At 39.0% G+C, this 72,089-nt stretch overlaps 2 non-coding genes across 2 annotated transcripts; both read left to right on the forward strand.

Moving 5' to 3' along the window:
• Positions 1-32,991: 32,991 nt before the first annotated feature.
• On the forward strand, positions 32,992-33,095 carry LOC112724936 (small nucleolar RNA R71). The gene has a single exon (XR_003164075.1). It is a non-coding gene; the product is annotated as a small nucleolar RNA R71 (small nucleolar RNA).
• Positions 33,096-50,079: 16,984 nt separating this feature from the next.
• On the forward strand, positions 50,080-50,187 carry LOC112724974 (small nucleolar RNA R71). Its single transcript, XR_003164110.1, has one exon. It is a non-coding gene; the product is annotated as a small nucleolar RNA R71 (small nucleolar RNA).
• The last annotated feature ends 21,902 nt before the right edge of the window (positions 50,188-72,089 follow it).

Below are 72,089 nucleotides of genomic sequence, written 5' to 3' on the forward strand. Positions count from 1 at the left end.
CTCTGCTACCAAATCTAGACCCAAAAGACTTGCTTCACCAGATTCATACCAACAAAGTGGAGATTGGCACTTCCGCCCATACAAGGCCTCATACAGAGCCATCCCAATGCTTGCATGAAAGCTGTTGTTGTACACAAACTCCACCAATGGCATGTAACGATCCCAACTTCCGGGTTGATCCAAAACACATGCTCTCAGCATATCCTCCAACGTTTGAATAGTCCTTTCCGAATGTCCATCAGTTTGCGAATGGTATGCGGTACTGAGACATAGCTTCATTCCGAAAGCTCTTTGGAAAGCTCCCCAAAACCTTGATGTGAATCGGGGATCACGGTCCGATACTATGCTCGATGGCACACCATGCAACCTTACTACTCCTTGATATACAACCTTGCTAACTCTTTCATATAACAGTTTACTCGGATAGGCAAAAATTGAGCAGAATTGGTTAAGCGATCCACGATCAACCAAATCGCATCAAATTCCGACCTAGTCCTTGGTAAACCAGTCACAAAATGCATCGCGATTCCTTCTCACTTCCACTGAGGAATCTCAAGTGGATGTAGCATTCCTGATGGTTTTTGGTGCTCTATCTTCACCTTCTGGCAAGTTAGACACTTGGATACCACTGTTGCTACATCACCCTTCATCCCAGGCCACCAGAACATCTTCTTTAGGTCATAATACATCTTCGTACTTCCGGGATGAATAGAAAACCCACTGTTGTGAGCTTCTGACAACAAATCTTGTCTCAAACTTCCTACATCCGGTATGCAAATCCTTCCCTTGTATCTCCATAATCCTTCATCATCTTTGGTGAATTCTCCAAGCCTCTTCTCACCAACTGGTTGAAACAATTGCTGAAGCTTCTGCTCATCTTGCTGAGCCCTTTGTATTTCTGATTTAAAAGTGCTTGAGATTTGTAGCTGGTTCAAACAAGCTCTTCCGGCAACTTCACCAATATCCAGCTTAAGATCCACAAACTTATCTACTAGCTCCTCTTCTTTGATTCTCATCCAAGCTATTGTTAAAGATTTCCGACTCAATGCGTCTACCACTACATTCGCCTTTCCAGAATGATAACTCAACTCGAAATCATAATCTTTAAGCAACTCCATCCACCTTCTCTGGCGCATATTAAGCTCTTTTTGATTAAAGATGTACTTGAGACTCTTATGATCAGAAAAGACGCTAAACTTTACTCCGTAAAAGTGGTGACTCCAAATCTTCAATGCAAACACAATCACTGCTAATTCCAAGTCATGAGTTGGGTAATTCACCTCATGCGGTCTCAGCTGACGTGATGCGTAAGCCACCACATTCTGATGTTGCATCAACACGCAACTCAAACCTTTCAATGACACATCACAATATACTTCAAATGGTTCATGCGGTTCCGGTAAAATCAAAACTGGCGCTGAAGTTAACTTCTGCTTCAAAGTCTAAAAACTTTCTTCACACTCCGACGTCCACACAAAAGGCGCTTCTTTCCTTGTTAACTTCGTCATCGGTAGTGTAATCTGGGAAAATCCTTCGATAAACCTCCGGTAATATCCGGCTAAACCCAAGAAGCTTCTCACTTCCGTCACGGTCGTCAGTCTTTCCCATTCCATCACCGCTTCCTCCTTCGAAGGGTCTACGGCTATTCCTCCTTTGCTCACCACATGACCTAAGAACTTCACTTTCTCTTTCCAAAACTCACACTTCAACAATTTAGCGTAGTACTTTCGCTCCTTTTGGATTTGCAACACAATCCTCAAGTGCTCCTCATGCTCTTTCACCGTCTTAGAATAAACTAAGATGTCATCTATGAAAACCACCACGAATTTGTCCAAAAAGGGATGAAAGACTCTGTTCATGTAATCCATGAAAACAGCAGGTGCATTCGTTAACCCGAAGGACATTACCGCAAACTCATAGTGTCCATAGCGTGTCCTAAACGCAGTCTTAGGGATATCATCCTCTTTCACTCTTATCTGATGATAACCGGATCTCAAATCGATCTTGGAAAACACTCCAGCTCCTTGCAATTGATCCATCTAGTCATCTATTCTTGGCAGCGGGTACTTGTTCTTCACAGTCACTTTGTTCAACTGTCGGTAATCTACGCATAAGCGCATTCCTCCATCCTTCTTCCTTACCAATAAAATTGGTGCTCCCCACGATGATACACTCGGTCGAATGTACCTCTTGTTTAGAAACTCTTCCAACTGAGTCTTTAACTCTGCCAGCTCTATCGGAGCCATTCTATATGACGGAATCAACACTGGTCTGGCTCTCGGCACCAATTCAATCGCAAATTTAATTTTCCTTTGAGGTGGAAACTCAGGGATATCTTCTGGGGATACCTCCGAAAAATCTCTAACCACAGGTATATGATCCAAGTTCTGGGCATCACCCAACGCATTAGCAGCCAACAGAATATATCCCTGACACTACTTCCAGTACAATGCACCATTATAGAGTTCAGGTAATATCTCGTAGCTACCACTGCTCCATTTTCTCCTTCCGGCATAAACCGAATTGTCCGTTCAAAGCAATCCAACAAAACCTGATTCTTCAACAACTAATCAAATTCCAAAATCATCTCTAGCCCCACCATTGGTAAATAGATCAAATTATGCACAAAATCTCCACCCTCAAGCTTGTAACCTACTTGTCTACAACCTGACCTAGTCATAACTTTCTGATGCGGAGTATGTACATGTAGATCAAAAGGTAACTCTAACACTTTCAAGCCTAATTCCTCAACTTTAGCAAATGAAATAAACGAATGCAAAGCTCTAGTATCATATAATGCAACTAAGGATTTATCACCAATTAGACATATACCTCTCATCAACGGATCTGCCTTGCAAGCATCCTTGGCATTCACAGCAAAAATTCGCCCCTGGTGCTGACTCTGACCCGCATTTTGGTTCTTCCCACGTGTGCAATCCTTCACAAAATGCCCAGGCAAGCCACAGTTGAAGCACCCACCTATACCAATCTTGCAAGAGTCATATGGATGAAAACGTCCACAATAACCATAAGCTAAATCTGAAGAACTCTTACTCTGATTTCCTCTCCCTTTGCCACGCTAAATCTGATCAGGGTGTTCTTTCTAAAGCCTCCTTAACCTTGAGGCGCATATCCTCCTCTCTTGAAGCTTTGCCCTCTAGGATGAAAATACTTGCCACGCCCCCGACTAGAGCTCCCCCCATGAGTGTCCTTGGACGCCGCCATGGTCTTGGCATACTCCTTCACCACCCTCGCTTTGTTCACTAAGTCGGAGAAGACACATATCTCCATAGAAGTCACAGTAGTCATAATGCTATCCTTTAAACCCCTATGGTACTTAAGGCATTTCCAGCTCTCGTAAGTCTCTGGGGCACCTTGACATACCCTAGAAAACCTACAAAGCTCCTCAAACTTGTTGGTGTAGTCCGCCACAGATAGAGAACCTTGCTTCAGCTGCATTAGTTCCATCTCCTTTGCTTCCCTTGCAGACTCAGGGAATTACTTCTTATAAAAGGTTGTTTGGAATACCTCCCACAGAATGTCGGTGTTCTAAAGCTATAGCAAGCGACAATCTACTTGCCACCGGGGCTGGACCTCTCCCGCTAGCTGATAAGCGGCAAACTCGATATATTGATTGAGGGGAACATGTTGCGCTTGTAAAGCATGCTCCATAGCTTGAAACCAGTGATCCACTTCAGTAGGATTAGTTGATCCTCAGAAAGTTGGCGGATGAACCTTGAGAAACATCGCCAAGGTCATCGGAACACCACCCGTGTTATCGCCGTTCCCCTCAGCATTATCATTGGCATTCCCTTCTCCATCCCCGTTTCTGTTTTTGGCTGGTTGGCCCAATCTCTGCACAGCTTGCAGAGTCGCAGCAGCATTAGCCTCCATGGTGTTCGCTAAGTTAGCCATGGTCGCCATGAATTCGGCATGGTTGTCAGTTGGTTGCTCATTCCTACTTTCTCGTGTACGCGTTCGACCTCGTCCGCGAGTGGCCATGTAGGGTTCCTGTCTACACCAAACAATCGATATCAATGTGATCAGTCTCAATATCAAAAGCCTTGTGCTTCAATTATCCCAAACAGGCACTCACAAACAAGCATGCTATGCAATATCAAACAGATAACCTAATAGCATCAAGGAAAAAGACACACAGAGTATGCAATGAAGCACAATCGGTCCATCCCTCAGGCTCATGAGGACGAACCACTCTGATACCACTAAATGTAACACCCTAATTAGCCTAAGCTTTACCTCGCATCGTAAAGCAAAGGTTAACCAGAGATTACGACAGTTCTCAAGCTCACACATATAATATATAGAAAGAATAATATAATCTAGAAGCCCGATGAAAGATATATCTCAAATTTTGGATTTGAAAAGCGCAAAACATACTAACGGAGCTACTAGCTTAAGACACAAGAAACAGATAAGATATAACAAGAGATAAGTATATAATATCATAGGAAACTAGTCATGGCTCGCGGAGTTTAAGCCGGCTAGCCATATACAAGTATACAGAACCATACAGTGAAAACATCTTATACAAGTTTTATTCTCTCAAATGTAAGCCTCTAGGCAAAACAAAATACAACAGGAGAGATGTATAAACAAATTAAACCAAAAAGACTCCAAAAGAATCCAAGATCCTCCGCTTCTGTCACCATCCAAAGCAACTCACCGAGGTGGGTTGCGACCTGCATCTGAAAAACACAACAGAAATATGGTATGAGAACCGAAGGTTCTCAGTATAGTAACAGTGCCCAGTGATGTAGGATATAAGACCCCGGAATGCCAAAGGCAATCCTAAGCTATATATCCATCACAAGATTCAAACTTAAGGCATTCTAAAACAAATAAGCATAATTATATCAAACTTAACTTAAATAAACCAGGTAATCTATCTTAGGGATTTCTACTCTAACCAAACACCGCTGTCCCATAGCCTTCACCAACCCATCCTTCATGCGATCCCATCGCCACCACCTTCCGAACCTCCTCAATTCCAGTAGAAAGCACAGATAATATACAATGCAAGTAAAACACCAGTAGAAGCATATAAGGCAATAATTCAAATAACAAATAGACATGTTATACAAATAGGCAAACCATTTCAAATAGTCAAAGCATGCAAACAGATAGAAAATGCATATGAAGAATGCCTGCCCTACTGGCTGTGATATCACATTGTTGGTTCAACTGCCAACCAGACACATCTCCATGGAGATGTCGCCCTTCGGAATTCTCATATGGGAACCCCCGAGATATAGTGCTCGGATTACTGTCCAGGTATCGGCGCCTGCACACTCTATAGATCCGAAGGGATGCGAGCGGGATACTCTTGCCACAGATCCCACATCTCAATGCAAGCGGGATGAACCACTGCCCTTATGCCGCCGCCGCTACCTCGACAGGTGGGATCCAACCGCCGTCCCTGCCGGACGCATAACGTCTCATAATCTCAATATAAAACAATGGTAAAGTTATTTTCAGAAAACATTTTCAGTATAAAATGGATCCGTCAATCTCGTTCAGAGTCCTCAACGCATCTCAACCACCGTCAATCCGCAATTCAGTTTCCGAACATCAACGATTCATAATTTCTCATCTCATATATTAATCACCCTTCTCATGACATCAAACCATCCTCAACCATTAGGGTACATCCCACTATACACGACCTTTGGGAAAGGAATTTGGTCTAGGACGTTAAGCATAGACTACATTGTAGTCGACTTGAGCTCAACTTACAACGCTCTAATAGGTCGGACCGCACTGAACTAGCTCGCCACTGTGGTCTCCACTCCACACCTGTGCATGAAATTTCCAACTCCAGAAGGGATCGTTACCATTAAGGGAGACCAAAAACTCACGCGACGCTGTTATAACAAAAGTCTGAATCTTAAAGGTGACCCCAGAGGTAAGGAAACTACAAATATAGGGGCGAATCTGAGAGAAGACATAAAGGAACTACTAATAAAACTCCTAAAAGATAACTCCGACCTCTTTGCATGGAAGGCCGCCGACATGCCTGATATTGATCCCGGACTAATGTGCCACAAGTTAGCCGTATATCCAGGGTCTCGACCAGTACAGCAAAAACGTAGGAAGCTCGGCCCAGAAAGGTCGCAAGCTGTAGAGGAGCAGGTACATGCCTTGTTGGAGGCAGGGTACATAAGGGAGGTAAAATACCCATTATGGCTAGCCAATGTGGTGTTGGTCAAAAAGTCAAATGGGAAGTGGCGGATGTGCACTGATTACACCAACCTCAACAAAGCCTGCCCAAAAGATCCCTACCCACTCCCGAACATCGACACACTAGTTGACGCCTCATCAGGCTATCAATACCTCTCTTTCATGGACGCTTACTCCGGATACAACCAGATCCCAATGTATCAACCCAATCAAGAGAAGACATCATTCTTGACCCCAAAAGCAAACTATTGATATATAGTTATGCCCTTCGGACTCAAGAACTCAGGGGCTACCTACCAAAGACTGATGAACAAAGTCTTCGCCGACCACATCGGAAAACTAATGGAGGTTTATGTAGACGACATGCTGGTAAAAATACAAAGTGACGAGCGTTGTTATCAGACCTCACTAAAGTGTTCGACACCATAAGAAAGCATGGTATGCGACTTAACCCCGCAAAGTGCACCTTTGTGGTAGAAGCTGGCAAATTCCTGGGCTTCATGCTCACCCAAAGAGGAATCGAAGTAAACCCAGATAAGTGCCAGGCCATACTTCACATGAAAAGTTTGACCTGTGTCAAGGAGGTCCAGCAGCTTAATGGAAGACTAGCAGCTCTGTTTAGGTTCCTAGCTGGATCAGCCTTAAGAACTCTCCCCTTCTATGCAACATTAAGGAAGGGAAAGAGGTTCGAGTGGATCCCAGAATGCGAACAAGCCTTCCAAGTATTCAAGAAATTTCTGGGGCAACCACCTGTCCTTACTCGACCTCAGGAAGGCGAAGAACTTATACTATACCTCGCCGTAGGAAGTCAGGCAATAGCATCAGCACTAGTCAGAGAAGACGAAAGTGGGCAACAACCCATCTACTTCATCAGTAAGGCTTTAAAAGGGGCTGAATTAAACTATCAAAAGATAGAAAAGTTTGCCTACGCCCTCATACTCACCTCCCGACGACATCAACCAACCCATAAAGGGAATCTTACAGAAAATAGACTTAGCTGGAAGAATTCTATAATAGGCAGTCGAGTTATCCGAATTCGACATCAAGTATGAAGCTCGGACAGCTATTAAATCCTAGTACCTGGCCGATTTCGTCGCAGAGTATCCTGACACCCCGGGCACCCCCACAAAGTGGAGCTTTTATGTAGATGGCTCCTCAAACAAAACCGGGAGTGGCATAGGTGTCATTTTAGAAAGCGATCAGGGAACCCAAATCGAGCTCTCCTTAAAGGTCGAGTTTCCTGCCTCAAATAATCAAGCTGAATATGAAGCACTACTGGCTGGTTTGAGGCTGGCTAGGGACGGGAGTTCAAAGACTTACCATCTTTGGCGACTCCCAAATAGTCACTTCACAAATAGAAGGGAGCTATCAAGCTAAGGATCCCATTATGAAAATATACCTTGTCAAAACCAAAGAACAGATCGAACAATTTAAGGGATATGAGGTCCGACATATACCCCGATAACAGAATGCCCAAGCTGATGCACTCTCAAAACTAGCCAGCACCAAACCAGGGGGCAACAATAGAAGTCTCATCCAAGAAACACGCCGAAGTCCATCAACCTTGGAGGAAGAAAAGATCCTAGCCATATCAGGACAGGATCAATGATGGATGACTCCCATAATCAACTACCTCAAGTCAGAAACACTTTCCGCAGACAAAAAGGAGGTAAAAAGGCTAGAACGAGAAGCACATTACTACACCATAATACAAGACGTCCTATATATGAGAGGAATCTCTACACCTCTCCTAAAATGCGTCCCGACCTCCGCTACAAGGGAAGTCCTTGAAGAGTCCACAGTGGCATGTACGACAATCACCTTAGGGCACGAGCCCTTGCCAAAAAGGTACTCCGAGCTGGGTTCTACTGGCCGACCTTGCAAAGGAAAGCAACAGAGTTTGTCAAAACATGCCCACCATGCCAAAAGCACGCCAACTTCCACATAGCTCCACCTGAGGAGCTCATATGCGTTACGTCACCCTGGCCATTTGCAAAGTGGAGGCTCGACCTCCTCGGACCCTTCCCCCAGGGATCAGGGCAAGTCAAGTTTCTCATTGTAGGCATAGACTACTTCACAAAGTGGATTGAAGTAGAGCCATTAGCTAATGCCACTACCCAAAGAAGTCGGAAATTTCTATACAGAAACATTGTCACAAGGTTTGGGGTCCCATGCTCCATCACCACAGATAATGGTACTCAATTCACCGACACAGGCTTCAGAAATCTGGTAGCTGATTTGAAAATCAAACACCAGTTCACCTCTGTAGAGCACCCACAAGCCAATGGACAGGCGGAAGCCGCCAACAAAGTCATACTGGCCGGGTTAAAACGGAGACTACAGGATGCCAAGGGAGCTTGGGTCGAAGAGCTCCCACAACTCCTATGGGCATACCGAATAACACCACACTCAACCACTGAAGAATCACCATTCTGACTTGCTTACGAAATAGAGGCAATGATTTCTGTGGAGATAGAAGAAGGATCTCCCAGAAGGATCCTTTATAACGAAGAGGCCAACTCCCAAATTCAAAGGGAGGAGCTCGACCTACCTCTAAAAGTCCAAGAAAGAACTCGGATTAGAGAGGAAGCGCTGAAGTGTCGAATGGCTTTAAGGTATAATCAGAACGTAGTCCAGCGAAGTTTCACCACCAACGATCTCATCTTAATCCGAAATGACATTAGAGCAGGTCAATCAGGAGAAGGGAAGTTAGCAGCTAACTAGAAAGGACCTTACCGAGTTGTAGAAGTACTGAGAAAAGGTTACTACAAGGCGTCCGACTTCGAAGGGCGAGAGCTACCAAGGTCATGGCACGCCTGTAACCTAAGAAGGTACTATAGTTAGAAAAAGATCGTAGGTCAAGCCGCACTCTTTTTCCTGAAAAGGTTTTTTAATGAGGTGCCAGGCCGAGATCTAAGAAGCTGCCCGACCTATAAGGGTAAGCACTCATATATACGTACTTATATTTATGTTTTTATCTCATTATTATTCGAATAAAGGTCACCAATTCCCTAAAAAGTTTCCTACCAAGACGCATTAATCTATACTCATAAAACGCAAAAATTCATTGCCCGATTACAAAGAGGTCGGCAAGGTGAAAATCAAATTCATCGCCCGATTACAAGGAGGTCGGTAAGGTGAAAGCAATAGAAGCAAGTTAATGCAAGAAGTTATAAAAAGTAGACCATAAAAAGCGACCTGATGAGGTCTGACTAAAAATGGACTACTAAAAATAACTTAAGAAAGCCCAACAGAGAAGTCGGACCAATGAAAGGATCATTGAAAAGGGACGAAGACACCTTCCAAAGGCCAAGGAAAGGTTAAAAAACGAAAGGCCAAAAAGTGCTTCGCTGAAAGGTACAAGTCTTGCGAAAAAGACATTACTTAAAAAGCGAAAGCACAAGTCGAAACAACGCTAAAAAGTCTTCCAAACAAACTATAAAGAAAAGGTTCCTCATCAGGAACACTACCTAAAAAGTTGTTGGAATATGACTAAAAAGCCCGAATAACAAGGTCGTATAGGTCGACGTCGGAGGGGCACAGGTACAATCCCAAGAAAAGAAAAATCCAAAAAGGTTGAAATACAACTTAAGGCTCAAAAGTGCTTAAAAGGGATGCAACTCCACTCAAAAGAAAGCACGATCTCATAACAGGGCTACAGAAAAGACATCCAAAACTAAAAAGGTTCTATCTAAGGAACACTAAAAAGTTATCGGACAAGTCACTAAAAGCCCGGATATCAAGCCGCAAGGATAACTTTGCCAAAGCAAAGGGTTTTCAACACAAACTCAAAGTAAGGCGTGATCCAAAAGGCAAGGGTAGAAAACCCACACTACAACTCAAAAGAAGTCGGACTGGGAAGTACCAAACCTCTAGAAAATCTGCAAAGATTGCAAAGCAATGAAGGAACAAGCCAGACAGATGCTTAAGCACGACCTTACAAGGAAGATCGAGGCTCAAGCAGGGGCACTGTTCATACCCTGGGTCGAGCTATACGATCCGGGTTGGACAAAGATCAGAACGACCGACCTCTTGAAAGGTTGGTCCATTACCGACCTCTTTGCAAAGAGCTCGGCCAAATTGCTACAAGGGGACCCACCCAAAGGCGGCTAGCCTAAAGATAAGGGGACCCATCCACAAAAGATAAGAAAAGATAACAAACTTATCTCAAGGAGGTCACTCCACACTACTATAAATACACTGGAGCATCCATGTATAACTCATACTCTGATTCGACACAAAAAACCTGCTTAAAGCCCGTGCTAACTTAAGCATCGGAGTCTCTTGCAAGTACCACCACCCTCCGGTGATCAAGGATCCGCAACATCTCAAGACTCAGCAAGTCGGACACGACAGCTCCGGCCACAACAACAGATCTCCTCCGAGATCGACCTTTAGTTTCATGTAACCCTCAGAACACTAAGTGTCCATGAATATTATATACTACATAGAGGAAACTGAAACCATACCTTGGCCGATTCCCTATATGCACCAAAACTCCAATTTAGCACAAACAAGCTCCCAACCACAATCCAAGCTTTCAATTCCACTCCAATAAGCACAAATAAGTTTCCAATAGCTCCCATAGCCACAATAATCAAATTATATGCATATAAATCACCTCAAATCAACCTAGAGTTCCAATTAAACATAAATTCACAAGGGTTTAATGGCTCTTACCTTTTCCAACAGATTTAATAGCAAAAATCCAAGGCTAAGCAAGGATTAGAGCAAACCTAAACATCCAAAATCACAAAAACTCACTTAATCACAAACCCTAAGAACTGAAATTTTGGAGAGAAGAAAAGAAAAGATTTCGTGGTTACGTCTCCAGTTTCTTGTATGGGTTTTGTAGAGCTCTTCACGAGGAACACGTTGCCGCAAAAGGCATGCAAATCGAAGCACCGTAGCTCGAGATGTCACGAAGAGAAGAGAGGTGTGAATAGTGTTCTCTTCTTCCTCTTCTCCCTTTTCTATTTCAGCATGAAGTTGTGTTTATGTGTGTGTGTGTGTGTGTGTGCTGGAAATGGGTTCATTAATGAACCTTATATATGTTGGGCTTGGACCCGGTCCAACCTGTTAGCGTTTTTAGCCCGACTTTTAAAATTAACGTCCGGTTTTCCATTTCTAATGTTTTTCTAAAGCTTTTGACGGTTTTTACTTTTTCTCGTGCAGTATCGGGCAGACTTGAACCGGTTCAACTGCCGGTTCACTGTTTTTTACGGTTTTTCGCAGAAAACACATTTTCTGACTCAGAAAAATCTATTGAGTCTAAAAATCACATTTAAATCCTCAAATTCTCTCTCTAACTTTTTGGAATCTAGTTTGGACAATTAATCACTTAATTAACCGATTGATTAGTTGCGGTTCTTACACCATACGCATACATGCCATTCTGTTTGGCACCTATGCGTACGCATACATTTGTATGCGCACGCGAAATGGGCCAAATTTTATGTATGTGTACGCATACATAATGCATGCGTACGCATACAGCCTGTTTTGCTGAAAAATGGTTTTTCTTCACTTTTCAAGGGTTCTCTAACTTTCTAAACTTCTTTAACTCCTTTTTAAGAGTTGTGGCTAGTAATTAGACCCTAAGATTATAGAGATGAGTTAGTGAAATAAATTGGTAAATTTTTGTATGAGTTAGAAGACGAAAAATCAGGTTTTTAAAGTGTGAGTGAATGGGTGAAGTACTATTTTTGGTGATGACTCAGAGAACTTAAGAGGTGGCGACAGTTGATGATAATTTGATAAATTGGAGATTGATGATGAGTTAAAAATTCAGAAGGGAATGATGAACTTGTTGAATGTTGAAGGTGTGTCAGGCACTATATCCTTGGGTTAAATATGATAGTGTGCAGGGAACTATATCCCTGGGATGAATTTAAACTGATAACCTTTTCTGCTGCAAGAGTGTGCCAAGCATTATATCCTTGAGTTAAGCATGCAAGTGTGTCAGGCACTATATCCTTGGGTTAAGTATGAGAGTGTGCAGGGCACTATATCCCTGGTGTGGCAGGAAAGCTACACCCGAAAGGATGTGTCGGGTTGGCATTTATGGACCGACAAGTGATATCACGAGCCAGATGGGAGAGACATTCATCGTATGCATATTTTACGTGCTTGCTTGCTTTGACTACTTGAGTTATGCCTATTTGAATAATATGTCTAAATGCTAACTGATTTACCTGTTATACATGAATACTATTTGTGTTTTACTTGTTTGCCTTAAATGTGTTTTACTGGATATTGAAGAGGATCGGAAGGCGGTGGCGAAGGGATCGCACGGAGTTTAGGTTGGTGAAGGTTGTGGGATACGGCGGTGTGATTATTATTAGTTAGAAATCCCTTAAGTTTAGATAACCCTATTTATGGTGTTTGGTTTAAGTTATTTATTTTTGTTAAGCTTGAATATTGGCATCAATGTGAAGTTCGAGGATTGCCTTTGGCATCCAGGAACCTTACATCTTATATATTGGACATTGTTACCATACTGAGAACCTCCGGTTCTCATACCATATGTTGTTGTTGTTTTTCAAATGCAAGTCGCAACCCACCACAGTGAGTTTGCGGATATGGTGACAGAGTAGAGTATGATCTTCCTTATGTTTTATTTCACTTTACTTTTATTGTAGTTATTCTCTCACCTTTTGTATATTTAACTTTGTTACCTTAGAGGCTTTATTTCTGACAAGTTTTGAGAGATAGGTTGTTGCTGTTTTAAGACTTCAAAATTCTGTTGTATTCAGTTTGACTAGCCGGCCTAACCTCTGCAGGCCATGACTAGTCCTCTCTTTGGTATATCATACTTATATATATACATCTTGTTTATTTTAATTATTACCGTGTGTATCCTGGAGCTATCTACAAGGTTTTATATATATTATGTCTTGTTCTGTTCGTACCTATGTGTTTAGTTATCGTGTGTGAATGCTTCGCGTTTCGTAATTCCGCTTTATGCAATTTGAGCTTTTATTCCTTCATCGGGCTTCTAGTATTACTATTTCTTTATATATATATATATATATATATATATATATATATATATATATGAGCCTAAGAACTGTCGTGACACTTTGTTATCCTTCGCTTTACAATGCGAGGTATGGCTTAGGGTAACGGGGTGTTACACTTCCCAAGGCGGCTCTGGGCAGAACAACGCATCTCCCCTCTGTTCGCGAACCTCCATGGACGACGATGATGAAGACCTCGACGGTGACGACGGCGCAGGCTGGGTAGCAGTGGCGGCCTTCCTCCTCCCTTGGACGGCGATGCAGCACGGTGGCGAGGAGTTAGTGCGGTGGCAGGGCGCGGCTGTCCGACGAGTTCCTCCTTTCCCTCTTTCCTTCTTCCCGCGGCTCCCTCTCCTCTCTTTCCTTTCTTTTCTTTCTTCCTTTTTGCTCTCTGTGTGTGTGTGTATTGTGTGTGTTGTGCTGAGGAGAAAGATGGCTAGGGTTTCATTTGGGGCAAAGGAAAAATTGTGTGTTAATTAGGGTTAGGGTTGGTGTATGAAATTGGGACTTTTGGTATTTAAGTTGAAATCTAATTTAGTTCTCAATATTATTTTAAAATATTATTTGTTGTATCAAAATACTAATTGGTTTGAAATCAATTACTCAAATTGAAATTATAAGATAATAAGATTAATTTTCTTTATTCTTAAAACTTAAAGTATTAAATCATAAAAATATCAATTAGTTGAATTAAATCATATAAAAACTCATACTATTTCATAACTACTAACTTTATAATTTACATACAGAAAATAACTCAATAATTATAAAATTAGATAAAATTCTAATTTAAATAGCCAAATATCATTATTTTTTAATTTCTAAAACTTTAAATTGTAAATAGAAAAATAATTCATAATTATAGAGTTTGGATAAAAACCTTAATTTATTTCAATTCCAATTAATCAAAATTTTCTTTAATTATTTCTAATAAAATAATTTCTGAAATTAAAACTGTAAATAATTATATAATTTGAGATCAGTTTAAAATAGGACTTTTCAAGAGTTCTGGATTATACAACTGCTTCTTTATTTTTCTTCTATATCTTCTCCTTATCAAGAGGAGAAGAAAAAAAAAATACAGCAACAACAATAGAAGAATGACATGAAAGAGGAAATACACAAAGAGGAAGGAACGCGAAGAAGAAATGCATAATTTATACGCACATTGTGTGAGTGATTTTTGTTAGATTTAGAATAATTTAGTTAGACTTATTTGACAAAAATGCTTGGATGTATGACAGAACTGTAATAAAAATAGTAGATTTTGCATTTGTCACATACGGGTATAAGTGTGAAACTAGAACTTTAATGAAATGTTCCATTTTTTTACCTTAGTATGTGATTTCTACCCTTATTGCATGTAAAGTTAGCCCACATCGTATAGTTATCTGTATTAAATTATTATGAAAAATATTTGTGACTAAAACTAAAATCTTTAAAAGTATTTTATTAAAAACACTTGTATTTAAACATGTGAAAAAAAAGAAATAAAATTAACATATTTAAAGATATTAAGAATTATAAATTTATAAAAAAAATGAGAAAAAACTAGTGAATGAACTAATTTGGTGCGTGACATTCAAATTGAGGGAGTAAAATAAGTCACTTAGTGCAAGTTTAGGAACCAAATTGGTGCATTTGTAACACCCTCACTACCAGAATGTTACGCTTCTGGTTGCGCCGCTCTGATAGCGAGGCTATTACAGCCACTTATCGATATATATCTATATAAAGTAAGAGCCTTTACCTGTAAAACCTTATGATTAATCGTTGAAAAGCATTATATTTTTTTTGTAAACAAATCATACAAATATACATACATTTATAAATAAATGAAATTTCATCATTATAATATTTTTTATTTACAAAAATAGTTTATAATAATAATTTAAAAACAAATACTACATAATTAGTACTGCTATCTCTTTATACAAATATGTAATAGCAAAGGCGAGGGAAGCATCTAAGAAAACGAATCCGAATTTGCAAGGCGTCAGCTTATCCAAATTCAAAGAATCTTCTTCCTGTTCATCTTCTGAAAATATTAGATATAGGGGATGAGAACCAAACCACACGGCCCTCAGTAAAAAGAGAGAATGCCACAAGAGTAATAGAAACAAGTACACGTAGTCAACACCCGTCTCAAGAAAGTTTACCTTTATAAAAGCTCATGTTCCTTAGTTTCTTTATTTTTAAATTAGTTTCACTTATATATAATTTTATATTAAAAAATTTCTTAATCATATGTGATTAAAAAAAGTGAAATAAATCTTTAAATCTTTTCTTTAGGGGTCAAAGACACATCTAAGTGTTTTGTACCCAATAGACTACTATCTTTCTTTTCTATGCATAAATTAGAGTCTAAGAACAATCCTAAATTCAATCTGCCTCAATCTCTATCACCTCTGTACACCAACAAACACAATCAAATCAAACGATTCAATCATCCAAAAGCAAGCACATATAAAGCACATAACACATAATCAGATAAAACTCATAAGCACAATACAACAATAAAATGCACAGCCAAATAATTTAAACAAATGCATATGATGCATATCTGTCCTACTGGCTATGAGCTCATGTGTCAATTATATTGCCAGACCTGACACATCTGGTAGCTAACCCGGATATAGTTTTTTTGTCATGCATCCCCAAGATGAATATCTCATATTTATCACAAATTAGTCTCCAAGGGAGAGTGTCCTGACACTTTCTCTTGGAGGCTAGCAAATCTGAAAATTGCGTGCCCAACTACGTTTACGATAAGAAAGAATGTGAGTGGTCCCCACATCTCCATCGCAGCACTAAGTAATCGGGACAAAACCCACATCATTGCTAAGTAATAGTCATATCTCAATCATAAACGAGACAAAATCCACGTCCTTGCCAATACCATCATCCATTATAATTATCATCAACCAAAATCATAATCGTATCATCAATAACATAATAATCATCGTCAATGATAATCTCTTGCATATATCTCAACTTAATTACAGTTTTCATCATAAGTCTCATATCAATCTCATTTTTTATTGTAAGTCATTAATCAAATCTCATTATTTTTATTATTAATCTCATAACCAACATCACAACTCCACTTTCTACTCCGCACACTTTAATATCCGCCGCGTTAGGCCTAGGCCGTTATATACAGCTTGCGGGTATGAGGTGTCTAATACAATATCCTAGACTCAAGGTCAAGGTTACAAACTAACTTAGATACAACATATTTTCCTCATCCAATCTCATCAAATCATTGCTCAATTATTCATTTTATAGGCTAACAAACCAAACTTCCATGGTCAAGTTCAATTTAAAATATAGCTAAAGGTCCTTATACTTATTTCATAGTTCTTCAAAATCATAATTTTGTTATCATATTAATTAAATATCTCTTTTTTCCTAAATTCTTATGTTTAGTTCTATTAAAACCTCAAACTCACTTTTTATTCTCGAACTCTTAAGTTGATTATTAATTAACTTTTAAACTTTTAGTTAGTAAAACCTTTTTCAAATTAACTTTAATTGTTACTTGTTCTTTTTATTGTTAATCAAATCAAATAAGTTAATTTATCAATCAACTTCATAATTAACACAACCATACAACTCATTTTGTTTAACCAAGTTCTCAAACTAACTTCAACTATACTCCATTTTAAGTTTAAAATTCTCCCAAGACATAATTCTTTAATTAGAAAATCAAATTAAATTCTAAGACAAAGTCTCTAGTACTTATGAAAATAGCACCAGTTTTCATTATTCTTATTATTCAATTTTATTCAAACTCTTATAAAAATTTTGAAGAACCTCCTCTAAAATTTAGATTTTCTCTACCCTTCAAGGGTTTTATCTAAACCAAATATCACTTAACCTTCTTAACTTTTAAAATACCAAACAATTTACTCAACATAAATATTCTTAGTTTGTTATCTTTAATTATTTTTAAGTTATTAATTTTCATACATTAGGACAACAAATAATTTATCCAAATCCTAATCCACCCACCAATAGGCTTCAAGTATTGTCACTAACTAATTTTATTATTAGAGCTATTAATCTCTTTTTAATCCATTATTGATTTCAATCAATTATGAAAAAATAATTAGTTATCAAAATTTAATTAATCAAACTTTAATAAAGATAATCAAGATTTAAGCCATAAAAAATTAATCAACTCGTGCACCTATTTGCTAAAGTTTCAAAGCATTCCAAATTTGTAAAACAAATATCCCGACCTCAATTAGTCAAAATTCACAAAAAATTGAGATACAACAACCATATATTTTCTAACCCGTAACAGTAGAACTCTTGAAACATTAGGTACATCATAACAATAACATGAGACAACCACGATAACAACACTGATAGTGAATCAAATAACCTACAATGGTTTAAGGCTAAGCAGAGGTATAAAGGGATATCAAGCAAGGTAGGACAGAGTTAAATAATGGAGCATTATGGGAAACTGAAACATAACCAAATAATCTCACCACCAGAAACAAAATAGGATGGTGCAATAGTAGCCGTGACAGCAACCTCCAGCGACAGTGACAGTGGCAGCGGAGCAACTCACAGTGACATATTCATCCAACGCAAATAACTCCAATGGCAACCACTATGGCAATAGTGGTTTCAGTGAGCAAAAAGGGAAACCAAAAATAGGCATAGCTGAGCGAGTGACAGTGACTCTGATGGTGGTCTTTTTTGACAATAACAATGCCATTTTCTGGTGATCAGAAGCACGGCAATGCGGTCTCCGACAGAGGCTATGAGAGACGACAGCAGCACATCAACGATAGGAAAGAGCTCAACCTCGAACCTCTTTTTCTCATCGCTCTCTCTGGATTCATGCAACGAAAAGCACCCTCCGATGGTGGCTCAGACAACAACGACAGTGATGGCTGATAAACCCCAATTTTGTGGTTTATCTTGTGCTTATTTTGGGGAATTTTATCATCTTTTCTCACATTTATTCAATGAAATAGCATAGTTTTATAATTTTTCCTTAATTTGTGCTTAAGTGTAAAAATATGCTTTTTAGGCCCTTAAATTGGTGATCTTAATTCACTTTAATTCCATTCGATACCTTGATGTATTTGTTGATTGATTTCAGGTTCATAAGGCAAGTATTGGATGGAAGAATTGAAGAGAAAAGCATGCAAAAGGGAGAATTCATGAAGAAATGAGCTTTTGAAGAATTGAGGGCCACGTGCACGCGTCATGCATGCGTACGTGTGCATTGGAGATTTTCAAGCCACGCGCACGCGTCACTCATGCGTACGCGTGAGTAGAGGTTTTTGCCAGTGACGCTCGGCACGTGACCCACTTAAAGTGAAATCGCTGGGGGCGATTTCTGAGCTGCCCAGGCCCAAATCCAACTTGTTTCTGAGGGTATTTCATGTAGAATTCAAGTTTGAGCAAAGGGGGAGCACTTAGTTGTAGAATAGCATCATGTAGTTTAGTTTCTAGAGAGAGAAGCTCCCTTTTCTCTCTAGAATTAGGGTTCTTAGGGTTGATGGCATCTTAGATCTAGGCATGATTTCTTGATTTCATCTTGTTTCCTTTACGATTTCTTGTTTCTACTACTTCATTCTTCTTAGTTCTCTTGTTAATTTTACTTTTATGCCTCTTTTATGTTCATACACTCATGTTGGATTTAGATCTCTTTTAATGAAATTTGATGTTGATGTTCTTTTATTGATGATTTGAGTTGTGATCTTACTTTACTTGTAGTTGGTAGTTGATAGATTTATATTTCTTTCTCATGATGGTTATGGATCTTGTTAATTCTTGCATTTTGTGATGGTTACTTTTATTGCACACTAGATGTTTGATAGAATATTTCCTCTAGTTTTTGAGTAGTTTTCTTGACTCTTGGCCTAGGTTAAGAAAATTGAGTGACCTTGAGTCATTGGGTCTCATTGCATTGGTGATTTGAGAACCCTTGGTGATCAATTTGATACCCATTGACACTAACCCTCCACTAATCTAATTAGTAGATAGGTTGGGACTTATGGGTTGATGTGATCAAGCCTATTTGACATAGACTTAATAGGTTGGCCCCTCATAATTATTAATGTATGGTTTGTGGACAAGGATGGTAATCTCAATTTCCCATGTCCTAGCCAAGAGTTCTTTCCTTTATTTTATTAGTTCTTGCTATTTTACTTTCTTGTCATTTATATTTCCTTGTCAATTTCCAAATCAAAACCCCTTGTTCCTTAATAGCCAATAATTGACCACTTCATTTCAATTTCTTGTGAGACGACCCGAGGTTTAAATACTTCGGTTAATTCTTATTAGGGTTTATACTCGTGACAACCAATATTTTTGATCGAGGAGGATTATTTGTTGGTTTAGAACTATACTTGCAACGAGATTTCATTCATTTGAGAAAATTCTAGACCGACGGCAATTCTCCTCTATCAATGGCGACAGACTCGACCCTCACCAGTGTTAGTGACGAGCCATGATGACAACGAGACATTGATGCCTAGGAATTTTTAGTTGTTTTTAGGTTTTTTTTTAATTAATTTTCTTAGATTTGAATCAAAGTTCTTATGTTTCTAGTAAAGTTTCACTATAACATTTTTGGCCTAAGGTAACCCTTATTCGAAGCAACATTTAACAAAAGTTTCCTTAGATAGGCAAAGACAATATTTTTGACGAGTTACCTTTGAATAAGGCTAAGATAACTAAATTTTTGGCCACCCACAAAAATTGTTGTCTTTGATATCTAAAACAATACTAAAAAAATGTTACAATATAAAACATTTAAGACAACATTTTTAAATAAAAATACAACATTTTATAAAAGTTATAAAAAAATTAAATAAATAACATTTATAAAAAGTTGCCTAAAATTATTCACAGTTACAAATTTTAGAGGGAAACTTTTCATATTCCCACCAATTATTTTCCAATCAAATAACTTAGAAAAAAAAGAAAGAAAAGACACAATTGCTTCATCAGTTCATCACTTCCTTCATCACTTAGCTTCATCACACCATAACCCTAACATTTGAAACGAACCACACAGACGGCCACACATCCTCCACCGATCACGGCTCTCCTCCACAATGACCGTAGCTCTCAATCGCAGTGCTGTCCACTCCAAACGGCGACGGCGCGGTGCTCTCCTCTACGCACGTTGCTCCACGACTCCTCCTCTTCCTGTCTCGGCTCCACGTACAGGGTCTTCTTCGAGAAACTCCTCTCCTTCTCCCGCTTCCACTTCTTCCCCTGTCTCGCCTTCTCCTCTTCACAAGGTCTCACAATATTACACGCAGTTGTAACCCCCCTCCTCCTCCTCTGCTTATTGGTAAGAAAGCTTCTAAATTTTACTATGGAATAAAATTTCTGAATGCATTGATTGTGAATGAAGATTATGAATGTTCTGAATTTTAGTATGAAAATGGAATTTCTGAATGCATTGAATCTTAATTTTTAGGGCTTCTCAATAATTCTGATTTTAGGGGTTTTATTTCAATTTTTCTGAAGTTTTCATGGTTCTGATTGTTGCTTCTTAGGGTTTTCTGAATTTTTCTACATTTTGATTATGAATTCTGAATGCATTGAATCTTAATTTTTGGGGCTTCTTAATAATTCTGATTTTAGGGGTTTTATTTCAATTTTTTTGAAGTTTTCATGGTTATGATTTTTGCTTCTTAGGATTTTCTGAATTTTTTTGCATTTTGATTATGAATTTCTGAATGCATTGAATCTTAATTTCAAGCTGAAATGTTTGTTGCAACTCAAAATGGACTAAAAGGGAAAACACTTGATGTAGAAACACAAGCTGTTATTGTAAGTTACTCTATAATTTTCTTGTTTTAGTTGCTGTTTTATGGCTGTCATGGATGCTATTTTTTTGCCGTTTTATAGCTATCGTGATTGTTGTTATGGTATCTATTTTGTGGCTATTTTATGGCTGTTTCATGGCTGATTTAGTTGCTGTTTTATGGCTATTTTATGGCTATCATGGATTGTTATTTTAATTGCTATTTTATGGCTGTTTAATGGCTATCGTGGTTGTTATTTTAGTATCTACTTTATGGCTATTTTGTGGTTGTCATGGTTGCTGACTTGCTATTTTTTTTATGGCCGGATAAATTGCTGTTCTATGGCTATTTTATGCCTGTTTTACGGTTATCGTAGTTGTTGTTTTAGTGTCTACTTATGGCTATTTTATGGCTGTTATGGCTGCTATTTTATGGCTGTTTCATGGCTGTTTTATGGCTGATTTATATGCTGTTCTATGGTTATTTCATGCCTATTTTATGGCTATCATGGACTGCTATTTTATGGTAATTTCATGGCTATTTTATGGCTGATTTAATTGCTGTTCTATGACTATTTTATGCCTATTTTATGGATATCATGGACTGCTATTTTATGGCTCTTTTATGACTATTTTGGATTGCTGTCCCTATTAGTTATCAATAGGTTTTTGGATTCTTTCATTGAATTTTTATCACTAAAAATAGACATATCATATATTTGTGTGTATAGAATAAACTTGATGATCTCCAAGAAGTTGGAGAAACTCCTACTAATGCATTTCAAAAAATTTTTGGTAAAGAGAATCCAGGAAGAGTTCGATGTTATGGAAGAACTGTTACAAAAACTTCTCTTAAGAAAAATAAAGAAATAGATGAAATAAAAAAATAAAGTGAAGAGAAGGTAACAGCTTTAAAAACTGAATTAGACGACCATAAGCAACAACTGCAAGGATTGGAAGATATTGTGAAACTTATGTTGCAACAAACTTCTCCTGGTATGAATGTTGATGAAGCGCTTTCTCTCTTGCGATCTAAGCAATCGTCTGCAAATAGTGCACAAGATCTAAATTTAGTTCCTCGGCATTCTCCTCCATCGACTCATATACCAAATCATGATTCGGTATCTGTGTTAAATTGTTGTACCACTTGAGTATACATGTTATTGTATAGCTGATATTTTGACTATAATTTTTTTGTTCATTTAAATTTGACTGCAGCTTTCTTATTATTGGATGAAGTTTTCTGAAGACATAAAGGCAATTCTTGGTACAATGGTGAAGCACAAAGTCTTTTTGGTTTTAAGTGGACAACTTAATTCCTTTTTTGTTTAAGTTCATTAGCAGAAAAATATGTATTTTGCTTACTTAGGTTTATTATTTATTTGACTTGGTAACTTATTAGCAGGTATATATATTAATTGGTACTTGGAAGACCTTTCTATATATATATTTTATTATTAGCTTATTCAAATGCGGGTTTTATATATTCTTCAAATGTCATATAAATATAACAAAGGTAAAAAATATTATTTTAGATATTAAAAAAGAGAATCTAAGAAAAATTCAATAAGGTGTTGCTTTAGGTATTAAAAAAAGACAACTGCAAATAAACCTACATAAGTGTTGCATTAGGTCTATTAAAAAGGAAACTTAAAAAAATCTGGACAAGTGTTGCTTTAGGTATATGAAAAGGCAACTTAAAAAAACCTGGACAAGTGTTGCTTTAGGTATATGAAAAAATAACTAGAAAAAACTTGCACAAGTGTTGCTTTAGGTATATGAAAAAGCAACTTAAAAAACTCTGGAGAAGTGTTGCTTTATGTATTAGAAAATACAACTCGTAAAAAGTGTTGCCATAGCGTCTCATATAAAGCGTTGTGTTTGGGTGCTCTAAGGCAACCCTTTCGCGGAGTTGCTTTATTTGTAGAAAAGGCAACGTTTTTGAAGGTTGCCAAAAAAAGGGTTCCCTTTAATATACATAAGTGTTGCCTTAGACCAAAGGTAACGGCCGTATAGCCAACCCCTAAAAAGCATTGCTTTTTGTCGGAAAGTGTTGCCTTTTATCAAAGGAAACACTTAAAAGGCAACACTTTCTCTTATTATAAGCAACGTTTTTAAAGGGTTGCCTGAAGAGAGAGTAACTTTTGCGTGGTCTAGAATTCAGAATAAATTCCCGTTGTAAGTATAGCTTCTAAACCAACAAAAGTCCTTTCTTACAAATGTTTTGGTTGTCACAAGTAACAAACCCCTTAAAAATTGATAACCGAAGTATTCAAACCTTGGGTCGTCTTCTCAAGGAACTGCAGGGAGGTATGTTCTTATTATTGGTTATGAGTTTTGTAAATTGGGGTTTTAAAAGTAAGGAACAAATAATTTAAATGATAAATAAAATAAATAAAGAACTGTGAAATAAACTCTTGGCAGGGTATGAAAATTTGGAATTCCTATCCTAGTTATCCTTATCAATGGTGATGAGAATTGAGTTTTAATCTGACTTAGTTAGCCTTTACTAAAGCAAAGGAAGGTCAAGTGGGCCAATTAGTTTGATCCTCAGGTCCTAGTCAATTCCTAAGAAAGGACTAGAGTTATTGGAGTTTAATTCAATTGGTAAAAATAACAATTATCAGTCACGATGAGTTGACAACTCAAGAGTTACCAATTAATCAACCAAAGACATAAGGAAGAAAATATAAATTATTAATATAAATAAAGAAGAGCAGTCATAATTCTGAAATACCTCAAATTATATTAAATAGAAAAACAAATCTAAACATGAATGGTTCATAAGCCAATTTGGCAACGAAAGTAATTGAAGGAAAGCATTAAAGTATCTGAAAATAAAAGAGAAATATAAAGCAAAGGAATGTTGAACCTGATGAGGAGTTGGAATACTAAATTGAAATAATAAGAAATCCTAATCCTAAAACCTAAGAGAGAGGAGAGAACCTCTCTCTCTAAAAACTACATCTAAACTATGAAAAGTGAATAATTGGAGATCTCCCCCAATGGATGCATTCCCCCGCTTCATAACCTCTAATCTGCGCCTTCTGGACTTGGATCTGGGCCAAAAAAGGCTTCAGAAATCGCTGGGAGTATTTTCTGTAATTTCTAGTGCGTGGCGTCTGTCACGCGTCCGCGTGGGTCACGCGGTCGCGTCATCTGGAGTTTTCCTTGTCACGCGTTCGCTTAGGTCATGCGTCCGCGTCATCTGTGTTCTGCTCAAAGCGCGCGTCCGCGTCAGTCACGCATTCGCGTCGCTGTCTTTTCGCGCTAGGCATGCGGCCGCGTTGTCCATGCGTTCGCGTCGCTGCCAATTTCTTCAAAAACTCTATTTTGTGCTTTCCTTCCATTTTTGTATGTTTCCTTTCCATCTTTTAAGTCATTCCTGCCTTAGAAGATCTGAAACTACTTAAAAAATAAATCACGGCATCGAATGGTAATAAAAGGTAATTAAAATAAATAATTTCAAAGCATAGGAAACATGTAATTCACATATATCACATAATAAGGAAGGGAAAGTAAAACCATACAATTTACATGAATAAGTGGGTGAAGGGTTGAATAAATCTCTTGAATTGAGCACAATATATATCATAAAATATGGGTTTATCAACCTCCCCACACTTAAACAATAGCATGTCCTCATGCTAAGTCCAAGATAAAGAATAAGGTAAGGTTAAAGTGGTGGAATCTCATGCAATGCAATCTATCATAAATGCAAACTACCTAAATGAATCATGCAATTCTGATTGTTATACACTTGTATATAAAACTTACATGTAGTTAAATTAATTCACATTCTCAAGGAATCATATATGCATAGCCAACCTTAGATAATGTTAAAGCACTTTTATAATTGAAATGGGTAAAAATATTTTTCAAACTTGCAAGACAATTAACAATTCAAGCAGAGATATATGGTGATGAGCTATTGAACCCTCACTGGATTTTGTGTTTACTCTCTAGTCACTCAGTGTTTCTTGGGTTAATCACTCTATTCTTCTTTTTATCCTTACTTTCTATAATTTTGTTCTTCATCTAACCAATCAACAATTATAGAATACAGACATACAAAAATCATGAGGTCTTTTTCAAGGTTGTAATGGGGCCAAGGTAAAGGTAAGGGTATATGTATCAGGCTGAGTGAGCTAATAAGTGAATCCTTGAATAGTCTAAGATCTCACCTAACATACATATTTTTGTAATTCCAAGTTTCTTAACCTATTTGTCCAACTTTTCTCACTTTGTATTGCAATGCTCACGCATTAACTTAAATTTTATCCCATGTGCATTGATTCTTTTTATTTTGCAATTGGGGAATTTTTGTATCCCCTTATTTAAATACTGAAAACAAACTTCTTTTTTTTTTAATGCACATGGTAATTCAATTGTTTTGATTTCACATGAGCATGCTTTCCCAAATTTTTATTTTGAAATATCTTTATTCTTTTTAACTTTCCTACTTGTTTCTATCATCCATGTTCCCATAATGTTCCCCACACTTAAACAATACACAATTTCTATCTTAAGCTAACCAAGGATTCAACTTGGGATTTTTATTTTGTTTTTCTGCTTAAGGCTAGTAATGTGGTTTATAGAACAAGAGGGGATTAAAAAGCTCAAGGGGGCTAACAAGGGTGATGTAAAAGGTAGGCTAATTTGGGATAAGTGAGCAAATATTTCAAGCAATGGCCTCAATCATATCTTAGTATGTATCTATATTCTATATTGGACATATAGATTAAAACAAAGCAAAGAACATCATAATAAAAAGAGGGGCAAAACACACAGGAATAAAAATTATGGTTTGAATGTAACCATACAATTAAGCTCAAAACTCATAGGCTGTGTGTTCTTTAGCTCAAAAATCATATATTAGTTATACATGTCATGCAAGTAAAAATTAAGAGTTCCCATTATTCTCAATGTAAAATTTCTTGGGTGGCTTTAAAGTTTTAGTGTTCTTCCTTGATGAAATGTTGTTAACTAACTAGCATGTTATGTTCTATATACAAGTTGTGTGGATTGTTTTTGATTATGTTAAAGTCTCTAGTTTACTTCCTTTTTATTTTCAATTTAAATCAAACTATCATATGCTAAAAGGGTAAACTATACTAATTAATCCACATATTCTATAACTAATAAGTTAGAATTGCAACTAAACTAAATGGCTAAAATATGAACTAAGGTGCAAAATGCATAAATAAAAGTAAAAACACATGAAAAGAACAATGTATAAGTACTGAAAGATAAAAATAAAAATAAAGATAAAAATACAAAAAAATAACCAAAATAGTGGTTCACCAAAAAGATATGTGGTGCACGAAATTGTGATCTCTGGTAATGGCTCCAACAACTTGGTGCTCTAATCTCAATTCATAATTTGTCACAACTTCGATACAACTAACCAGCAAGTGCACTGGGTCCTCCAAGTAATAAACCTTACGTGAGTAAGGGTCGATCCCACGGAGATTGTTGGTATCAAGCAAGCTATGGTCATCTTGTAAATCTCAGTTAGGCGGATAATAATTGATTATGGAGTTTTCGAAAATAATACTAATTAAACAGAAAATAAAGATAGAAACACTTATGTAATTCATTGGTGAGAATTTCAGGTAAGCGTGTAGGGATGCTTTCGTTCCTCTGAATCTCTGCTTTCCCGCTGTCTTCATCCAATCAGTCTTACTCCTTTCCATGGCTGGCTTTATGCAAGGGCATCACCGTTGTCAATGGTTACATCCCCTCCTCTTGTGAAAATAGTCCAAATGCTCTGTCACAGCACGGCTAATCATCTGAGGTTCCCGATCATGATGGAATAGGATTCACCCTCCTTTTGCGTCTGTCAATACGCCTAGCAATCGCGAGTTTGAAGCTCGTCAAAGTCATTCAATCCCAGAATCCTACTCGGAATACCACAGACAAGGTTTAGACTTTCCGGATTCTCATGAATGCCGCCATCAATCTAGCTTACACCACGAAGATTCTGTTTAAGAGATCCAAGAGATAATCATTCAATCGAAGGTAGAACGGAAGTGGTTGTCATGCACGCGTTCATGGGGAATGATGATGATTGTCACGTTCATCACATTCAGGTTGAAGTGCGAATGAATATCTTAGAAGCGGAATAAGTTGAATTGAATAGAAAAACAGTAGTACTTTGCATTAATCTTTGAGGAACAGCAGAGCTCCACACCTTAATCTATGGAGTGTAGAAACTCTACCGTTGAAAATACATAAGTGATAATGGAGTTCATTGGTCTCGGCCCCAGAGGGGAACCGGAGTAACCAAGACTTCTATGATCCGAAGATAAAACTCAGGATGTCTAATACAATAGTAAAAAGTCCTATTTATAATAAACTAGCTACTAGGGTTTACAAAAGTAAGTAATTGATGCATAAATCCACTTCCGGGGCCCACTTGGTGTGTGCTTAGGCTGAGCTTGAATGTTACACGTGCAGAGGCTCTTTCTGGAGTTGAACGCCAGGTTGTAACATATTTCTGGCGTTCAACTCTGGTTTGTGACTTGTTTCTGGCGTTTAACTCCAGACAGCAGCATAGAAGTGATGTTCAACGCCCTTTTACGTCGTCTAAACTCGTTCAAAGTATAGAATATTATACATTGCTGGAAAGCCCTGGATGTCTACTTTCCAACGCAATTAGAAGTGCGCCGTTTTGAGTTCTATAGCTCCAGAAAATCCACTTTGAGTGCAGAGAGGTCAGAATCCAACAGCATCAGTAGTCTTTCTTCAACCTCTGAATCTGATTTTTGCTCAAGTCCCTCAATTTCAGCCAGAAAATACCTGAAATTATAGAAAAACACACAAACTCATAGTAAAGTCCAGAAATATGAATTTAACATAAAAACTAATGAAAACATCCCTAAAAGTAACTAGATTCTACTAAAAATATACTAAAAACAATGCCAAAAAGCGTATAAATTATCCGCTCATCACAACACCAAAATTAAATTGTTGCTTGTCCCCAAGCAACTGAAAATCAAATAGGATAAAAAGAAGAGAATATACTATAAATTCCAAACTATCAATGAAACATAGCTTCAATCAAATGAGCGGGACTTATAGCTTTTTGCCTCTTGAATAGTTTTGGCATCTCACTTTATCCATTGAAGTTCAGAATGATTGGCATCTATAGGAACTCAGAGTTCAGATAGTGTTATTGATTCTCCTAGTTCAGTATGATGATTCTTGAACACAGCTTCTTTATGAGTCTTGGCCGTGGCCCTAAGCACTTTGTTTTCCAGTATTACCACCGGACACATAAATGCCACAGACACATAATTGGGTGAACCTTTTCAGATTGTGACGCAGCTTTGCTAAAGTCCCCAATTAGAGGTGTCCAGGGTTCTTAAGCACACTCTTTTTTTGCTTTGGACCTTGACTTTAACCGCTCAGTCTCAAGTTTTCACTTGACACCTTCACGCCACAAGCACATGGTTAGGGACAGCTTGGTTTAGCCGCTTAGGCCAGGATTTTATTCCTTTAGGCCCTCCTATCCACTGATGCTCAAAGCCTTGGGATCCTTTTTATTTTCCCTTACCTTTTGGTTTTAAGGGTTATTGGCTTTTTGCTCTTGCCTCATGGTTTTAAGAGCTTTTGGCTTTTTTTGCTTGCTTTTTCTTTTTCTTTCTATATTTTTTTTTTCGCCTATTTTTTTTCTTTTTTTTTTTTCTGCAAGCTTTGTTCCTTGTTGCTTTTTCTTGCTTCAAGAATCATTTTTATGATTTTTCAGATTATCAAATAACATGTCTCCTTGTCATCATTCTTTCAAGAGCCAGCATATTTAACATTCTTAAACAACAACTTCAAAAGACATATGCACTGCGTCAAGCATTCATTCAGAAAACAAGAAGCATTATCACCACATCAATATAATTAAACTAAGTTCAAGGATAAATTCGAAACTCATGTACTTCTTGTTCTTTTGAATTAAAACATTTTTCATTTAAGAGAGATGATGGATTCATAGGACATTCATAACTTTAAGACAATGTTACTAAATACTAATGATCATGTAATGAAGACACAAACATAGATAAGCACTTAACATAGAGAAAACGAAAAACAGAAAGTGAGAACAAGGAATGAGTCCACCTTAGTGATGGTGGCATTTTCTTCTTGAGGAACCAATGATGTCCTTGAGCTCTTCTATGTCTCTTCCTTGTCTTTGTTGCTCCTCCCTCATTGCTTTTTGATCTTCTCTAATTTCATGAAGGATGATGGAGTGCTCTTGATGTTCCACCCTTAGTTGTCCCATGTTGGAACTTAATTCTCCTAGGGAGGTGTTGATTTGCTCCCAATAGTTTTGTGGAGGAAAATGCATTTGAGGCATCTCCAGGATCTCATGGTGATGAGCTTCCTGCGCCTCTTGAGCTCCATGAATGGGCTCTCTTGCTTGCTCCATCCTTTTCTTAGTGATGGGCTTCTCTTCCTCAATGGGAATGTCTCCTTCTATGAAAGCTCCAGCTGAGTAACATAGATGGCAAATAAGATGAGGAAAAGCTAGCCTTGCCATGGGGGAGGACTTTTCGGCTATTTTGTAGAGTTCAAGGGAGATGACTTCATGAACTTCTACTTCCTCTCCAATCATGATGCTATGGATCATGATGGCCCGATCCACAGTAACTTCAAATCGGTTGCAAGTGGGGATGATGGAGCGTTGGATGACCTCCAACCATCCTCTAGCCACAGGCTTAAGGTCCAGTCTTCTTAGTTGAACCGGCTTGCCTTTGGAGTCAATCTTCCATTGAGCTCCTTCCACACATATGTCCATGAGGACTTGGTCCAACCTTTGATTAAAGTTGACCCTTCTAGTGTAGGGGCGCTCATCTCCTTGCATCATAGTCAAGTTAAACGCCAACCTCACATTCTCCGGACTAAAATCTAAGTATTTCCCCCGAACCATTGTAACATAATTCTTTGGATTCGGGTTCTTACTTTGATCATGGTTCCTAGTGATCCATGCATTGGCATAGAACTCTTGAACCATTAGGATGCCGACTTGTTGGATGGGGTTTGTTAGAACTTTCCAACCTCTTCTTTGGATTTCATGTCGGATCTCCGGATACTCATTACTCTTGAGTTTGAAAGGGACCTCGGGGATCACCTTCTTCTTGGCCACAACATCATAGAAGTGGTCTTGATGAGCTTTGGAGATGAATCTTTCCATCTCCCATGACTCGGAGGTGGAAGCTTTTGCCTTCCCTTTCCCTTTTCTAGAGGATTCTCCGGTCTTAGGTTCCATCAATGGTAATGGAAAAACAAAAAGCTTATGCTTTTACCACACCAAACTTAGAATATTGCTCGCCCTCGAGCAAGAAAAGAAAGAATAGATGAAGAAGAAGAAGAAATTGAGGAGAGGGAGAGGGAGATGTGTTTCGGTCAAGAAGGGGAAGAAAGGGTTGTGTTGTGTGAATTTGAAGAAGAATAGAAGGCTATATATAGGGAAGGGAGGGGGGGTTAAGTTCGGCCATTTAGGGTGGGTTGGGTGGGAAATTGATTTTGAATTTTGAAGGTAGGTGGGGTTTATGAGGTAGGTTTATGGGGAAGAGTGGGTGGATGTGAGTGGTGAAGTGGTGATAGGGAAGAGAGATTGAGGTGATTGGTGAAGAGTTTTGGGGAAGAGTGTTCATGGGATTGTGTGAAAGAGGGGTGAGAAGAAGTGAGTGGAGGTAGGTGGGGATCATGTGGGGTCCACAGATCCTGAGGTGTTCAAGGATTTACAACATTGCACCAAATTAGGCATGCAAAATGCCCTTGCACACAATTCTGGGCATTCAGCGCCAGATTGGTGCTTGTTCTGGGCGTTGAACGCCCATTTGTGGCCCATTTCTTGCGTTGAACGCCAGAACCATGCTTGTTCTAGGCGTTGAACGCCCATTTGTTGCCCATTTCTGGTGTTGAACGCCAGAACCATGCTTGTTCTAGGCGTTTAGCGCCAGCTCTTCTCCAGGGTGCATTTCTGGCGTTTAAACGCCCAGATGCTGCCCATTTCTGGCGTTCAGTGCCAGAACCATGCTCTGTTCTGGCGTTGAACGCCCAAAACATGCTTCTTACTGGCGTTTAAACGCCAGTAAGGTCTTCCTCCAGGGTGTGATTTTTCTTCTGCTGTTTTTGATTCCGTTTTCATATTTTATATTTATTTTGTGACTCCACATGATCATGAACCTAATAAAACATGAAAAACAATGAAAATTAGATAAATAAACATTGGGTTGCCTCCCAACAAGCGCTTCTTTAATGTCAATAGCTTGACAGTGGGCTCTCATGGAGCCTCACAGATGTGCAGAGCTTTGTTGAGACCTCCTAACACCAAACTTAGAGTTTGGATATGGGGGTTTGACACCAAACTTAGAGTTTGGTTGTGGCCTCCCAACACCAAACTTAGAGTTTGACTGTAGAGGTTTTGTTTGACTCTGCTTTGAGAGAAGCTCTTTATGCTTCCTCTCCATGGATGCAGAGAAAGATCCTTGAGTTGTAAACACAAGGTTGTCCTCATTTATTTGAAGGATCAATTCTCCTCTGTCCACATCAATCACAGCTCTTGCTGTGGCTAGGAAGGGTCTTCCAAGGATGATGAATTCATCCTCATCCTTCCCAGTATCTAGGACTATGAAATCAGCAGGGATGTAAAGGCCTTCAACCTTTACTAACACGTCCTCTACTTGTCCATAAGCCTGTTTTCTTGAATTGTCTGCCATCTCTAATGAGATTTTAGTGGCTTGCACCCCAAAGATTCCCAGTTTCTCTATTACAGAGAGGGGCATGAGGTTTATCCCTGACCCAAGGTCACATAGAGCCTTAAAGATCATGGTGCCTATGGTACAAGGTATTATGAACTTTCCAGGATCCTGTTTCTTCTGAGGCAATCTCAGTTGATCCAGATCACTTAGTTCATTGGTGAACAAGGGAGGTTCATCTTCCCAAGTTTCAATGCCAAATAATTTGGCATTCAGCTTCATGATTGCACCAAGGTACTTGGTGACTTGCTCCTCAGTGACATCCTCATTCTCTTCAGAAGAGGAATACTCATCAGAGCTCATGAATGGCATGAGGAGGTTTAATGGAATCTCTATGGTCTCTAGTTGAGCCTCAGATTCTTTTGGTTCCTCAGAGGGAAACTCCTTATTGATCACTGGACGTCCCAGGAGGTCTTCCTTACTGGGATTCACGTCCTCTCCTTCCTTTACAGGTTCGGCCATGGTGATCAATTCAATGACCTTGCACTCTCCTTTTGGATTTTCTTCTGTATTACTTGGGAGAGTACTAGGAGGGATTTCAGTGATTCTTTTACTCAGCTGGCCCAATTGTGCTTCCAAATTTCTAATGGAGGATCTTGTTTCATTCATGAAACTCACAGTGGCCTTAGATAGATCAGAGACTAAGTTTGCTAGATTAGAAGTATTTTGTTTAGAGTTCTCTGTCAGTTGCTGAGCGGATGATGGAAAAGGTTTACTATTGTTAAACCTGTATCTTCCACCATTATTAAAGCCTTGTTGAGGCTTTTGTTGATCCTTCCATGAGAGATTTGGATGATTTCTCCATGATGGATTATAGGTATTTCCATAAGGTTCACCTAAGTAATTTACCTCTGCTATTGCAGGGTTCTCAGGATCATAAGCTTCTTCTTCAGAAGATGCCTCTTGAGTACTGTTAGATGCAGCTTGCATTCCATTCAGACTCTGAGAAATCATATTGACTTGCTGAGTCAATATTTTGTTCTGAGCTAATATGGCATTCAGAGTATCAATTTCAAGAACTCCCTTCTTCATAGGTGTCCCATTATTCACAGGATTCCTCTCAGAAGTATACATGAACTGGTTATTAGCAACCATGTCAATGAGTTCTTGAGCTTCTGCAGGCGTTTTCTTTAGGTGAATGGATCCACCTGCAGAAGTATCCAATGACATCTTTGATAGCTCAGATAAACCATCATAGAATATATCCAGGATGGTCCATTCTGAAAGCATGCCAGAAGGACACTTTTTGGTCAGCTGCTTGTATCTTTTCCAAGCTTCATAGAGGGATTCACCATCTTTTTGTTTGAAGGTTTGAACATCCACTCTAAGCTTGCTCAGCTTTTGAGGAGGAAAGAACTTGGCTAAGAAAGCAGTGACCAGCTTATCCCAAGAGTTCAGACTATCCTTAGGTTGAGAATCCAACCAGATTCTAGCTCTATCTCTTACAGAAAATGGGAAAAACATGAGCCTGTAGACTTCAGGATCTACTCCATTAGTCTTAACAGTATCACATATCTGCAAGAATTCAGTTAAGAACTGAAAAGGATCTTCGGATGGAAGTCCATGAAACTTGCAGTTCTGCTGCATCAGAGAAACTAGCTGAGGTTTCAGCTCAAAGTTGTTTGCTCCAATGGCAGGAATGGAGATGCTTCTTCCATGTAAATTGGAATTAGGTGCAGTAAAGTCACCAAGCATTCTCCTTGCATTATGATATGCGAAATTGTTACTCGGGTTGTGAATTATTGTTCGAAATTGATTCCCTGGCGATGGCACCAAAAACGGATGCACAGAACCATGGTCTAAACATATCTTCACAACTTCGCATAACTAACCAGCAAGTGCACTGGGTCGTCCAAGTAATAAACCTTACGTGAGTAAGGGTCGATCCCACGGAGATTGTTGGTATGAAGCAAGCTATGGTCACCTTGTAAATCTCAGTCAGGCGGATATAAATTGGTTATGGAGTTTTCGAAATTAAATAATAAGTAAACATAAAATAAGGATAGAAACACTTATGTAATTCATTGGTGAGAATTTCAGATAAGCGTATAGAGATGCTTTCGTCCCTCTGAATCTCTGCTTTCTTGCTGTCTTCACCCAATCAGTCTTACTCCTTTCCATGGCTGGCTTTATGTAAGGGCATTACCGTTGTCAATGGCTACATCCCATCCTCTTGTGAAAATGGTCCAAATGCTCTGTCACAGCACGGCTAATCATCTGAGGTTCTCGATCATGCTGGAATAGGATTCACCCTCCTTTTGCGTCTGTCACTACGCCCAGCACTCGCGAGTTTGAAGCTCGTCACAGTCATTCAATCCTTGAATCCTACTCGGAATACCACAGACAAGGTTTAGACTTTCCGGATTCTCATGAATGCCGCCATCAATCTAGCTTACACCACGAAGATTATGATTAAGAGATCTAAGAGATACTCATTCAATCTAAAGTAGAACGGAAGTGGTTGTCAGGCACGCGTTCATAAGGAATGATGATGATTGTCACGTTCATCACATTCAGGTTGAAGTACGAATGAATATCTTAGAAGCGGAACAAGTTGAATTGAATAGAAAAACAGTAGTACTTTGCATTAATCTTTGAGGAACAGCAGAGCTCCACACCTTAATATATGGAGTGTAGAAACTCTACCATTGAAAATACATAAGTGATAATGGAGTTCATTGGTCTCGGCCCCAGAGGGGAACCGGAGTAACCAAGACTTGATCACAGGATCAAAAATACAATCCAGGATGTCTAATACAATAGTAAAAGGTCCTATTTATAATAAACTAGCTACTAGGGTTTACAGAAGTAAATAATTGATGCATAAATCCACTTCCGGGGCCCGCTTGGTGTGTGCTTGGGCTGAGCTTGAAGTCTACACGTGGAGAGGTCATTCTTGGAGTTGAACGCCAGCTTTTGTGCCAGTTTGGGCGTTGAACTCCACTTTGCAACTTGTTTCTGGCGCTGGATGCCAGAATTGGGCAGAGAGCTGGCGTTGAACGCCAGTTTGCGTCGTCTAAACTCAGGCAAAGTATGGACTATTATATATTGCTGGAAAGCCCTGGATGTCTACTTTCCCATGCAATTGAAAGCGCGCCATTTTGAGTTCTTTAGCTCCAGAAAATCTATTTTGAGTGCAGGGAGGTCAGAATCCAACAGCATCAGCAGTCCTTCTTCAACCTCTGAATCTGATTTTTGCTCAAGTCCCTCAATTTCAGCCAGAAAATACCTGAAATCACAGAAAAACACACAAACTCATAGTAAAGTCCAGAAATGTGAATTTAACATAAAAACTAATGAAAACATCCCTAAAAGTAACTAGATTCTACTAAAAACATACTAAAAATAATGCCAAAAAGCGTATAAATTATCTACTCATCGCAACACCAAACTTAAATTGTTGCTTGTCCCCAAGCAACTGAAAATCAAATAGGATAAAAAGAAGAGAATATACTATAAATTCCAAACTATCAATGAAACATAGCTTCAATCAGATGAGCGGAACTTGTAGCTTTTTGCCTCTTGAATAGTTTTGGCATCTCACTTTATCCATTGAGGTTCAGAATGATTGGCATCTATAGGAACTCAGAGTTCAAATAGTGTTATTGATTCTCCTAGTTCAGTATGATGATTCTTGAACACAGCTTCTTTATGAGTCTTGGCCGTGGCCCTAAGCACTTTGTTTTCCAGTATTACCACCGGATACATAAATGCCACAGACACATAATTGGGTGAACCTTTTCAGATTGTGACTCAGCTTTGCTAAAGTCCCCAATTAGAGGTGTCCAGGGTTCTTAAGCACACTCTCTTTTTTTTGCTTTGGACCTTGACTTTAACCGCTCAGTCTCAAGTTTTCACTTGACACCTTCACGCCACAAGCACATGGTTAGGGACAGCTTGGTTTAGCCGCTTAGGCCAGGATTTTATTCCTTTAGGCCCTCCTATCCACTAATGCTCAAAGCCTTGGGATCCTTTTTATTTACCCTTGCCTTTTGGTTTTAAGGGTTATTGGCTTTTTGCTCTTGCCTCTTGGTTTTAAGAGCTTTTGGCTTTTTCTGCTTGCTTTTTCTTTTTCTTTCTATTTTTTTTTCTGCAAGCTTTGTTCTTTACTGCTTTTTCTTGCTTCAAGAATCATTTTTATGATTTTTCAGATTATCAAATAACATGTCTCCTTGTCATCATTCTTTCAAGAGCCAACATATTTAACATTCTTAAACAACAACTTCAAAAGACATATGCACTGTTCAAGCATTCATTCAGAAAACAAGAAGCATTATCACCACATCAATATAATTAAACTAAGTTCAAGGATAAATTCGAAACTCATGTACTTCTTGTTCTTTTGAATTAAAACATTTTTCATTTAAGAGAGATGATGGATTCATGGGACATTCATAACTTTAAGACAATGTTACTAAATACTAATGATCATGTAATGAAGACACAAACATAGATAAGCACTTAACATAGAAAACGAAAAACAAAGAAAGTAAGAACAAGGAATGAGTCCACCTTAGTGATGGGTGCGTTTCTTTCTTGAGGAACCAATAATGTCCTTGAGCTCTTCTATGTCTCTTCCTTGTCTTTGTTGCTCCTCCCTCATTGCTTTTTGATCTTCTCTAATTTCATGAAGGATGATGGAGTGTTCTTGATGTTCCACCCTTAATTGTCCCATGTTGGAACTTAATTCTCCTAGGGAGGTGTTGATTTGCTCCCAAAAATTCTGTGGAGGCAAGTGCATCCCTTGATGTATCTCAGGGATTTCTTGATGATGAGCTTCTTCATGTGCCTGTTGAGATTCATGAATGTGCTCTCTTGTTTGCTCCATCCTTTTCTTAGTGATGGGCTTATGAGATGAATCTTTCCATCTCCCATGGCTCAGAGGTGGAAGCATTTGTCTTCCCTTTCCTCTTTCTTGAGGTTTCTCTGGCCTTAGGTGCCATTAATGGTAATGGAAAAACAAAAAGCTTATGCTTTTACCACACCAAACTTAGAATATTGCTCGCCCTCGAGCAAGAGAAGAAAGAATAGATGAGGAAGAAGAAGATATGGAGGAGATATAGGGATGTATGGATGTGAGTGGTGAATGGAAAACAGAAGGGATGACTATGAATGGAGAGAGAGAGGGTGAGGTGGGTGGAGATTCTGTAAGATTCACAGATCCTGAGATGATCCTGTGGGGTCCACAGATCCAGAGATGATCCTGTGGGGTCCACAGATCCTGAGGTGTTCAAGGAATTACAACCTTGCACCAAATTAGGCATGTAAAATGCCCTTGCACACAACTCTGGGCGTTCAGCGCCAGGTTGGTGCCCATTTTGGGCGTTCAACGCCCATTTGTTGCCCATTTCTTGCGTTGAACGCCAGAACCATGCTTGTTCTGGGCGTTCAGCGCCAGCTCTTCTCCAGGGTGCAATTCTGGCATTCAGCGCCCAGATGCTGCCCATTTTGGGCGTTCAGCGCCCAGATACTGCCCATTTTGGGCGTTCAGCGCCAGAACCATGCTCTGTTCTGGCGTTGAACGCCAGACTGGTGCTTCCTCCAGGGTGTGATTTTTCTTCCGCTGTTTTTGATTCTGTTTCTAAATTTTTCGTTTATTTTGTGACTCCACATGATCATGAACCTAAGAAAACATGAAAAAAAAAACAAAATTAGATAAATAAACATTGGGTTGCCTCCCAACAAGCGCTTCTTTAATGTCAATAGCTTGACAGTGGGCTCTCATGGAGCCTCACAGATGTCCAGAGCTTTGTTGAGACCTCCCAATACCAAACTTAGAGTTTGGTTGTGGCCTTCCAACACCAAACTTAGAGTTTGACTGTGGGGGCTTTGGTTGACTCTGCTTCGAGAGAAGCTTTTTCTGCTTCCTCTCCATGGATGCAGAGAGAGATCCTTGAGTTGTAAACACAAGGTTGTCCTCATTTATTTGAAGGATCAATTCTCCTCTGTCCACATCAATCACAGCTCTTGCTGTGGCTAGGAAAGGTCTTCCTAGGATGATGGATTCATCCTCTTCCTTTCCAGTATCCAAGACTATGAAATCAGTAGGGATGTAAAGGCCTTCAACCTTCACTAACACGTCCTCTACTTGTCCATAAGCCTGTTTTCTTGAATTGTCTGCCATCTCTAATGAGATTTTAGCAGCTTCCACCCCATAGATTCCCAGTTTCTCTATTACAGAGAGGGGCATGAGGTTTATCCCTGAACCAAGGTCACACAGAGCCTTAAAGATCATGGTGCCTATGGTACAAGGTATTATGAACTTTCCAGGATCCTGTCTCTTCTGAGGCAATGTCAGTTGATCCAGATCACTTAGTTTATTGGTGAACAAGGGAAGTTCATCTTCCCAAGTCTCAATACCAAATAATTTGGCATTTAGCTTCATGATTGCACCAAGGAACTTGGCAGCTTGCTCTTCAGTAACATCCTCATTTTCTTCAGAAGAGGAATACTCATCAGAGCTCATGAATGGCATAAGGAGGTTCAATGGAATCTCTATGGTCTCTAGATGAGTTTTAGATTTCTTAGGTTCCTCAGAAGGAAGCTCCTTATTGATCACTGGACGTCCCAGGAGGTCTTCCTCCTTGGGATTCACGTCCTTCTCCTCTCTTGTGGGTTCGGCCATGGTAATTAATTCAATGGCCTTGCACTCTCCTTTTGGATTCTCTTCTGTATTGCTTGGGAGAGTACTAGGAGGGATTTCAGTGATCCTTTTACTCAGCTGGCCCACTTGTGCTTCCAAATTTCTAATGGAAGACCTTGTTTCATTCATGAAACTCACAGTGGCCTTAGATAGATCAGAGACTAAATTTGCTAAGCTAGATGGATTCTGCTCAGAATTCTCTGTCTGTTGCTGAGTGGATGATGGAAAAGGCTTGCTATTGCTAAACCTGTTTCTTCCACCATTATTAAAGCCTTGTTGAGGCTTTTGATCCTTCCATGAGAGATTTGGGTGATTTCTCCATGATGGATTGTAGGTGTTTCCATATGGTTCACCCATGTATTTTAACTCTGCTATTGCAGGGTTCTCAGGATCATAAGCTTCTTCCTCAGAAGATGCCTCTTGAGTACTGTTGGATGCAGCTTGCATTCCATTCAGACTCTGAGAAATCATATTGACTTGCTGAGTCAATATTTTATTCTGAGCCAATATGGCATTCAGAGTATCAATTTCAAGAACTCCCTTCTTCATAGGCGTCCCATTATTCATAGGATTCCTCTCAGAAGTGTACATGAACTGTTTATTAGCAACCATGTCAATGAGTTCTTGAGCTTCTGCAGGCGTTTTCTTTAGGTGAATGGATCCACCTGCAGAAGTATCCAATGACATCTTTGATAGCTGATGAGCGGATATTTTATACGCTTTTTGGGGATAATTTCATATAGTTTTGAGTATGTTTTAGTTAGTTTTTAGTCTATTTCTAGTAGTTTTTAGGAAAAATTCATATTTCTGGACTTTACTATGAGTTGTGTGTTTTTCTGTAATTTCAGGTATTTTTCTGGCTGAAATTGAAGGAGCTAAGCAAAAATCTGATTCAGGCTGAAAAAGGACTGCTGATGCTGTTAGATTCTGACCTCCCTGCACTCAAATTAGATTTTCTGGAGCTACAGAACTCGAAATGGCACGCTTCAAATTGCATTGGAAAGTAGACATCCAGGGCTTTCCAGCGATATATAATAGTCCATACTTTGCACAAGGATAGATGACGTAAACTGGCGTTCAACGCCAGTCCTCTGCCCAATTCTGGCGTTCAGCGCCAGAAAAGGATAAAAAACTGGAGTTGAACGCCCAAACTGGCACAAAAACTGGCGTTCAACTCCACAATTGGCCTCTGCACGTGAATTGCTTAAAGTCTCAGCCCCAGCACACACCAAGTGGGCCCCAGCACACCAAGTGGGCCCCAGAAGTGGATCTCTGCATCATCCATCATAGTCCACTCATATTTTGTAACCCTAGGCTACTAGTTTAGTATTTAAACAACTTTTAGAGACTTATTCTGTATCTCATGACATTTCAGATCTAAACTTTGTATTCTCTGATGGCATGAGTCTCTAAACCCCATTGTTGGGGGTGAGGAGCTCTGCTGTGTCTCGATGAATTAATGCAAGTATTTCTGTTTTCTATTCAAACACGCTTGTTCCTATCTAAGATGTTCATTTGCGCTTAACTGTGATGAAGGCGATGATCAGTGACATTCATCACCTTCCTCAAACCATGAACGTGTGCCTGACAACCACCTCCGTTCTACATCCGATTGAATGAGTATCTCTGAGATCTCTTAATCAGAATCTCCGTGGTATAAGCTAGAACTGATGGCGGCATTCATGAGAATCCGGAAAGTCTAAACCTTGTCTGTGGTATTCCGAGTAGGATTCAAGGATTGAATGACTGTGACGAGCTTCAAACTCTTGAAGGCTGGGCGTTAGTGACAGACGCAAAAGGATAGTAAATCCTATTCCAACCGGATCGAGAACCAACCAGTGATTAGCCGTGCTGTGACAGAGCGCGTGAGCGTAGTTTTCACTGGAAGGATGGAAGGTAGCCATTGACAACGGTGATCCACCAACACACAGCTTGCCATAGGAGGACGTGCGTGCATGAATCAGAAGACAGAGGAAAGCAGAGATTCAGAAGACAAAGCATCTCCAAAACTCCAACATATTCTCCATTACTGCACAACAAGTAACTTTTAATTTATGCTCTACTGGTTACTCACAATTCAATTGATAAACATAATTGACTTCCTGACTAAGATCTACAAGATAACCATAGATTGCTTCAAACCAACAATCTCCGTGGGATTCGACCCTTACTCACATAAGGTATTACTTGGACGACCCAGTGCACTTGCTGGTTAGTGGTACGAGTTGTGAAAAGTGTGATTCGCAATTTGTGCTACCAAGTTTTTGGCACCGTTGCCGGGGATTGTTCGTGTTTGAACAACTGACGGATTATTTTGTTGCTTAGATTAGGAAAAATTTTCTCTTTTTTTTGTTTAGAGTCTTTTATTATTTATCCCTTGTTAAAACACTTTAAATTTATAGCTCAGTTATTTAGAACGTGGTGTTTATGTTCATGATAATTGGCTATCATATTTTTTAAAAAAAAAAACCTTTTTCAAAAATAATTTTTCTATTAAATCCTGTGCCAAACTTTAAGTTTGGTGTTTTCAAAAATAATCTTTCTTAAAATTTTTGAAGGTCCCATAACTCATTTGGCTAGAACATTAATTTGATTGGGTTAGACTCTTTTATACTCTTTTCAAAACCTTCTTTTTCAAAAATATTTTTTTTCTATTAAATCTTGTGCCAAACTTTAAGTTTGGTGTTTTCTTGTTGATTCCCCTTTGATTTTCGAAAATTTTGGTTTGGTTTTCTAAAAATTTTAAGTTTGGTGTTCTTCCTTCATGTTCTTGTGTTCTTGTGAGTCTTCAAAGTGTTCTTGAGTTTTCCTTGTGTCTTGATCTTAAAATTTTTAAGTTTGGGGTTCCTTGGTGTTTTCCCTCCAAATTTTTCGAAAACAAGGAGCATTAGATCTAAAAATTTTAAATCTTGTACTATCTTATTATTTTTCTCTCTCCTCACTAAATTCAAAAATATCTTTTCAAAATATCTCTTCTAACTTCCTAACCTCTTATCTTTTCAAAATTTGTTTCAACTAACTAACTAACTTTTTGTTTGTTTCTTAACTTTTTCAAAACTACCTAACTAACTCTCTCTCTCTAATTTTCGAAAATATCCTCCCTCTTTTTCAAAAATTTCTGTTTTTTTTTTAACTAATTAATTTTAATTTTTTTTACGAAAAAAAAAATTTCAAAATTCAAATTCTTTTTAGTTATTTTATTTTATTTAAGTATTTACTTCTTATAAAATAAAATAAATAAAAAGGTAAATCAGTCCAAGTTATATCCATAGAGATCCATCATGGACATAAGTGGAAATAAACAGTCCAGGAGGACTCTGGGGTCATATTCTAACCCCTCTACTGCTTCATATGGGAGTAGCATATGCATACCCTCCATTGGAGTTAGTAGCTTTGAGTTGAATCCTCAGCTCATTATCATCGTGCAGCAAAGTTGCCAGTATTCCGGTCTTCCACAGGAAGAACCTACAGAGTTTCTGGCACAGTTTCTACAGATTGCTGACACAGTACATGATAAGGAAATAGATCAGGATGTCTACAGACTATTACTGTTTCCATTTGCTGTAAAAGATCAAGCTAAGAGGTGGTTAAATAACCAACCTAAGGCCAGCATAAGAACATGGAAACAGCTGACTGAAAAATTCCTAAATCAATATTTCCCTCCAAAAAGGATGACACAGCTAAGGCTGGACATCCAAGGCTTTAAACAAGGAGATAATGAATCTCTTTATGATGCCTGGGAGAGATACAGAGAGATGCTACGAAAATGCCCCTCTGAAATGTTTTCAGAGTGGGTTCAGTTAGACATCTTCTACTATGGGCTTGCAGAAGGAGCTCAGATGTCTTTAGATTACTCAGCTAGTGGATCTATCCATATGAGAAAGACAATCGAAGAGGCTCAAGAGCTCATTGATACAGTTGCCAGGAATCAGCATCTGTATCTAAGCAGCAACCCTTCCATGAATGAAGAGGTTAAAACAGTAACTGCTGAATTCAGTACTGTAAAACAAGCTGCTGAATTCAATCAGCAATTAGATTTTCTAACAAAGCAGCTAGCTGAATTCAAAGACAGGTTACAGGAGACAAGGATAGCTAATATACATATGGAAGAACAGTTTAAGCAAACAAAGCAGCAGCTATCAAAGCAAATAGCAGAAGAATGCCAAGCAGTTCAATTAAGAAGTGGGAAAACATTAAATACCCCACCTCAAGGCATCAAAAATTCAAGAAATGAGCGACCCACCAAAGATTCCCTTGAGGACAGTAAGAGCCCAGGGAAAAATAATTCTGGCACTAAAACGCCAGAAAATGGGTGGAAGGCTGGCGCTGAACGCCCAGACCATGCCCAAAACTGGCGTTCAGCGCCAGAAACAAGGCAGGATTGGCGTTCAACGCCAGAAACAGGCAAGAATCTGGCGTTGAACGCCCAACAGGGGCACATTTCTGGCGTTCAGGCGCCAGGAACAGACAGTGAGCTGGCGTCTATCGTCACTCCAGCTTCTGACTCTGTCATTCAATTGCCAGTGAGGGATCAGACACACACAAGTGCTAACAACAACCCCTCTAAAAAGGCTTCTTTAACCACTAAGGTTGAGGAATATAAAGCCAAGATACCTTATCCTCAAAAACTCCGGAAAGAGGAGCAGGATAAGCAATTTGCTCGCTTTGCAGATTATTTAAGGACTCTTGAAATAAAGATTCCATTTGCAGAGGCACTTGAGCAAATACCTTCTTATGCCAAGTTCATGAAAGAGATCTTGAGTCATAAAAAGGAGTGGAGAGAAACAGAAAGAGTTCTCCTCACTGAAGAATGCAGTGCAGTCATTCTGAAAAGCTTTCCTGAAAAGCTTAAAGACCCTGGGAGTTTTCTGATACCATGCATATTGGAAGGTGATTGCACCAAGACAGCCTTATGCGATCTTGGGGCAAGCATCAACCTCATACCTGCATCCACTATCAGGAAGCTTGGCTTAACTGAAGAAGTTAAACCAACCCGGATATGTCTCCAACTTGCTGATGGTTCCACTAAATACCCATCAGGCGTGATTGAGGACATGATTGTCAGAGTTGGGCCATTCGCCTTTCCCACTGACTTTGTTGTGCTGGAAATGGAGGAGCACAAGAGTGCCACTCTCATTCTAGGAAGACCCTTCCTAGCAACTGGACGATCCCTCATTGACGTCCAACAGGGGGAAATAACCCTGAGAGTCAACGATGACGAGTTCAAGTTGAACGCTGTCAAAGCCATGCAGCATCCAGACACATCAACAGACTGCATGAAAGTTGACCTTATTGACTCTTTGGTAGAAGAGATCAACATGGCTGAGAGTCTCGAATCAGAGTTGGAAGACATCTTTAAAGATGTTCAGCCTGATTTGGAGGATTCAGGGGACATGAAAGAGCCTCTGAACTTTCTTCTGAAAGAGGAAAAACCTCCTAAACCAGAGCTCAAGCCACTGCCACCATCCTTGAAATATGCATTTCTAGGAGAAGGTGACACCTTTCCAGTGATCATAAGCTCTGCTTTAAATTCACAGGAAGAGGAAGCACTTATTCAAGTGCTAAGGACACACAAGACAGCTCTTGGGTGGTCCATAGGTGACCTTAAGGGCATAAGCCCAGCTAGATGCATGCACAAAATCCTACTGGAGGATAATGCCAAACCAGTGGTTCAACCACAGCGGCGGCTAAATCCAGCCATGAAGGAAGTGGTGCAGAAAGAGGTCACCAAATTACTAGAGGCTGGGATTATTTATCCCATTTCTGATAGCCCCTGGGTGAGCCCTGTTCAAGTCGTCCCAAAAAAGGGAGGCATGACAGTGATTCATAATGAAAAAAATGAACTGGTTCCCACAAGAACAGTTACAGGGTGGCGCATGTGTATTGACTACAGAAGGCTCAATACAGCCACCAGAAAGGATCATTTTCCTTTACCATTCATAGACCAGATGCTAGAGAGACTAGCAGGTCATGATTATTACTGCTTTTTGGATGGCTACTCAGGCTATAACCAGATTGCAGTAGATCCCCAGGATCAAGAGAAAACAGCATTCACATGTCCATCCGGAGTGTTTGCTTATAGAAGGATGCCCTTTGGGCTATGCAATGCACCTGCAACCTTCCAGAGATGCATGCTCTCTATTTTCTCTGATATGGTGGAAAAATTTCTGGAAGTCTTCATGGATGACTTCTCAGTATATGGAGACTCATTCAGCTCCTGTCTTGATCACCTGAAACTTGTTCTGAAAAGATGCCAAGAAACCAACCTAGTCTTAAACTGGGAAAAGTGTCACTTCATGGTGACTGAAGGAATTGTTCTTGGGCATAAAATCTCAAACAAGGGAATAGAGGTAGATCAAGCAAAAATAGAGGTAATTGAAAAATTACCACCACCTGCCAATGTTAAGGCAATCAGAAGCTTTCTGGGGCATGCAGGATTCTATAGGAGGTTTATAAAGGATTTTTCAAAAATCGCAAAACCTCTAAGCAATCTGCTAGCTGCTGACACGCCATTTGTGTTTGACACAGCATGCCTACAGGCGTTTGAAACGCTGAAAGCTAAGCTGGTCACAGCACCAGTCATTTCTGCACCAGACTGGACATTGCCATTTGAGTTAATGTGTGATGCCAGTGATCATGCCATTGGTGCAGTACTGGGACAGAGGCATGACAAGCTTCTGCATGTCATTTATTATGCCAATCGCGTTTTAAATGATGCCCAGAAAAATTACACAACCACAGAAAAGGAATTACTTGCAGTGGTTTACGCCATTGACAAGTTCAGATCCTACTTAGTAGGATCAAAGGTGATTGTGTACACTGACCATGCTGCTCTTAAGTATCTACTCACAAAGCAGGATTCAAAACCCAGGCTCATCAGATGGGTATTGCTTCTGCAAGAGTTTGATATAGAAATAAGAGACAGAAAAGGGACAGAGAACCAAGTAGCTGATCATCTGTCCCGGATAGAGCCAGTGGAAGGGACGTCCCTCCCCTTCCTTGAGATCTCTGAGACATTCCCTGATGAGCATCTATTTGCCATTCAGGAAGCACCATGGTTTGCCGATATTGCAAACTATAAAGCTGCAAGGTTCATACCCAAGGAGTACAATAGAATACAAAAAAAGAAACTAATTACTGATGCAAAGTACTACTTGTGGGATGAACCCTATCTCTTTAAGAGATGTGCAGACGGAATTATTCGTAGGTGTGTCCCCAGAGAGGAAGCACAGAGAATCCTATGGCATTGCCACTGATCTCAATATGGAGGCCATTTCGGAGGTGAGCGAACAGCCACCAAGGTCCTCCAATGTGGCTTCTATTGGCCCACACTCTATAAAGATTCCCGAGAGTTTGTACGTAATTGTGACAGTTGCCAAAGAGCTGGTAACCTGCCTCATGGTTACGCCATGCCTCAACAAGGGATCTTGGAAATAGAGTTGTTTGATGTATGGGGAATTGACTTCATGGGACCTTTCCCACCATCATACTCAAACACTTATATTCTGGTGGCAGTTGACTATGTATCAAAATGGGTTGAGGCTATCGCCACACCCTCCAATGATACCAAAACAGTGCTGAAATTCCTCCAGAAACATATCTTTAGCAGGTTTGGTGTCCCTAGAGTGTTAATCAGCGATGGGGGCACTCACTTCTGCAATAAACAGCTTTACTCTGCCATGGTTCGGTATGGAATTCGCCACAAAGTGGCCACTCCATATCATCCACAAACCAACGGGCAAGCTGAAGTCTCTAACAGAGAATTAAAGAGAATCCTGGAACGGACAGTAAATACCCGTAGAAAAGATTGGGCAAGGAGCTTGGATGATGCTCTGTGGGCTTACAGAACAGCATTCAAGACCCCTATAGGGACCTCTCCATACCAACTCGTGTATGGTAAGGCTTGCCACTTGCCCGTGGAACTGGAACATAAGGCCTACTGGGCAACCAGATTCCTAAACTTAGATGCCAAATTAGCAGGAGAAAAACGATTGCTCCAGCTAAATGAGCTAGAGGAATTCAGATTCACAGCTTTCGAAAATGCCAAGCTTTATAAAGAAAAATCAAAAAAATGGCATGACAGAAAGCTGTCATCTAGAATCTTTGAACCAGGACAGAAGGTCCTGTTGTTTAACTCTAGACTCAGGCTTTTCCCCGGGAAACTGAAATCCCGGTGGAGGGGACCATACGTGATTACAAGTGTGTCACCATATGGTTATGTGGAGCTTCAAGATATTGATTCTGATAAGAAGTTCATTGTCAATGGACAGCGAATCAAGCATTATCTTGAAGGCAACACTGAGCAAGAATGCTCAAGGCTGAAGCTAGATTAAAAGCTCAGCAAGGTCCAGCTAAAGACAATAAAGAAGCGCTTGCTGGGAGGCAACCCAGCCATGGGGCAACAATCCTCTAAGCATTTTGCCCTATTTTTATTTTTATTTGTTTATATAAAGTTCACTGACACTAAGGTAAAGAATCATTTGCATAAGTTTACAGGGTTACAGAAGGAATCTACACACAAAACAGAGATAGGGAGCTTACTGGCAAGAAAACGCCAGCGAAGGCCATTTTGGGCGTTCAGCGCCCAAAATGGGCATCCAGTGGGCACTGAACGCCAGTAAGGATAGCTATCTGGCGTTCAACACCAGAAAAGGGCAACAACTGGGCGTTGAACGCCCAGGAGAGCAACATTTGGGCGTTGAACGCCCAAAACAGGCAGTGTTTGGGCGTTCAAACGCCAGGATGGTGGGGAGGAGTTCTCCTTCTACCCATCTCCTTCTTTTTCTTTTGCTTGAGGACAAGCAAAGCTCTAAGTTTGGTGTGCTTATCCGTGATCACTAAGATCATGGCCCCTAAAGGAAAACAACCCACTCCAAGAGGAGCAAGGGCGTGATTTAAAGGAACTGAAGCGCCAGAAATTCTCTCTTGAAGGACCAAGCACCTCACAGACTAGAGGAACATCCACTTCCCAAACCTCAAGGTTGTTGAGTTCTAATCTTAGCCTTAACTCTGTGATAACTGTTCTTATTTTAATTTTACCTTAGGAGTCATATATTAGTAGTTAGTATCTATTTTGATTTTATCTCCAATTAAGCTATAGTTTATTTTTCTCATCATCATTAAACATGAATAAAATAGTAGATCTTTTGAATAAGAAGCAATAAAATCTCGAGTTTAAATAAAACAAATTCTAATTGGTTAAATGTGGTGGCAATGCTTTCTGTCTTCTGAATGAATGCTTGAACAGTGCATATGTCTTTTGAATTTGTTGTTTAAGACTGTTAAATATGTTGGCTCTTGAAAGAATAATGAACATGAAACATGTTATTGATAATCTGAAAAATCATAAAAATGATTCTTGAAGCAAGAAAAAGCAGCAAAGAACAAAGCTTGCAGAAAAAAAAAAAAGCAAAAGCAAGCAAAAAAAGCCAATAACCCTTAAAACCAAAAGGCAAGGGCAATTAAAAAGGATCCCAAGGCTTTGAGCATCAGTGGATAGGAGGGCCTAAAGGACTGAAATCCTGGTCTAAGCGGCTAAACCAAGCTGTCCCTAACCATGTGCTTGTGGCGTGCAGGTGTCAAGTGAAAACTTGAGACTGAGCGGTTAAAGTCAAGGTCCAAAGCAAAAAGAAGAGTGTGCTTAAGAACTCTGGACACCTCTAATTGGGGACTTTAGCAAAGCTGAGTCACAATCTGAAAAGGTTCACCCAGTTATGTGTCTGTGGCATTTATGTATCCAGTAGTAATACTGGAAAACAAAGTGCTTAGAGCCACGGCCAAGACTCATAAAGAAGCTGTGTTCAAGAATCATCACACTGAACTAAGAGAATCAATAACACTATCTGAATTCTGAGTTCCTATAGATGCCAATCACTCTGAGCTTCAATGGATAAAGTGAGATGCCAAAACTGTTCAGAAGCAAAAAGCTACTAGTCCCGCTCATCTAATTAGAATCTGAGCTTCAATCAAAAACTCTGAGATATTATTGCTTCTCAACCTATTAGTCTTCTATTTTATTTGTCTAGTTGCTTGAGGACAAGCAACAGTTTAAGTTTGGTGTTGTGATGAGCGGATATTTTATACGCTTTTTGGAGATAATTTCATATAGTTTTGAGTATGTTTTAGTTAGTTTTTAGTCTATTTCTAGTAGTTTTTAGGAAAAATTCATATTTCTGGACTTTACTATGAGTTGTGTGTTTTTCTGTAATTTCAGGTATTTTTCTGGCTGAAATTGAAGGAGCTGAGCAAAAATCTGATTCAGGCTGAAAAAGGACTGCTGATGTTGTTAGATTCTGACCTCCCTGCACTCAAATTGGATTTTCTGGAGCTACAGAACTCGAAATGGCACGCTTCCAATTGCATTGGAAAGTAGACATCCAGGGCTTTCCATCAATATATAATAGTCCATACTTTGCACAAGGATAGATGACGTAAACTGGCGTTCAACGCCAGTCCTCTGCCCAATTCTGGCGTTCAGCGCCAGAAAAGGATCAAAAACTGGAGTTGAACGCCCAAACTGGCACAAAAACTGGCGTTCAACTCCACAATTGGCCTCTGCACGTGAATTGCTTAAAGTCTCAGCCCCAGCACACACCAAGTGGGCCCCAGCACACCAAGTGGGCCCCAGAAGTGGATCTCTGCATCATCCATCATAGTCCACTCATATTTTGTAACCCTAGGCTACTAGTTTAGTATTTAAACAACTTTTAGAGACTTATTCTGTATCTCATGACATTTCAGATCTAAACTTTGTATTCTCTGACGGCATGAGTCTCTAAACCCCATTGTTGGGGGTGAGGAGCTCTGCTGTGTCTCGATGAATTAATGCAAGTATTTCTGTTTTCTATTCAAACACGCTTGTTCCTATCTAAGATGTTCATTTGCGCTTAACTGTGATGAAGGCGATGATCAGTGACATTCATCACCTTCCTCAAACCATGAACGTGTGCCTGACAACCACCTCCGTTCTACATCCGATTGAATGAGTATCTCTGAGATCTCTTAATCAAAATCTCCGTGGTATAAGCTAGAACTGATGGCGGCATTCATGAGAATTCGGAAAGTCTAAACCTTGTCTGTGGTATTCCGAGTAGGATTCAAGGATTGAATGACTGTGACGAGCTTCAAACTCTTGAAGGCTGGGCGTTAGTGACAGACGCAAAAGGATAGTAAATCCTATTCCAACCGGATCGAGAACCAACCGGTAATTAGCCGTGCTGTGACAGAGCGCGTGAGCGTAGTTTTCACTGGAAGGATGGAAGGTAGCCATTGACAATGGTGATCCACCAACACACAGCTTGCCATAGGAGGACGTGCGTGCATGAATCAGAAGACAGAGGAAAGCAGAGATTCAGAAGACAAAGCATCTCCAAAACTCCAACATATTCTCCATTACTGCACAACAAGTAACTTTTAATTTATGCTCTACTGGTTACTCACAATTCAATTGATAAACATAATTGACTTCCTGACTAAGATCTACAAGATAACCATAGATTGCTTCAAACCAACAATCTCCGTGGGATTCGACCCTTACTCACATAAGGTATTACTTGGACGACCCAGTGCACTTGCTGGTTAGTGGTACGAGTTGTGAAAAGTGTGATTCGCAATTTGTGCTACCAATAGCTCAGATAAACCATCATAGAATATATCCAGGATGGTCCATTCTGAAAGCATGTCAGAAGGACACTTTTTGGTCAGCTGCTTGTATCTTTCCCAAGTTTCATAGAGGGATTCACCTTCTTTCTGTCTGAAGGTTTAAACATCAGCTCTAAGCTTGCTCAGCTTTTGAGGAGGAAAGAACTTGGCTAAGAAAGCCGTGACCAGCTTATCCCAAGAGTTCAGGCTGTCTTTGGGTTGAGAGTCCAACCATATTCTAGCTCTGTCTCTTACAGCAAAAGGGAAAAGCATGAGCCTGTAGACTTCAGGATCTACTCCATTAGTCTTAACAGTATCACAGATCTGCAAGAATTCAGTTAAGAACTGAAAAGGATCTTCAGATGGAAGTCCATGAAACTTGCAGTTCTGCTACATCAGAGAAACTAGCTGATGTTTCAGCTCAAAATTGTTTGCTCCAATGGTAGGAATGGAGATGCTTCTTCCATGTAAATTGGAATTAGGTGCAGTAAAGTCACCAAGCATTCTCCTTGCATTATTGTTGTTGGGTTCGGCTGCCATCTCCTTTACTTGTTCGAAATTTTCAATAAGGTTGTCTCTGGATTGTTGTAATTTAGCTTCTCTTAGTTTTCTCTTCAGAGTCCTTTCAGGTTCTGGATCAGCTTCAACAAGAATGCCTTTTTCTTTGTCCCTGCTCATAAGAAAGAGAAGAGAACAAGAAAAGAAGAGGAATCCTCTATGTCACAGTAAAGAGGTTCCTTATTGTTAGTAGAAGAAGAAAAGGAATAGGGGTGAAGAAGAATGAAGAATCCAAACACAAGGGTAAGGATAGGAGCAGTGATTTGAGATGAGGGGATGTTAGTAGATGAATAAATAAATAGAATAAGATGAGAGAGGGAAAATTTCGAAAATAATTTTTGAAAAAGAGTTAGTGATTTTTGAAAATGGTTTTTGAAAAAGGTTAGTAATTTTTGAAAATTAAAATCAACAAATAATTAATTAATTAAAAAAAATTTTTGAAAAAGAGGGAAGATATTTTCAAAAATTAGAGAGAGAGAGTTAGTTAGGTAGTTTTGAAAAAGATGAGAACCAAACAAAAAGTTAGTTAGTTAGTTGAAACAAATTTTGAAAAGATAAGAAGTTAAAAAAGATATTTTGCAATCACTTTTTTGAAAAAGGTAAGATAAGAAGATATTTTTGAAAAGATATGATAGAAATTAGTTTTTGAAAAAGATTTGATTTTTAAAATCTCAATTAATGACTTGATTCACAAGAAATCACAAGATATGATTCTAGAACTTAAAGTTTGAATCTTTCTTAACAAGTAAGTAACAAACTTGAAATTTTTGAATCAAAACATAAATTGATGATGTTATTTTCGAAAATATGATGTAAAATTAAGAAAAAAATTTTTGAAAAATATTTTTGACATTTGCGAAAATAACTAAAAAATTGAAAAAAGATTTGATTTTTGAAAAAGATTTTGAAAAAGATAAGATTTTTTTTTAAATTGAAAATTTGATTTGACTCATAAAAACAACTAGATTTTAAAAATTTTTGAAAAAGTCAAGTCTAATTTTCGAAATTTTAAGAGAGAAAAAGGGAAAGATATTTTTTTTATTTTTGAATTTTTATGATGAGAGAGAAAAACAAGAAAAATGATGCAATGCATGAAAGTTATGGATCAAAACATTGAATGCATGCAAGAATGCTATGAATGTCAAGATGAACACCAAGAACACTATGAAGATCATGATGAACATCAAGAACACATTTTTTGAAAAATTTTTAATGCAAAGAAACATTGCAAGACACCAAACTTAGAATTCTTTAATGCTTAGATATAAAGAATTCAGGAATGCATGTGAAGAACAAGAAAAGACACTAAACATGCAAATGCAAAGATCAAACAAGAAGACTTACCAAGAACAACTTGAAGATCATGAAGAACACTATGAATGCATGAATTTTTTCGAAAAATGCAAGATGAACATGCAATTGACACCAAACTTATAACATGACTCAAGACTCAAACAAGAAACACAAAAAATATTTTTGATTTTTATGATTTTCTAATTTTTTTGTATTTTTTCGAAAATTATTTGAAAAACAAAAATAAGGATTCCAAAATTTTTAATATAGATTCCAGGAATCTAGCATTCTTAGTCTAAAGCTCCAATCAAAGGGTTAGGCATGGCTTAATAGCCAGCCAAGCTTTAGCATGTAATCCAGACATGACACGCCTGACATTCCCTACAGACATGGCATTACAGCCAGCCAGGCTTCAACATGCTTCATGAAACACTAGAATTCATTCTTAAAAATTCTGAAGAAAAATATATTTTTGAAAACATTTTTATTTTAAGATTTTTTTTTTTTTCGAAAACAAAGGAGAAATTTTTGAAAAATTTTTGAAAAATTTTTGAAAACACAACAAAAAGAAAATTACCTAATCTGAGCAACAGGATGAACCGTCAGTTGTCCAAACTCGAACAATTCCCGGCAACGGCGCCAAAAACTTGATATGCGGAATTGTTACTCGGGTTGTGAATTATTGTTCGAAATTGATTCCCTGGCGATGGCACCAAAAACGGATGCACAGAACCATGGTCTAAACATATCTTCATAACTTCGCATAACTAACCAGCAAGTGCACTGGGTCGTCCAAGTAATAAACCTTACATGAGTAAGGGTCGATCCCACGGAGATTGTTGGTATGAAGAAAGCTATGGTCACCTTGTAAATCTCAGTCAGGCGGATATAAATTGGTTATGGAGTTTTCGAAATTAAATAATAAGTAAACATAAAATAAGGATAGAAACACTTATGTAATTCATTGGTGAGAATTTCAGATAAGCGTATAGAGATGCTTTCGTCCCTCTGAATCTCTGCTTTCCTGCTGTCTTCAGCCAATCAGTCTTACTCCTTTCCATGGCTGGCTTTATGTAAGGGCATCACCGTTGTCAATGGCTACATCCCATCCTCTTGTGAAAATGGTCCAAATGCTTTGTCACAGCACGGCTAATCATCTGAGGTTCTCGATCATGCTGGAATAGGATTCACCCTCCTTTTGCGTCTGTCACTACGCCCAGCACTCACGAGTTTGAAGCTCGTCACAGTCATTCAATCCCTGAATCCTACTCGGAATACCACAGACAAGGTTTAGACTTTCCAGATTCTCATGAATGCCGCCATCAATCTAGCTTACACCACGAAGATTCTGATTAAGAGATCTAAGAGATACTCATTCAATCTAAAGTAGAACGGAAGTGGTTGTCAGGCACGCGTTCATAAGGAATGATGATGATTGTCACGTTCATCACATTCAGGTTGAAGTACGAATGAATATCTTAGAAGCGGAACAAGTTGAATTGAATAGAAAAACAGTAGTACTTTGCATTAATCTTTGAGGAACAGCAGAGCTCCACACCTTATTCTATGAAGTGTAGAAACTCTACCATTGAAAATACATAAGTGATAATGGAGTTCATTGGTCTCGACCCCAGAGGGAACCGGAGTAACCAAGACTTGATCACAGGATCAAAAATACAATCCAGGATGTCTAATACAATAGTAAAAGGTCCTATTTATAATAAACTAGCTACTAGGGTTTACAGAAGTAAGTAATTGATGCATAAATCCACTTTCGGGGCCCGCTTGGTGTGTGCTTGGGCTGAGCTTGAAGTCTACACGTGGAGAGGTCATTCTTGGAGTTGAACGCCAGCTTTTGTGCCAGTTTGGGCGTTGAACTCCACTTTGCAACTTGTTTCTGGCGCTGGACGCCAGAATTGGGCAGAGAGCTGGCGTTGAACGCCAGTTTGCGTCATCTAAACTCGGGAAAAATATGGACTATTATATATTTCTGGAAAGCCCTGGATGTCTACTTTCTAATGCAATTGGAAGCGCGCCATTTTGAATTCTGTAGCTCCAGAAAATCCATTTTGAGTGCAAGGAGGTCAGAATCCAACAGCATCAGCAGTCCTTCTTCAACCTCTGAATCTGATTTTTGCTCAAGTCCCTCAATTTCAACCAGAAAATACCTGAAATCACAGAAAAACACACAAACTCATAGTAAAGTCCAAAAATGTGAATTTAACATAAAAACTAATGAAAACATCCCTAAAAGTAACTAGATTCTACTAAAAACATACTAAAAACAATGCCAAAAAGCGTATAAATTATCCGCTCATCACATTATTATTATTTTCGACTGCCATCTCCTCTTCCTGTTCTAAAATTTCTGAAAGGTTCTCTCTGGATTGTTGTAATTTAGCTTCTCTTAGTTTCCTCTTCAGAGTCCTTTCAGGTTCTGGATCTGCTTCAACAAGAATATTCTTGTCCTTGCTCTTGCTCATATGACAAAGAAGAGGGCACAGAAATAATAATAATAATAATAATAGGGATCCTTTATACCACAGTATAGAAGTCCCTGTGTGAGTGGAAGAAAGGAAGGGGACAAAGAATGTAATCTAAGGAAAGAAACACAAGGGTGAGGAGAGTAGAGATGTGAGGTGAGGAGGTGTTAGTAAATGAATAAATAAATAGAATAAGATGAGAGAGGAAAAATTTCGAAAATAATTTTTGAAAAAGAGTTAGTGATTTTTGAAAATAGTTTTTGAAAAAGGTTAGTAATTTTCGAAAATCAAAAATCAAAAATTAAAATAATTAGTTAATTAAAAAGAAATTTTGAAAAAGAGGGAAGATATTTTCGAAAATTAGAGAGAGAGTTAGTTAGGTAGTTTTGAAAAAGATAAGAAACAAACAAAAAGTTAGTTAGTTAGTTGAAACAAATTTGAAAATCAATTTTGAAAAGATAAGAAGATAAGAAGTTAGAAAAGATATTTTAAAATCAAATTTTTGAAAAAGATAAGATAAGAAGATATTTTTGAAAAGATATGATTGAAATTAGTTTTGAAAAAGATTTGATTTCAAAAATCACAATTAATGACTTGATTCACAAGAAATCACAAGATATGATTCTAGAACTTAAAGTTTGAATCTTTCTTAACAAGCAAGTAACAAACTTGAAATTTTTGAATCAAAACATTAATTGTTATTGTTATTTTCGAAAATTTGATATAAAAATAAGAAAATGATTTTTGAAAAATATTTTAAAAATTTTCGAAAATAACTAAGAAAAATAAAAAAGATTTGATTTTTGAAAAAGATTTTGAAAAAGATAAGATTTTTAAATTGAAAATTTGAGTTGACTCATAAAAACAACTAGATTTTAAAAAATTTTGAAAAAGTCAAATCTAATTTTCGAATTTATGAGAAGAAAAAGGAAAAGATATTTTTTTTATTTTTGAATTTTTAATGATGAGAGAGAAAAACATGAAAATGATGCAATGCATGAAAATTTTGGATCAAAACAATGAATGCATGCAAGAATGCTATGAATGTCAAGATGAACACCAAGAACACTATGAAGATCATGATGAACATCAAGGCTTATTTTTGAAAATTTTTATATGCAAAGAAACATGCAAGACACCAAACTTAGAAATCTTTCATGTTTAGACACTATGAATGCAAAAATGCACATGAAAAACAAGAAAAGATGCAAAACAAGAAAATATCAAGATCAAACAAGAAGACTTACCAAGAACAACTTGAAGATCATGAAGAACACTATGAATGCATGAATTTTTCGAAAAATGCAAGATGAATATGCAATTGACACCAAACTTTCAACTTGACTCAAGACTCAAACAAGAAATATGAAATATTTTTTATTTTTATGATTTTATGATTTTTTTGTATTTTCTTTTAATTTTTTCGAAAATTATTTTGAAAAAGAAAAATAAGGATTCCAAAATTTTTAATATGAATTTCAGGAATCTTATGCTCTTTAGTCTAAAGCTCCAATCAAAAGGGTCAGGCATGGCTTAATAGCCAGCCAAGCTTTAGTATGTAACTCAGACATGACACACCTGACATACCCTATCCAAAAGGATTAGACATGGCTTTACAGCCAGCCAGGCTTCAACATGCTTCATGAAACACTAGAATTCATTCTTAAAAATTCTGGAGAAAAATATATTTTTGAAAATATTTTTATTTAAAAAAATTTTTTTTTTTTCGAAAACAGATGAGAAATTTTTGAAAGGTTTTTTTTTTTTGAAAAATTTTTTGAAAACTTTCTGAAAAGAAAACGAAAAGAAAGTTACCCAATCTGAGCAACAAGATGAACCGTCAGTTGTCCAAACTCGAACAATCCCCGGCAATGGCGCCAAAAACTTGGTGTTGTTGCCGGATCAAACATGGCACTGATGTTACCGGACCAAAAGCTTGCCGAAAACTCGAACAATCCCCGGCAACGGCGCCAAAAACTTGGTGCACGAAATTGTGATCTCTGGTAATGGCTCCAACAACTTGGTGCTCTAATCTCAATTCATAATTTGTCACAACTTCGATACAACTAACCAGCAAGTGCACTGGGTCGTCCAAGTAATAAACCTTACGTGAGTAAGGGTCGATCCCACGGAGATTGTTGGTATGAAGCAAGCTATGGTCATCTTGTAAATCTCAGTCAGGCGGATAATAATTGATTATGGAGTTTTCGAAAATAATACTAATTAAACAGAAAATAAGGATAGAAACACTTATGTAATTCATTGGTGAGAATTTCAGGTAAGCGTGTAGAGATGCTTTCGTTCCTCTGAATCTCTGCTTTCCCGCTGTCTTCATCCAATCAGTCTTACTCCTTTCCATGGCTAGCTTTATGCAAGGGCATCACCGTTGTCAATGGTTACATCCCCTCCTCTTGTGAAAATGGTCCAAATGCTCTATCACAGCACGGCTAATCATCTGAGGTTCCCGATCATGCTGGAATAGGATTCACCCTCCTTTTGCGTCTGTCACTACGCCCAGCAATTGCGAGTTTGAAGCTCGTCAAAGTCATTCAATCCCAGAATCCTACTCGGAATACCACAGACAAGGTTTAGACTTTCCGGATTCTCATGAATGCCGCCATCAATCTAGCTTACACCACGAAGATTCTGTTTAAGAGATCCAAGAGATAATCATTCAATCGAAGGTAGAATGGAAGTGGTTGTCAGGCACGCGTTCATGGGGAATGATGATGATTGTCACGTTCATCACATTCAGGTTGAAGTGCGAATGAATATCTTAGAAGCGGAATAAGTTGAATTGAATAGAAAAACAGTAGTACTTTGCATTAATCTTTGAGGAACAGCAGAGCTCCACACCTTAATCTATGGAGTGTAGAAACTCTACCGTTGAAAATACATAAGTGATAATGGAGTTCATTGGTCTCGGCCCCAGAGGGGAACCGGAGTAACCAAGACTTCTATGATCCGAAGATAAAACTCAGGATGTCTAATACAATAGTAAAAAGTCCTATTTATAATAAACTAGCTACTAGGGTTTACAGAAGTAAGTAATTGATGCATAAAACCACTTCCGGGGCCCACTTGGTGTGTGCTTGGGCTGAGCTTGAATGTTACACGTGCAGAGGCTCTTTCTGGAGTTGAACGCCAGGTTGTAACGTATTTCTGGCGTTCAACTCTGGTTTGTGACTTGTTTCTGGCGTTTAACTCCAGACAACAGCGTAGAACTAGCGTTCAACGCCCTTTTACGTCGTCTAAACTCGTTCAAAGTATGGACTATTAAACATTTCTGGAAAGCCCTGGATGTCTACTTTCCAACGCAATTGGAAGAACGCCAGTTTGAGTTCTGTAGCTCTAGAAAATCCACTTTGAGTGCAGGGAAGTCAGAATCCAACGGCATCAGCAGTCTTTCTTCAACCTCTGAATCTGATTTTTGCTCAAGTCCCTCAATTTCAGCCAGAAAATACCTGAAATTACAGAAAAATATACAAACTCATAGTAAAGTCCAGAAATGTGAATTTAACATAAAAACTAATGAAAACATCCCTAAAAGTAACTAGATTCTACTAAAAACATACTAAAAATAATGCCAAAAACCGTATAAATTATCCGCTCATCAATATGCCAGAGATGGTGACCTTCCCACACTTAAAATAAAGTATCGTCCTCGATGCTCACTCAAGCTGGGTGTGAATGAGTGTCATCACTGGAAGGATGGGCTGCTGGAGTCTCGGTAGTGGCCTGAGGATCTGCAGACTAGATGAGCGTGGGAGGATCTGTCTGCTGTAGAGGAGGCTCTGACTGGATGGGAATCTCTGGATCGGTGGCCTGAATCTGGTGTGGCATCTCCTGCTGTGGTGTAGCCTGCTCTGGTCCAGCCTGTGCAGCCTGGGTAGGTGTCTCCTCCTCGTGATCGTCCTCCTCCACCTCAGATGTATCAGAAGGGGTGTCAGGCTCGGAGGGGATGTCGCCGCCGGAACGGATCATCAACTTGACGTGCTCATAGTGTCGCTTGTTGCGACGCTCCATACGATCCAAGCGGGCAAAGAGTCGATGCACCAAATGGTAAATAGGCTTAGGAGCAGCTGGAGGTGCAGTAGGTGGGGCAGGTGCAGCAGTGGAAGAAGAGGGGGCAGCTGAAGGTGTGGCTGTCTCATCAGGAGCAGAAAGGAATGGAGGTCTGTAGCCTAAAGCCAGAAAGTTCCTGCTGTGAGGAATGATCTTCTTGCAGTCCGCAGCAGGTGGCTTCTCATCAGCATCCTCCCAAGGCACGTCAGCTCGACGGCCTAGCTAGGTGACCAGGTAAGGGAAAGGGAGGGTGCCTCTGACATGGACCCTGGCCATATAGTGCCGGATGAAACGAGGCAGATACAGGTCCTTACCCTCCAGCACACACCATAGAAGGGTGATCATAGTGGCAGGCAGCTCTGTCTCATGAGTGCTCGGCATAATAAAGTTACTCAGCATCTGGTGCCAGAGCCGAGCCTCATCATTCAAGTATATCCTCTTGATTCCTTTAGGCATGGTGGTGTTCTTACCCATGAACCATGGGACAGTAGGGTCAAAGGCTATCCTCTCCTTGACAGCATCCCAGTCAAATCGCATAAAGCGCATGTCCTCTTCAGCCTTTTGGTAACCGTTAGGCTGATCTGACTTAGGCTAAAGGCGCAGAATATCTTCAATGGCCTCTTCAGTGACTAGTATCTGTTTCCCTCTGAGGTGCACTGCATCCAGGGAAGTCTTGAAATAATTGCAGCAAAACTCTCTTACCCAGGAAGCATTGACCTCAGTCAAATTTCTCTCCAAGAAGAACCAGCCTCTTTGTTTGATCTGATCGGAGGTGTACTGCTGTAGTTCTTCTGGAATTTTCAAAGTCCTCTCCAAGTACAGATTTCTGGAGGTAGCAAACACTGGATACTTCAGCTCACAGTATCAGTTTGCAAACTTAATTAGATCATTGGTAGGGAGGAGCTGGTCAGCCTTCTCCTGCGGGGTAAAATGCTTTTCCCGCCAGGAGTCATCATGCATAAGCTCCAGGAGAGACATGGAGGATTCACCTCTTTTTCGTTTTCCAGTTGTTGCCTTGCCTTTTCCTTTACGCTGAGGGTCAGACATCCTGAAAAATAGAAATCTAAGATATAATAAAATCAGGAAAACAGGTAGGCAGATAACAAGATAATCACAAAGTGGCAAAGGAGCAGTAGAATTATGAAATGAGTTGAATAATTGTGCATTTTGGATTGTTTCGGAGTTAAAAAGCTGAGATGGGAGATTACAATCCAAAATGTATTATAAGGAGAATACTTGTTAATTAGGAGCAATAATAATCATGCCATGAGTTAAAAATTGAAAGAGTGAGTCAAAAAGCAGAGGGGAAAGTTAGAAAGTTAAAAGTGGTTAAACTTGAAAAAGAGGTTAGAAAGCGAAAATCAGTGAGTTAGTAAAAAAAAAATCAGAGTAAGTGGCATGATGATTGGTTTCTAAGTAACAAGAATTTCACAATTTTAAGCAACAGACAACTCATATTCAAGCAAGGAAATCAAGTTGTTGATGATTCATATAGATATAGAAATAGCGAAAAGTGAAATCTAATCATCAATAATGTGATTTATTAACCGGGAAAAATAGATGAATAGGAATGCTGGCCCGTGCATTCATGAATTGGTTTGGTAAAAGCTTAGGAGTGCCAAATTCAAATTGCCAAAACCAAAACAAGAATGAATATCAAAACAATTTACAGAAAGTTGGGCAGCATTCCGGCTAAAATTGGATGTTCCCGGATAATAAACAGCAAGCAGAATAGTTCAAATAAATTAAAGTAAAGCTGCAATTACATATACGGAATATGAATCATGAAAAAGCAGTGTAAAAGCAGCATGAAATAGGAAAGAACAACATATAAACAGTACTAACATCACAGCAATAGCAGAATTGCAAAAATGATAAAACAAGTAGCAAGAACAGCGTAATTAAACAGGCCTAAATCTACTAACCACATCCTAGCTACCTAACCACCTAGAATCCACTACAACATACATCTCTAACTATCCTAAATTTAAACATAAACTGAGAAATATGCAACTAACTACAAATGAAAGAAAAGTGGCGTTCGGCGGAACCTGGTGGTTAGAGGCACAAGGAAGGAACGACGAGAGGTGGTGGGAGTGGGGTGGTGTTGGCGGCAGTGCAGCGGCGGCGTAGGGTGGCGCAGCGGCAAACCTTGGTGGCAGCAAGGATGGTTTTGTGGTGTTGGGCGAGGGCTGGGGTGCAGGGAGGGGAGGTTAAGGGGGAAGGAAGGGAGGGGGTGGGCGTTAGTGGCGGGAGGCGCGGCGGTGAGGGCACGGTGGGGGGTGGCTGGCCGCGGAGGGGGGCAGTGGTGGTGGAGGGAAGAAGATAAGAGAAAGAGAAGAAAGAGAGGGAAGGAAGAAGGGGGTGTGGCGTCACGGTCGTGGCTGGGTGGTCGAGGGTGGTGTGGCGATTGGAGGTGGTTGGCTGGGAGTGGTGGTGGTTGGGGGTGGGTTGCAGAGAAGAAAGGAAGAAGAAGGGGAATGGGGGGGGCACGACGGGTAGGGTTTCGCGTCACTGGGGGTTAGTAAATGTGAATCCACGCGTCCGCGTGGGGCACGCAGTCACGTGGCTAGGGTGGACGGGGGTTGACGCGATTGCGTGAGTGACATGATCGCATGGAATGGGTAAAAGGATGCATGACTGATGACAGGTCATCTTAGCCTAGTTTCACTAGCCTTTTTCCTTTGTTTTCAATAGGTTTTATGCACTTTCTTGAGCAATAAGTAAGCCATTTGGGTGGAATTTCATGTTTCCTTAGATTCACTCAACCATGGATGAATTGATGCATTTTCATGAGTTTTGTGCCATAATTGCTTGAATTTCAAGAAGAAGAAGAACTCTCATGATTATAGCATAACTTTGATGCAATTGTTGATTGATGATAGGTGGAATAAAGCTTGGAAGAAGGTTGAAGAAAAGGGGATAGCAAGGGGCAAGAGGAGACACTCACGTTTGAGCTCAAGTTTGCCTCAAACTTGAACTCAAACGTGAGAAAGATTGCATTTTCACCCTGAAGGCACACCAAGTTTGCACCAACGTTTGACTCAAACTTGAGGTCAAACGTTGGCGCCACAAGAACAAGCAAATGCACCCCTGGAACTTGGCAACATTTGCGCCAACGTTTGCCTCAAACGTTGGCGCCATAAGAGAAAGAAAGATCACCCTGAAGCATGACAACGTTTGCGCCAACGTTTGCCTCAAACGTGAGGTCAAACGTTGGCCACCATATTAGCAAGGAAGAGCACTCTGTTTAAAGCCTTGGAAAAGCCAACGTTTGCGCCAACGTTTGCCTTAAACGTTGGGCCAAACGTTGGCCAAAAGAAATGCATGGGAGGAGCCACGTTTGAGCTCACGTTTGACCTAAAACGTTGAGTCAAACGTGGATGACAGCAACTTGGCCGAGCTGCATAATGCCACACACGAAGACGTTTGAGTCAACGTTTGCCTCAAACGTTGACTCAAACGTGAATGGTTCATGGTCCGGTTCACAAGTGAATTTCTTCCCAACACCAAGAGCAATCAACAGAGGCTATCTTTAATCCAATTCCATCAAGGCCAAGGCCCAAATTCAAGGCTCTAAGACCATTAGAAGAAAGTGTATAAATAGAAGTTAGTTTGATTTAGGAGGGACGTCAACTTTTACTTTTGAATTTACACCTCTTGGAGGATTTTACTTACTGTAACTTGGATCTGGGAGGAGAATTGAATTCTCTTCCTCTTTAGTTTCTTGTTTTCTTTTCTGCAAAGTTTTACTGAGTCTTGGGTGTTGAGAATTGAGGAAATTCTGTCTCAATCTCACCTTGAGATCTCTTTTTGTTTCTTTCACTGCACCATTGGAGAATTGAGATTTGAATTCAAGTCTTCTTACTGTTTTGATCTTTAATTTGTTGCAATTGATTTCTGAATTGGATCAAGGAAGGTAGTGAGATCTAGACTTGGTTTTCTAGTCTCTTGACCCCTGAGATCTGAAATTTCCTTTTAATTCTTATGTTGAACGCTTCCTCAAGCCAATTTACATTTTCTGTTTGAGATCTACTGCAATTAAATTCATCTTTTACTTCCCTGCTTGTTGCAATTTACTTTTCCTTGTTTAATTTCTGCAAATCAATTCCCAATGCCTTTTATAATTCAAGCAATTTACATTTCTTGCACTTTAAGATTCAGTCATTTACATTTCTTGCAATCTAAGTTTCTGCAATTTACATTACTTGTTCTTTAAGATTTTGCTTCTTTACTTTCCTGTTCTTTAATTTACTGCATTTTTCCCCTCTCCCTTTACATATCAAGCAAATTAGTTTCTGCCAATTGCAAACAACCCAACCAACACTTGATTCACTTGACTAAATCAACCACTAAACTAAAATTGCCCAATCCTTCAATCCCTGTGGGATCGACCTCACTCATGTGAGTTATTATTACTTGATGCGACTCGGTACACTTACTGGTTAGTTTTGGGTGTTTTGGAAATTCGTTTTTCCACAAAAAAACACCATCAAGTTTTTGGCGCCGTTGTCGGGGATTGAATTAGATTGACAATGATTAAGTGAAGTGGAGATCTAGATCAAGCACTTTTTCTTTTCTGTTTCTTTAACTTTTAATTAACCCACTAACTGTTTGAATTTTTGCTTAAGCTAACTCAAACTTCATTCTAGCAATAGATTGAAGTGTCACTGATTTTTGTGTGTTTCTTGTGTTTTGCTTGTATGTCAGATACAAGAAGAGAGATCCCTACCTTCTGTGAAACTGACGAAAGAATCCTCCAAAGGCTAAGAAGAGAAGCAAGAGAAAAAAATGTTGCTGGAGAGGAAGAATCAGATGAAGAATATCATGAATTGGAGGAACACTCAACAAATCCAACAAATCCACCAGTGAGAATGGCCAACAACAATGGTCAACCCCAGAGGAGAGTCTTGGCTTCATATACATTTGCCAATCCAAGGCATTGTGGGAGTAGCATCCTTACCCCAAATGTCAATGCCAATAATTTTGAATTAAAGCCCCAGCTCATCACATTGGTGCAAAATAACTGCTCTTATGGAGGAAGTCCAATAGAAGATCCAAACCAACATCTATCTACCTTCTTGATGATCTGTGATACTGTGAAATCCAATGGTGTGACTCCAGAAACATATAAATTGTTGCTGTTTCTATTTTCCCTGAGGGACAAAGCTACTCAATGGTTGGAGTCATTTCCAAGAGAAAGTATCAACAATTGGGAGGATCTAGTGAGCAAGTTCTTAGCCAAGTTTTATCCTCCTCAAAGGATCATCAGGCTCAAAACAGAGGTCCAAACATTTACTCAGATGGATGGAGAGTCATTGTATGAAGTATGGGAGAGATACAAAGCTTTACTCAGGAAGTGTCCACCAGAGATGTTTAATGAATGGGATAAACTCCAAAATTTCTATAAAGGAATGACAATGAAAGCTCAAGAGGCACTTGACTATTCAGCAGGAGGCTCAATGCAACTCATGAAGACAGCTGAAGAAGCTCAGAACCTCATTGACATGGTGGCTAACAACCAATATTTCTTTGGCCATCAGAGACAACACCAACCATCACTAAGGAAAGGAGTGTTAGAAATGGAAGGGGTGGACACCATCCTAGCTCAAAACAAGATAATGCAGCAGCAGATTCAACAACAATTTGAGCAGATGGCTAAAAAGATTGATAGTTTGCAAGTTGCAGAAGTGAATACAAGCCAACCATCAACCACATGGGGGCAAAATGAAGAAAACCAAGAAAATCAGCAGCAGGAACAACCTCAATATGTGCACAACCAAGGCTCAGGCAAAAATGAAGTTTATGGTGACACCTACAATCCATTCTAATTGAAAGAACCTTTGAGCATAATTCTTTTCTTTCTTGGGGACAAGCAAGCTTTAAGTTTGGTGTTGTGATGACAGGTCATCTTAGCCTAGTTTCACTAGCCTTTTTCCTTTGTTTTCAATAGGTTTTATGCACTTTCTTGAGCAATAAGTAAGCCATTTGGGTGGAATTTCATGTTTCCTTAGATTCACTCAACCATGGATGAATTGATGCATTTTCATGAGTTTTGTGCCATAATTGCTTGAATTTCAAGAAGAAGAAGAACTCTCATGATTATAGCATAACTTTGATGCAATTGTTGATTGATGATAGGAATAAAGCTTGGAAGAAGGTTGAAGAAAAGGGGATAGCAAGGGGCAAGAGGAGACACTCACGTTTGAGCTCAAGTTTGCCTCAAACTTGAACTCAAACGTGAGGAAGATTGCATTTTCACCCTGAAGGCACACCAAGTTTGCGCCAACGTTTGACTCAAACTTGAGGTCAAACGTTGGCACCACAAGAACAAGCAAATGCACCCCTGGAACTTGGCAACGTTTGCGCCAACGTTTGCCTCAAACGTTGGCGCCATAAGAGCAAGAAAGATCACCCTGAAGCATGACAATGTTTGCGCCAACGTTTGCCTCAAACGTGAGGTCAAACGTTGGCCACCATATTAGCAAGGAAGAGCACTCTGTTTAAAGCCTTGGAAAAGCCAACGTTTGCGCCAACGTTTGCCTTAAACGTTGGGCCAAACGTTGGCCAAAAGAAATGCATGGGAGGAGCTATGTTTGAGCTCACGTTTGACCTAAAACGTTGAGTCAAACGTGGATGACAGCAACTTGGCCGAGCTGCATAATGCCACACACGAAGACGTTTGAGTCGACGTTTGCCTCAAACGTTGACTCAAACGTGAATGGTTCATGGTCCAGTTCACAAGTGGATTTCTTCCCAACACCAAGAGCAATCAACAGAGGCTATCTTCAATCCAATTCCATCAAGGCCAAGGCCCAAATTCAAGGCTCTAAGACCATTAGAAGAAAGTGTATAAATAGAAGTTAGTTTGATTTAGGAGGGACGTCAACTTTTAGTTTTGAATTTACACCTCTTGGAGGATTTTACTTACTGTAACTTGGATCTGGGAGGAGAATTGAATTCTCTTCCTCTTTAGTTTCTTGTTTTCTTTTCTGCAAAGTTTTACTGAGTCTTGGGTGTTGAGAATTGAGAAAATTCTGTCTCAATCTCACCTTGAGATCTCTTTTTGTTTCTTTCACTGCACCATTGGAGAATTGAGATTTGAATTCAAGTCTTCTTACTGTTTTGATCTTTAATTTGTTGCAATTGATTTCTGAATTGGATCAAGGAAGGTAGTGAGATCTAGACTTGGTTTTCTAGTCTCTTGACCCCTGAGATCTGAAATTTCCTTTTAATTCTTATGTTGAACGCTTCCTCAAGCCAATTTACATTTTCTGTTTGAGATCTACTGCAATTAAATTCATCTTTTACTTCCCTTCTTGTTGCAATTTACTTTTCCTTGTTTAATTTCTGCAAATCCAATTCCCAATGCCTTTTATAATTCAAGCAATTTACATTTCTTGCACTTTAAGATTCAGTCATTTACATTTCTTGCAATCTAAGTTTCTGCAATTTACATTACTTGTTCTTTAAGATTTTGCTTCTTTACTTTCCTGTTCTTTAATTTACTGCATTTTTTCCCTCTCCCTTTACATATCAAGCAAATTAGTTTCTGCCAATTGCAAACAACCCAACCAACACTTGATTCGCTTGACTAAATCAACCACTAAACTAAAATTGCTCAATCCTTCAATCCCTGTGGGATCAACCTCACTCATGTGAGTTATTATTACTTGATGCGACCCGGTACACTTGCCGGTTAGTTTTGGGTGTTTTGGAAATTCGTTTTTCCACAAAAAACACCATCAATGACGCGATCGCGTGAGGCATGCGACCGCGTCGCTGGAAATTGTGCTAAACGCACAATTCCAGCATCATTTCAGCGCAACTCTCTGTCTCCTTTGGGGTGTTGTGCAATCCACGCGTCGCTTACGCTTTCGCGTGGGATGGGTGTTTTGCAAGTGACGAGTTCGGGTCAGGGACGCAAACGCGTGGGCCCTTTTGTGCTAAACGCACAACAGCCGCACGATTCCAGCCCAGATTTCTGGGCATTGGATTTTTACGCCGATTTCCAGATCACGCATTCGCATGATTGACGCAGACGCGTGGGAGGTGTTTTTCGCAACTGACGCGAACGCTTTAGCGATGCGATCGCGTCGCACGCCTTCCTCTTTCTCTTTTCTTTTTTTTTTTTTTTGATATGCAATTATGCAGATATGCAGTATGTAATGCCAATGCAAATGCTTACGAATAATATCCAGGTTCAATGAAAATAAAACAATATAAAAATAAACAAAATGAAATAAAATGGAAACAGGAACGATCATACCATGGTGGGTTGTCTCCCACTGACGTTTGGAATTTTTGCCAGTAAAGAATGTCATAAAAACAGTCGCGTTGTAGGTATAGTCTCTAAACCGACAAAAATCCCTTCGTGCAAACGTTTTGGTGTCACAAGTAACAAACCCCTTTAAAAATTGTTAACCGAGTATTCAAACCTCGGGTCGTCTTCTCAAGGAACTGCGAGGAAGTGTGTTCTTATTATTGGCTATAAAGGTTGTAATCGGGGTTTAGAAGATGAGAAGCAAGTAATTTGAATGACAAGTAAAGTAAATGGCAATTAAAATAAATAAATACTGTAAAGCAGACTTTTGGCAAGGTAAGAGAAATTGGAGGTCCAACGTAGTTATCTCTCTCAACTATAATGAAAGTTGAATCTAAACTCCCCTTGATCAACCTGTATTAGGGCAACGGAAAGTCAATGGACTAATTAAATTGACCTTTGAATCCTATTTATTTCTTAAGAAAAGGTTGGGATTACTTAAGTTCAGCTCAATTAGTAAGATAACGATTATCAATTATGTTGAGTTTAATAACTGTTGAGTTACTGAATTCTTAACCAGGACCAAAAGGGGAAAAAGTAAAATTGCTGGAATAATAAAAATATCCTTAGATGGGAAGCAATGGTAACTTAAATCAAAGAGAACAATCATAAACTGAAAATACCTCAAATATTATTAATTCAGATAACAATCTATAACATGGAAGAAATTCATAAATTCAATCATCAAGGAAACGTGCGTCTTGGGTTATTCCGTCTAGTTCTTCATGAAATACCTGCTTTGGGGGTTGTGCACTACCCTCCTTAGCATTAATTGTAACGTCCTTGACGGAATTTTTCACAACTCTAGATTTCCATGGAGGTTCAGCATCTCCTAAATCTTCAATCAGTACTTCTTCTTCTCGAATAATTTGAGCTTCCTCCAATTGTTCTAGAACAAAGTTATGCTCATTACTGCCCACTGGGGTTTCTAGTGTCTCCTTCATGCTACGTTCGTCATTAGATTCTCCACATAAAGCTATTGGAGTTCCTTGAGGGTCTAACCGTCTGGAAGATAATTGATGTATTGCTTGCTCCAGCTGATGAAGGGTTGTATGAAGTTGATCTACTGTTTCCTTGAGGCGAACCTGTGATTCTCGAGGTGATGGATTTGGACATGGTACATAGGAAAGAGGGGTGAGAATTCATAGTAGCTAAAAGAGGTAAAAAGGAAAAATAAAAACAATTAAACAAATAAAAGAAAAATATTTACAATAACCAATAATAAGGCACACGATTGCAGTTTCCCGGCAACGGCGCCATTTTGAAGAGAGAGGAACTTTTGCATGGTCTAGAATTCAGAATAAATTCCCGTTGCAAGTATAGCTTCTAAACCAACAAAAGTCCTTTCTTACAAATGTTTTGGTTGTCACAAGTAACAAACCCCTTAAAAATTGATAACCGAAGTATTCAAACCTCGGGTCGTCTTCTCAAAGAACTGCAGGGAGGTATGTTCTTATTATTGGTTATGAGTTTTGTAAATTGGGGTTTTGAAAGTAAGGAACAAATAATTTGAATGATAAATAAAATAAATAAAGAACTGTGAAATAAACTCTTGGCAGGGTATGAAAATTTGGAATTCCTATCCTAGTTATCCTTATCAATGGTGATGAGAATTGAGTTTTAATCTGACTTAGTTAGCCTTTACTAAAGCAAAGGAAGGTCAAGTGGGCCAATTAGTTTGATCCTCAGGTCCTAGTCAATTCCTAAGAAAGGACTAGAGTTATTGGAGTTTAATTCAATTGGTAAAAATAACAATTATCAGTCACGATGAGTTGACAACTCAAGAGTTACCAATTAATCAACCAATGACATAAGGAAGAAAATATAAATTATTAATATAAATAAAGAAGAGCAGTCATAATTCTGAAATACCTCAAATTATATTAAATAGAAAAACAAATCTAAACATGAATGGTTCATAAGCCAATTTGGCAACGAAAGTAATTAAAGGAAAGCATTAAAGTATCTGAAAATAAAAGAGAAATATAAAGCAAAGGAATGTTGAACCTGATGAGGAGTTGGAATACTAAATTGAAATAATAAGAAATCCTAATCCTAAAACCTAAGAGAGAGGAGAGAACCTCTCTCTCTAAAAACTACATCTAAACTATGAAAAGTGAATAATTGGAGATCTCCCCCAATGGATGCATTCCCCCACTTCATAACCTCTAATCTGCGCCTTCTGGACTTGGATCTGGGCCAAAAAAGGCTTCAGAAATCGCTGGGAGCATTTTCTGTAATTTCTAGTGCGTGGCGTCTGTCACGCATCCGCGTGGGTCACGCGGTCGCGTCATCTGGAGTTTTCCTTGTCACGCGTTCGCGTCGCTGTCTTTTCGCGCTAGGCATGCGGCCGCGTCGTCCATGCGTTCGCGTTGCTGCCAATTTCTTCAAAAACTCTATTTTGTGCTTTCCTTCCATTTTTGTATGTTTCCTTTCCATCCTTTAAGTCATTCCTGCCTTAGAAGATCTGAAACTACTTAACACACAAATCACGGCATCGAATGGTAATAAAAGGTAATTAAAATAAATAATTTCAAAGCATAGGAAACATGTAATTCACATATATCACATAATAAGGAAGGGAAAGTAAAACCATACAATTTACATGAATAAGTGGGTGAAGGGTTGAATAAATCTCTTGAATTGAGCACAATATATATCATAAAATATGGGTTTATCAACCTCCCCACACTTAAACAATAGCATTTCCTCATGCTAAGTCCAAGATAAAGAATAAGGTAAGGTTAAAGTGGTGGAATCTCATGCAATGCAATCTATCCTAAATGCAAACTACCTAAATGAATCATGCAATTCTGATTGTTATACACTTGTATATAAAACTTACATGTAGTTAAATTAATTCACATTCTCAAGGAATCATATATGCATAGCCAACCTTAGATAATGTTAAAGCACTTTTACAATTGAAATGGGTAAAAATATTTTTCAAACTTGCAAGACAATTAACAATTCAAGCAGAGATATATGGTGATGAGCTATTGAACCCTCACTGGATTTTGTGTTTACTCTCTAGTCACTCAGTGTTTCTTGGGTTAATCACTCTATTCTTCTTTTTATCCTTACTTTCTATAATTTTGTTCTTCATCTAACCAATCAACAATTATAGAATACAGACATACAAAAATCATGAGGTCTTTTTCAAGGTTGTAGTGGGGCCAAGATAAAGGTAAGGATATATGTATCAGGCTGAGTGAGCTAATAAGTGAATCCTTGATTAGTCTAAGATCTCACCTAACATACATATTTTTGTAATTCCAAGTTTCTTAACCTATTTGTCCAACTTTTCTCACTTTGTATTGCAATGCTCACGCATTAACTTAAATTTTATCCCATGTGCATTGATTCTTTTTATTTTGCAATTGGGGAATTTTTGTATCCCCTTATTTAAATACTGAAAACAAACTTCTTTTTTTTTAATGCACATGGTAATTCAATTGTTTTGATTTCACATGAGCATGCTTTCCCAAATTTTTATTTTGAAATATCTTTATTCTTTTTAACTTTCCTACTTGTTTCTATCATCCATGTTCCCATAATGTTCCCCACACTTAAACAATACACAATTTCTATCTTAAGCTAACCAAGGATTCAACTTGGGATTTTTATTTTGTTTTTCTGCTTAAGGCTAGTAATGTGGTTTATAGAACAAGAGGGGATTAAAAAGCTCAAGGGGGCTAACAAGGGTGATGTAAAAGGTAGGCTAATTTGGGATAAGTGAGCAAATATTTCAAGCAATGGCCTCAATCATATCTTAGTATGTATCTATATTCTATATTGGACATATAGATTAAAACAAAGCAAAGAACATCATAATAAAAAGAGGGGCAAAATACACAGGAATAAAAATTATGGTTTGAATGTAACCATACAATTAAGCTCAAAACTCATAGGCTGTGTGTTCTCTAGCTCAAAAATCATATATCAGTTATACATGTCATGCAAGTAAAAATTAAGAGTTCCCATTATTCTCAATGTAAAATTTCTTGGGTGGCTTTAAAGTTTTAGTGTTCTTCCTTGATGAAATGTTGTTAACTAACTAGCATGTTATGTTCTATATACAAGGTGTGTGGATTGTTTTTGATTATGTTAAACTCTCTAGTTTACTTCCTTTTTATTTTCAATTTAAATCAAACTATCATATGCTAAAAGGGTAAACTATACTAATTAATCCACATATTCTATAACTAATAAATTAGAATTGCAACTAAACTAAATGGCTAAAATATGAACTAAGGTGCAAAATGCATAAATAAAAGTAAAAACACATGAAAAGAACAATGTATAAGTACTGAAAGATAAAAATAAAAATAAAGATAAAAATACAAAAAAATAACCAAAATAAAATAAAAGAGTCTGTAGTGGTTCACCAAAAAGATATGCCAGAGATGGCAACCTTCCCACACTTAAAATAAAGTATCGTCCTCGATGCTCACTCAGCTGGGTGTGAAGGAGTGTCATCATGGAAGGATGGGCTGCTGGAGTCTCGGTAGTGGCCTGAGGATCTGCAGACTAGATGAGCGTGGGAGGATCTGTCTGCTGTAGAGGAGGCTCTGACTGGATGGGAATCTCTGGATCGGCGGCCTGAATCTGGTGTGGCATCTCCTGCTGTGGTGTAGCCTACTCTGGTCCAGCCTGTGCATCCTGGGTAGGTGTCTCCTCCTCGTGATCGTCCTCCTCCACCTCAGATGTATCAGAAGGGGTGTCAGGCTCGGAGGGGATGTCGCCGCCGGAACGGATCATCAACTTGACGTGCTCATAGCGTCGCTTGTTGCGACGCTCCATACGATCCAAGTGGGCAAAGAGTCGATGCACCAAATGGTAAATAGGCTCAGGAGCAGCTGGAGGTGCAGTGGGTGGGGCAGGTGCAGCAGTAGAAGAAGAGGGGGCAGCTGAAGGTGTGGCTGTCTCATCAGGAGCAGGAACGAATGGAGGTCTGTAGCCTAAAGCCAGAAAGTTCATGCTGTGAGGAATGATCTTCTTGCAGTCCGCAGCAGGTGGCTTCTCATCAGCATCCTCCCAAGGCACGTCAGCTCGACGGCCTAGCTGGGTGACCAGGTAAGGGAAAAGGAGGGTGCCTCTGACATGGGCCCTGGCCATATAGTGCCGGATGAAACGAGGCAGATACAGGTCCTTACCCTCCAGCACACACCATAGAAGGGTGATCATAGTGGCAGGCAGCTCTGTCTCATGAGTGCTCGGCATAATAAAGTTACTCAGCATCTGGTGCCAGAGCCGAGCCTCATCATTCAAGTATATCCTCTTGATTCCTTTAGGCATGGTGGTGTTCTTACCCATGAACC

Source organism: Arachis hypogaea, chromosome 11, assembly GCF_003086295.3.
Source record: "Arachis hypogaea cultivar Tifrunner chromosome 11, arahy.Tifrunner.gnm2.J5K5, whole genome shotgun sequence".
Classification (NCBI taxonomy): Eukaryota; Viridiplantae; Streptophyta; class Magnoliopsida; order Fabales; family Fabaceae; genus Arachis; species Arachis hypogaea.